The 70,310-nt window shown below is 50.3% G+C and overlaps 2 protein-coding genes across 4 annotated transcripts; both read right to left on the minus strand.

Moving 5' to 3' along the window:
- Positions 1-10,290: 10,290 nt before the first annotated feature.
- On the minus strand, positions 10,291-48,267 carry AP1M1 (adaptor related protein complex 1 subunit mu 1). Of its 2 annotated transcripts, XM_003275945.4 has the most exons (13): positions 48,031-48,267; positions 42,472-42,628; positions 39,661-39,728; positions 37,930-38,060; positions 36,904-37,051; positions 35,669-35,704; positions 19,103-19,229; positions 17,958-18,100; positions 17,458-17,529; positions 16,737-16,895; positions 12,020-12,145; positions 11,362-11,437; positions 10,291-11,223 (listed from the first exon to the last, which is right to left on the minus strand). In XM_003275945.4, the coding sequence occupies exons 1-13, from the start codon at positions 48,070-48,072 to the stop codon at positions 11,201-11,203; spliced, it is 1,308 nt and encodes a 435-aa protein (XP_003275993.2). In that variant the 5' UTR covers positions 48,073-48,267; the 3' UTR covers positions 10,291-11,200. The 2 variants fall into 2 exon arrangements, with proteins under 2 accessions (XP_003275993.2, XP_003275992.2); XM_003275944.4 differs by lacking the exon at positions 35,669-35,704.
- Positions 48,268-54,051: 5,784 nt separating this feature from the next.
- On the minus strand, positions 54,052-60,660 carry FAM32A (family with sequence similarity 32 member A). 2 transcript variants are annotated; one of them, XR_004031999.1, is made up of 5 exons: positions 60,528-60,660; positions 60,279-60,420; positions 55,526-55,579; positions 54,883-55,213; positions 54,052-54,500 (listed from the first exon to the last, which is right to left on the minus strand). XR_004031999.1 is itself a non-coding variant. In XM_003275943.4 (4 exons), exons 1-4 carry the CDS (start codon positions 60,599-60,601, stop codon positions 55,145-55,147), a joined length of 339 nt encoding a protein of 112 aa, XP_003275991.1. In that variant the 5' UTR covers positions 60,602-60,660; the 3' UTR covers positions 54,052-55,144. The 2 variants fall into 2 exon arrangements, 1 of the variants encoding a protein (XP_003275991.1); XM_003275943.4 differs by having other exon boundaries at positions 54,052-55,213.
- Positions 60,661-70,310: the final 9,650 nt, after the last annotated feature.

The following is a 70,310-nucleotide window of genomic DNA, read 5'->3' on the forward strand; positions in this document are numbered from 1 at the left end:
ATTCTCCTGCCTCAGCCTCCCGAGTAGCTGGGATTACAGGCACATGCTGCTGTGCCCGGCTAATTTTTGTATTTTTAGTAGAGATAGGGTTTCACGATGCTGACTTCAGGTGATCCACCTGGGCTGGCCTCCCAAAGCGCTGGGATTACAGGCTTGAGCCACCTCGCCCAGCCTAGAATTGTAACTCTCAAACATTCAAAGGAAAACAATGACTTTATTTTTATTTTTAAAATTATTTATTTATTTTAGCCCCCTGCCTTTTTAAATATAAGCTCTCATCATTCAAGCAATGACTTTTTTTAAAAGCCACAAACAATCTGTAATAAATCCAGAGAGGACATAAAAGAGAACATAGAAACGACAAAAATAGAAAACAAAGTAAGATGGTAGATTTAAATTTAGATTTAAATGTAATATCAGTTATTACATTAAATGTAAATGGACTTAATGCTCCAGCTAAAATTCATTTTGTCAAACTGAATTTTTAAAATTCCAACTCTATGCTATTTTTCCCCCCCAAATGCTGTCACGCTCCTAGGAACAGAGAGGTCATTCTGGGTGGAATTCTGGTCTCCCAGCACTTTGGGAGGCCGAGGCAGGTGGATCTCTTGAGGCCAGGAGTTCTAGACCAGCTTGGCCAACATGGTGAAACCACGACTCTATAAAATTACATAAATTAGCTGGGCGTGGTGGCGTGCACCTGTAATCCTAGCTACTCAGGAGGCTGAGGCAGGAGAATCACTTGAACCCAGGAGGTGGAGGTTGCAGTGAGCTGAGATCATGCCACTGCACTCCAGCCTGGACGACAGAGTGAGACTCTGTCTCAAAAAAACAAAACAAAGAAGAAAAACAAAGTTACAGTGCTACTAAAATAGTAAAAATGTTTTAGCTCCCTTAGATAGTAAAATGCATACTTATCAAAATGCAGATTTGGCTGCGCGCAGTGGCTCATGCCTGTAATCCCAGCACTTTGGGAGGCTGAGGCGGGCGGATCACCTGAGGTTGGGAGTTCGAGAACAGCCTGACCAACATGGAGAAACCCTGCCTCTACCAAAAATACAAAGTTAGGCAGGCCTGGTGGCGCATGCCTGTAATCCCAGCTACTCAGGAGGCTGAGGCAGGAGAATAGCTTGAACCCCGGAGGCGGAGGTTGCAGTGAGCAAAGATCGCGCCATTGCACTCCAGCCTGGGCAAAAAGAGCGAAACTCCATAACAACAACAATAACAACAACAACGACAGCAACAAAAAGCAAATTTTATCCATGCTATTTATTCTCCTCCCAGACAGTCATTAACTTGGAACATTTCAACTCAGTTTACTCCCTGCAGACTTTTTTTCATGTTGTATAATTCTATCACTTAAAAAAACCCCAGAAACCGTTTATGCAATCTATATTTGTCTAGATTTTCTCATGTATTTTCTACTTCTTTGCTTTTATTTCTTCTTGTATCATGCCCTTCCGTCTGAGATTACTTTCTTTGTGCCTGATGTGAGTACACTGTTTACAATTTTCTTTAGTGTTAGTCTGCTGCTGGCAAACTCTTTTGTTATTTGTCTGCAAAATGATTTTACTGTAACCTCATTCTTGAAATACTTTTGCTGGGTCTCTGATTTGGGTTGGTGGTTTTCTTTTAGCATGTTGAAAATATCACCCAACTGTTTTCTGGGTTCCTTTGAAAAGCCAGCTGTCTGTCTGTCTGGTTGTCATGTTTGAAGGTGATGTGTCTTTACCTCTGGCTGCTTTAAGTATCTTTTGCCTTTTTCCCCCTTTGTAAATGTTTGTGCTGAAGTGTAACATATATACAAAAGAGTGTGCAAATCATCAATGCATGATGAATTCTCGAGAGCACACCCATGTCACCTGCATCCAGATTGAAAAATATTCTCTAATTATTTGGAGACAGACTCTTGCTCCGTCGCCCAGGCTGGAGTGCAGTGGTGCAATCTCAGCTCACTGCAACCTCTGCCTCCAGGGTTCAAGCCATTCTTGTGCCTCGGCCTCCTGAGTAGCTGGGATTTACAGGCGTGCACCACCATACCTGGCTAATTTTTGTATTTTTAGTAGATATGGGTTTTTGCCATGTTGGCCAGGATGGTCTCAAACTCCTGAGCTCAAGTGATCCACCTGCTTCAGCCTCTAAAGTGCTGGGATTATAGACATGAGCCACTGCACCTGGCCATTCTCTAATATTTTCTAACTTCCATTATATTTTCTTCTTTGACACATGGTGATTGAAAAGTGTGCTTTAAAATCTCTCATATTGGCTGGGCGTGGTAACTCACATCTGTAATTCCAGCACTGTGGAGGCTGAGGCAGGTGGATCATTTGAGCCCAAGTTCAAGACCAGCCTGGGCAACATGGCAAAACTCCATCTCTACTAAAAATACAAAAAAAAAAAAAAAAAATAGCTGGGCTTGGTGGTGCTTACCTGTAATCCCAGCTACTCATGAGACTGAGATGGAAGGACTGTTTCAGCCTGGGAGGCCAAGGTTGCAGTGAGCTGACATCGTGCCACTGACTGCACTCCAGCCTGGGCAACAGAGACCCCGTCTCAAAAAAAAAAAAAAAAAGCTCTCATATTTGGAAATATTTTAAAGTAATTTATTTCTTGTTGAATTCTAACTCATTTCTCTTGAAAATCCCTCAGAGAGTGGGAACTCTAATAATAATTCTTGGAGATGTGTGGAAACTTCTCGGGGATCTAGTACATTTTTTTTTTTTTTTTTTTTTTTTTGCTTTCTTGCTTTAAAGTCTATTCTGGCCGCACGTGGTGGCTCACACCTGCCACTAGCACTTTGGGAGGCCAAGGGGGGGTGGATCGCCTGAGATCAGGGTTCAAGACCAGCCTGGCCAACATGGTGAAACCCTGTCTCTACTAAAAATAAAAATAAAAAAAATAAAAAAATAAAAAAATTTAGCCGAGCGTCGTGGTGCACGCCTGTAATCCCAGCTACTGAGGAGACTGAGGCAGGAGAATCACTTGAACCCGGGAGGCAGAGGTTGCAGAGCAAAGATCGTGCCACTGCACTCCAGCCTGGGCGACAGAGTGAGACTCCGTCTCAATAAATAAATACATCTATTCTGTCTGGAATTAATATAACCACAGGAGATTTCTTTTGGCATCTTTTAATGTCTTCTTACTTTTAACTGTGTTGTGTGCTTATATTTTAAGTGTCACATCTTTGAATGTTTTTTTACTTTCAATTGTGTTGTGTACTTATATTTTAGATGTATCACATATAAACAGGATATCACAAGATTTTGTATTTCAGTTCAATCCGACAACATCTTAAACTAGCAGCTTTGCTTCATTTACACCTGTTGTGGTTCCTAATGTCTGGATTTATTTCTACAATCTTATTTTATGCTTTCTGCAGCCAGAGATACTAGGGGTGTCCCAAAAGTCCCCGTGCAGTTTTAAGTACTATTTATTATTTTAAAAAGTTTAGAACATCTCTGCATATATCCTGATTTTTCCTTTATTTTATTTTTGAGGCAGGGTCTCACTCTGTCACCCAAGCTGGAGTGCAGTGGTGCAATCGCAGCTCACTGCAGCCTCAACTTCCTGAACTCAGGTGATCCTCCCAACTCAGCCTCCTGAGTAGTGTGGACTACAGGTGTGCGCCACCATGCCTGGCTAATTTTTGTAGAGACAGAGTTTCTCCATGTTGCCCAGGCTGGTCTCAAACTCCTAGGCTCAAGCAATTCACTTGTCTCAGCCTCAGCCTCCCAAAGCACTGGGATTACAGGCATGAGCCACCGCACCTGGCCTCCTGATTGTTCTTTTTTTTTTTTTTTTGAGATAGAGTTTCGCTTTTGTTGCCCAGGCTAGAGGGCAATGGTGCAATCTCAGCTCACCACAACCTCTGCCTCCCAGGTTCAAGTGATTCTCCTGCCTCATCCGCCTGAGTAGCTGGGATTACAGGCATGGGCCACCACACCTAGCTAATTTTGTATTTTTAGTAGAGACGGGGGTTTCTCATGTTGGTCAGGCTGGTCTCGAACTCCCAACCTCAGGTGATCTGCCTGCCTCAGCCTCCCAAAGTGCTGGGATTACAGGCGTGAGCCACCACACCCGGTGCCTCCTGATTTTTCTATGCCTCCTTCTCCTTTCCTTCTTCCTATTAATCTGTTAAAGTTTTCTTTCAACCCTTTTCCAACCACTGGTCTAGAAATTATACATAAATATGTGGCCCTCGTAAACTTTAGCCAAATCTCCTCCCAAATAGTATAGTGAGCTTGAAAGGCATTAACACCAGGATGTTGTCTAGTACTTCAGTTGCACCTTTTGTCACTACTCTATATGTTAGTCAGTTATTATTGCTTTACACAGTCAATGCCAGTTGAGACAGACCCAGTGGTTTCTAAGGTTTTCCGGCATTCCTTCTCACATTTCTTCCTTATGTACACAGTTCCTTCATTCGGGGAGTCTGTTATTGATAAATTGTTTTTATCTTGTCCTGTTTTTTTTTTTTTTTTTGAGACAGAGTCTCACTTTGCCCAAGCTGGAGTACAGTGGCACAATCTCGGCTCACCACAACCTCTGTCTCCCTGGTTCAAGCAATTCTGTCTGCCTCCGTCTCCCAAGTAGCTGGGAAAACAGGTGACCGTCACCACACCTGGCTAATTTTTGTGTTTTTAGTAGAGACGGGGTTTCTCCATGTTGGTCAGGCTGGTCTCGAACTCATGACCTCAAGTGATCTGCCCGCCTCGGCCTCCCAGAGTGCTGGGATTACAGGCGTGAGCCACCATGCCTGGCTTGTCCTACCTTTTACAGATGAGGTGGGCACAGAATTCTAGACTGCATTTCTCTCAGTAATTTGAAGCCATGCCCCATCTTTGGACTTCTGTTGTCCCAGTTGTGAAGCCAGTTCTCTGTCCAATTGCTTTTTGGAGAGACATTTTATTATTTATTTATTTATTTATTTATTTATTTGAGACGGAGTCTCACTGTGTCGCCCAGGCTGGAGTGAAGTGGCGCGATCTCGGCTCACTGCAAGCTCCGCCTCCTGGGTTCACGCCATTCTCCTGCCTCAGCCTCCCAAGTAGCTGGGAATACAGGCGCCCACCACCATGCCCGGCTAATTTTTTGTATTTTTAGTAGAGACGGGGTTTCACCATGTTATCCAGGATGGTCTCGATCTCCTGAACTTGTGATCCACCTGCCTCGGCCTCCCAAAGTGCTAGGATTACAGGCATGAGCCACCGCGCTTGGCCTGGAGAGACATTTTAATCTCTTTGTGTTGCTGTTAGAATCTTCCCTGAGTCTGATATGTTCTGTGGTTTGACTATGATTATTTTAGTTATGAATTTAGGTTTGTGTATCATGCTTTGGACTCAACGGTTTCCTGAATCTTAGAATTTCAAGATTTTCAGGCCGGGCACAGTGGCTCATGCCTGTAATCCCAGCACTTTGGGAGGCCGAAGCAGGCAGATCATCTGAGGTCAGGAGTTCGAGATCAGCCTGACCAATATGGTGAAATCCCATCTCTACAAAAAATACAAAAATTAGCCGGCCGTGGTGGTGCGCACCTGCAATCCCAACTACTTGGGAGGCTGAGACATGAGAATTGCTTGAACCCAGGAGGCGGAGGTTGTAGTGAGCAGAAATCTTGCCACTGCACTCCAGCCTGGGCAACAACAGCAAAACTCCGTCAAAATGAAAAACAAAAAGCACTTCAAGATTTTGATTAATTTTGGAAAATTCTGGCCACAATCTCTTTGCATGTGGCTGCTCCCAAGTTCTCATTATTTTGGTTTGTGTTAGATACTTGCTGGCACGTTGGGCCTTATTGTCTTATGTCAACCACACACTTACTCCACCCGCCTCTACACATACACACACAGAGTTATCCCTCCATATCCTCAAGGGATTGCTTCCAGGACTCCCCCTCGGATACCAAAATCTGAGGATGCTCAAGTCTTTTATATCAAATGGCGCAATATTTGCATATATCCTACGCACATCATCTTTAAATCATCTCTAGATTACCTAATACAATGTAGATGCTACATAATCATTATACTGTATTATTTAAGGAATAATAACAATAAAAAAGAAAACCTGTACATGTCCGACACAGACTACAATTGTTTTTCAAATATTTTCAACCCACTGTTGGTTGAATCCATGGATGCAGGACCCATGGATGTGGAGGGTCGACTGTAAATATATATATGTCTCGCTAGCTGTGCTATGTCCTGGGTAACTGCCTCAGACAGCTCTCTTCTAGTGCACTAATTCTCCTCAGCTATGTCTCACTTGTATTTTAACACCCTCCGACCAAGTTGTTAATTTTTTTCTTTTTCTGAGACAGTGTCTCGCTGTGTCGCTCAGACAAGAGTATAACAGTGCCATCTTGACTCACTGCGAGCTCCATCTTCCGGGTTCAAGCGAATCTCCTGCCCCAGCCTCCTGAGTAGCTGGGATTACAGGTGTGAGCCACTACGCCCAGCTAATTTTTTTTGTATTTTTAGTAGAGACCAGGTTTCACCATGTTGGCCAGGCTGGTCTCAAACTCCTGACCTAAAATGATCTGGCCGCCTTGGCCTCCCAAAATTATGGAATTATAGGCGTGAGCCACCATGCCCGGCCCCAAGTTGTTGATTTTTATGACTACATTTTAATCAATTTTTTTCTTCCAAATCTGCATTGTCATCTTTTGGGGGTGTTTTGTTGGTTTATTTTAGAGACAGGGTCTCACTGTGTTGCCCAGGCTGGCCTTAAACTCCTGGGCTCAAGTAATCCTCTAGCCTCAGCCTCCCAAGTAGTTGGGCCTACAGGTGCCTGCTACCATGCCCAGCTTTGCACTGTCTTTAAAAAAAAAAAGAGAGAACTGGCCGGGCGCGGTGGCTCATGCCTGTAATCCCAGCCCTTTGGGAAGCCAAGGTGGGGGAATCGCTTGAGCCCAGGAGTTTGAAGCTGCAGTGAGCCGTGACCATGCCACTGCACTTTGGCCTGGGCAACAGAGCGAGAGCGTCAAAAAACAAAACAAAACAAAACAAAACAAAACACAACACATAAAGAATAAAGAACAAGCCACTAAGCAATACCAAGCTTAAGGAAACTGCCAACACAGCAGAGGCCCCAGTCGTACCCCCTTCCTGTTTTTGCCTTTCAGAGATAACCAGGGATGTGAATTTTTTCAAATTGTCAAGCCTTTCGTTAGACTTTTGCTGGATATATATAGATCCCTAAGCACACAAAATTATTATTTCCATACTGCACACTTTCTTTTGTAAACATTTTTCCCGCTCTATGTTGCTTAAGGTGTATTCTGAACCATATCACTGCTCTAGTTGAATCACTTTTGTAATCTCTTGTGTGAATGGATTATGATGGTCCCTTTTCCTATTGAAGGACTTTTGGTTGCTTTCCAATTTCCTGCTATCATGAACTATGCTGCTGTAAGTGTAACTGTACACCTGATATTTCTCTACATATTTGTGCATGGACTTCTCAGGGCTTTTCTCAACTAGAGTTCTGCAAGAGAATTCTGGCATAAAGATGATTTCGGGGAGGATGTTCTCAGCTTTCCCATAGTCAGTACATAGCTAGCATGTTGTAGATGTTTAGGAGGTGGGGCGAAGTGGCTCACGCCTGTAATCCCAGCACTTTGGGAGACCGAGGCGGGATGATGGCTTGAGCCCAGGAGTTGGAGACCAGTGTGGACAAAATGATGAGACCCCATCTCTATAAAAAGTATGAAAAATTGGCCCAGCGTGGTGGCATGTGCTTGTAGCCCCAGCTCAAGAGGCTGAGGCAGGAGGATTGGTTGAGCCTGGCAGCTCGAGGCTGCAGTGAGCCGTGATCACGCCACTGCACTCCAGCCTGGGTAACATAGCAAGACCCTGTCTCAAAAAAAAAAAAAATTTTTTTTTTGGGCCAACCTGATGCAAATAGCATCTAACTGTGGTCTTGGTTTATGTGTACGTATTTCCTGAATACCTACATGGTTGAACGTTTGCCTTTTTTTTTTTTTTTTCTTTTGAGATGAAGTCTTGCTCTGTTGCCCAGGCTGGAGTGCAGTGGTATGATCTCGGCTCACTGCAACCTCTGCCTCCTGGGGTTCAAATGATTCTGCTGCCTCAGCCTCCCGAGCAACTGGGATTACAAGCACCCACCACCATGCTTGGCTAATTTTGGTATTTTTAGTAGAGATGGGGTCTCTCCATGTTGACCAGGTTGGTCTCGGCCTCCTGACCTCAGGTGATCCACCCCCGTCTCGGCCTCCCAAAGTGCTGGGATTACAGGTGTGAGCCACTGCGCTAGGCCGGTTTTTGTTGTGTTTTGAGATGGAGTCTCACTCTGTTGCCCAGGCTGAAGTGCAGTAATGCGATCTTGGCTCACTGCAACCTCCACCTCCTGGGTTCAAGCCATTCTCCTGCTTCAGCATCCTGAGTAGCTGGGATGACAGGCACGCACCACCACGCCTGGCTAATTCTTGTATTTTAGTATAGACGGGGCTTCACCATGCTGGCCATGCTGGTCTCGAACTCTTGACCTCCAGTGATTGGTCTGCCTCGGCTTTCCAAAGTATTGGGCTTACAGGCGTGAGCCACCATGCCTGGCCGAACGTTCACCGTTTGTATTTCATACTGTTTGTTCACACGCTGCCCATTTTGTTAGGTTTTCTTTTTCTGATTTGTAGACGTTATAACCCGCATGCAAATTATTTGCCTTGTTGGATGTTGTAACAGCTCTGTCTTAACAGCATTTTGTTCTTTTCTATTCAGAGTCTCTGTGCCTTTAAGCACTTGGAGCAGATTGACTGCAATGTATTTGTTTACATGCCCGATAATCTTCGAAGTTCATGAGGATCTGATCCTGCTGTTTCAAGTTTACTTTCACGCACGTGTTTTGTAATTTTCAGGATGTGCCCTCATGTTTAGGGTGGATTGTGTGCGAGGATCTTCAGTAACAAGGGATGAAGTTAGGTCCCTCCAGGGAGGTTTTGTGTCATAAACATCTTGGCCTGGTTGTCTGCAAACCATATTGATATTACAAGTGTCGGGTCTAAATGAGTGGTGACTTTTTCTCCTGTGGATCTCAGGCAGAGAGAGGACACAGTGCTTATTGTCAGGGGTGGAGGGCAAATGTTTTTTCTAGTCCATATTTTTACTGTAAAGTGTCATGACCCTCGAGGATCCCAGCTTCATGCAGGAGTTGTCTCCACTGTATTTCACCATCTTCCTGACGCCCAAAGTCCTGTCTGCCACCTGCCCCCAAACCTAAACCCTGTACTTTCCAAGAGCAACTCTGGCGTGAGCCCCCATGCTGTCTTCCGCGTCTACTTCCTTCTTCTTGGGCTCCTGCAGATCTCCTTGCTGTTTTATGGGCATGGCTAGGTGCATCTGCTTTATTTTCTGCATTTCTACAGTCTGTAGTGGAGGGTTTGCAGGTCTTATCTGGTAAGTTGCTGGAAACTGAAGTCTCTCTTCTGTCCTGTGGACCAGCCCTCTCCTGTCCCTGCAGCATCCCAGCATGGGGGCTCTGCAGGGTGGGGACAGTGACAGCCCACACTGGAGTTTGGCCCCGGGGGTGGCAGCGAGGATGGCAAATGGGGTCAGCCCCAGGGTTTTCTGGAGGGGCCATCAGGGCTGGCTGCCAACATGGGTGTGGACAGTGAGGGGAGGGGCCCCAGGGATGCCTCCAGGGCTTTGGTCTGAGGCCTGGGCTGGGGCAGCATCATTGACTGAGATGGGGAAGACCTACGTGGGCGGAAGGTTCTACTTGGGCTGTTAGGTCGGATGCCCACTAGACACCTGAGGACGAGCTCTGCAGGACAGGAGAGGGCCAAGAGCAGGCGGCACTTTCTGCCTATGTGCTATTTCCCCCATGGACCAAGTAGCAGTTCACAGAAGCAGCACCTGGGGGCCTTGTTAATGTTTTCTGGGACTCTGGCCCCAGAGCCTCCGCTTCGGCAGGTCAGGGCTAGGACACAGGGGATGCTGCTGTGGACACAAGCACCACGCTCTGAGTGGGCCATTAGGTTGGGGAGAGGTGGGGACAAGCTGTTGGCCATCTGAGGGTGGAGCAGATTGGATGAGAGGAGAAGACTCTGCCTCCGTGGCCTCCTCTGTGTGGCCCGGGAGTGGTGGCCCACGGTCCAGCGCTGCAGCTGCCTCTTCCTGCAGCTGCTTTTCCTGTGTTTCAGCTGGGGAAGCAGAGGGAGCTGGTGACACCTCGTGGGGCCACGGGGAAGGTTGGCAACGAAACCAGGCAAGCCCTGCAGCTGCCTGTGGTCACGCAGGAGTCAGGACCACGCTGCATCAGAGGAAGGCTGTGGAGTATTCAATGAATGGAATTTAATGTAACTATAACATGAACATACACAGGGTGGGGAGGGTGGGTGACCAAGCGCAGACATGGGTGACATGTGGCCCCGCTCTCTGGACCCTCAGTGGGAAAAAGTCTGAAGCCGGCATCTCTCACTGAACCCCACCTCCCCTGGTGGGTCAATACTGATCTGGCTGAGTGACAGCGTCTCGTGACCCAGGCTGGCCCTGGGAAAGCGCCACAAGCGAGGCCTGCGAGTCCAGGGAGCAGGCAGACGCTGCAGTGGCCCCCGAGAGCGCCAGGTGCCAGCCCCGACGTGTAAACGGCCCGCTGCGGGCGCTGCCGGGAAGGAAGACAAGAAGGGTGAGGGCTTGTCCTCACTAAGTGCTGCCTGAGTGCTGTAGGACGTGGGTGGGACATGGGGACAGTGAGGGTAACACAAACAGCAACGAACGCACAAAGACAAGTTCCAGGAGCACCCATAAACCCCTAACGTTCAACAAAATGGCAACAAAACGACGCCCCTGCTGGCCCGGCGAGGCTGGCGCTTCCTTCGTGGCAGATGCCATCTGCAGCTGGCTGGCTGGCAAGCGTTGGCCAAGCTTTTTGGTACCTGGGAGCTCAACAGCATAAAAGGCTGTAACCTCTGCAGGGAAAATTTTCACATCCTTCCCCTGAAACTGACTTCAGGGGCAAAGAAATGAGACTTCTCGAAGACCAGCCTCTTCTGGGAAAGGGGCTTCTGAGACGAGTGTCGACAGCAGAGCAGGTGGCCTGGGGAAGGCAGGGGTCCCTGGGTGGAGGCTGGGAGGATGGCCAGAGACCAGGGAGGGCCCCTCCATCTGGTGGGCTTGGCAGGTGTGTCCCCTGGTGCTGCCACCAGGAGCCCCGAGGCCAGGGTGTTGGCCGAGACAGTTCCTCACTGGGTCCGGAGCTGGTAATCTAGGAGACAGGAGGGAGGTGTCATGCTGGGCTCTGCACCCTCCCGGCTTTCGGGACATGACCCGATGGCTCCACCCTGGGGGCAGCCATAGAGGATCCCTCCGCACAACCCCACCCCATGGGTGGGACCTCACTCACCTCCGTTCTGCGTGATATAACGCACCCAGGGCAGGGCCTGGTACCCACTCTTCTCAATTATCTTCAGGTAGCGCACCTGGGGCACAGGTAGCAGGGCCCTGAGCACCACAGGCTCCTGCCCTGTTGGTTCCCCCTTAATCATTCCTGCTGGGGCAGCCTGGGGCTGGCAGGGGAGGCCGTGATGAGAGGATGAGCACAGGTCTCAGGGGGGTGAAAGGGATTTGTCTGGACCATGCAAATGTGTGGGAAGGCAGAGCTGCCTCTGGACGCGGTGAGCAGCCAGGATGTGGCTCAGACACGGCCTCAGCAGCCTGCTGGGGGGGCCCGGCCAGAAGGCCCCTGGCTCTCTGGGAGCCTCTTCTCCCTCTGTGGGCTTCTGAAGGGGGTGTCAAGGAAAAGAGCACCCATGCGGCATGAGTGTGGATGGCAGAGCCTCAAACGCTAGTTTTGGGGCAGAATGAGTGAGCTTTGAGCTCAGGGGTCAGGGCTGAGCAGAGGCAGCCTGGCCTCTCCCCGTCTGTGGGGAGGCAGAGGCCGGCAGCAGAGCAGGGTCCTGATTCCAGCTGACCGACACCCTTTCCCAAGCTGGCTGCGTTGATGTCTGTCACCTGCGGCCTCTGTCCCTGTTCTGGGCCCTGGCCACCTGGGCCTTACATACCTGGATGCCGGAGGTAGTGAAGTAAGGGATCTCGAACTTGACACTGATCGGGGGCTTGCCCTCCTTGTCCTCGGCCTCCACGCTGGGCAGGCCGAAGTGGGCCCGCATCAGGTACTCCTTGCCGCCCTGGGGAGCAGACAGGGGAGGCGCTCAGGCCTAGGCCCTGCCCCAGCTCAGCCAACAGCTCTGGCCCTAGTGGCGATGGGCAGAGACTGACCACTCACCCCAGTCCAGGGAGGGGAGCATGAGCCCCTGTGCTGGGGAGCCAAAGCTCGGCCCTGTGCTGCCCCAGGCTGGTAAGGACAGCCCCTGCTCTGGGGTGTCCAGCTGCCCCATGAGGACACCCGGGCGCCCAGAGCTGAGCTCACCAAGCCGCCAGCCCCAGTCACCAAGCCCCTGCCAGTGTGATCTGCAGTGGCCCAGCACCCCCCGCCCAGCTCCCCTAATGCACTTTCCTCCAAGGCTGGGGAACCAGACAGACCAGCCATGGGAAGGAAGAGTGTGTAATGACCATAGCAAGGGAGGGCTGCCAGGGACAGGGGCCATGCGCCCAGTCTCAGGACAGCGTGTGAAAGAAAAGAGAGTGTCCAGGTGAGAACCATGACCAGGGAGAGGCGGCAAAAGGAAGAAACTAAGGAGCGTGCACGGAGTGATGATTCAGCCCTGGGTCCTGCTCCTGAGGGTGAGCAGGGGCGGCTGTGGCTCTGACTGGTACCCGAGTTCTGGCTGTGACCTTCACCCTCTCCCTGCCTTGAGGAGCAACAGGTCACAGCCTGGTCGTCCCCATTGCCTGGTCTTGCCCTGAGCAGTTGGGGGCACGATCTTAGCTCTGGCCACGCCTGGCACCCCACAGTCTCTGCTCCCCAGGGCTCAGGCCAAGGTTCCGTGGGAGCTGCTGCCGCCTAGGGCTGTTCTGCCTCAGAGCAGGGGCCGTCCCTGTGCACCTGGGGCAGGGCTGAGTGGTCCATCTCTGCCTACTGCCACCAGGGCAGCGTGACAGTGAGGATTCTGCCTGACTTGGTGACGTGTGCTGAGTACAGACTCCTGGAGGATGACGGGGGGAAGATGCGACATTAGCAACTGGTAAAGTAGGCAGCAAAGGAACTAACCCGCTCGGTGACTAGCCTGTGCCCCAAACACTCAGCCAGACCCCAAATCTGAACCTTAGCAAAGACTGAAGGGAAAACACAAGACAAAGAAAATGCAGGGAAGCAGACCCTCCCCAGGGGCGATGGAGGCCTGCACGCCCAGCCTGTGTCGTCACGTTGAACCGAGTGGGTTTAATTCTGCTCTCAATGAGAGCTGTAGGCTGGCGCCGGCTCACACACCAAAACCCACTCGACGCCACAAAGGCACAGTGAGAAGGGCTCTCCGGGTAGGAAGAACAGGCATTGACAAGCGTGCTGCCAAAGGCAGATAAAAGAGGACAGGGCTGCCATCATCACAAGGGAGAATGACAGGTGCACAGGAGGACAGGCCACAATCCTAGAGGCTGCCGTCCCATAAGCCACAGGGACAACACAATAGTCACAGGTACCCATGCACCAAGTAATATGGCAGCAACTTCTGTGAAGCAGATGCTATGGGAGATGCAGAGAGAGCCAGGAGAAGGCCTGGACGCAAGACCCGGCCCAGATCTCCATCCAGGTGGACAGTGTCATGGTGCCATGGCCACCCATGGGCACACATCAAATTCTCTACCCTGGTAACAGACAGCAGTAGGGACAGGACTGAGAAACACTCTAGGTTTAAAAGCAAATAGCCTACACTATGGCACTTCCACAAAAAATTGAAAATAGAATTAGTATATGATCCAGCAATTCCACTTCTGGGGATACACCCAAAACAAATGAAAGCTGGGTCCTGAAGAGATATTTGTGCACTCACGTTCATAGCAGCATTATTCACAATAAGCCAGGCATGGTGGCTCACGCCTGTCATCCCAGCACTTTGGGAGGCCGAAGCAGGCAGATCACCTGAGGTCAGGAGTTTGAGACCAGCCTGAGCAACATAGCGAAACTCTGTTTCTACTAAAAATACACAAATTACTGGGCATGGTGGCATGTGCCTGTAATATTGGCTACTTGGGAAGCTGAGGCAGGAGAATCACTTGAACCCGGGAGGTGGAGGTTGCAGTAAGCTGAGATCGTGCCTCTGCACTCCAGCCTGGGCAACAGAGCGAGACTTCATCTCAGAAAAAGAAAAAACTAACAACAACAAAAAAAACTTTTAGTACGGAACAATCTAAGAAAGGAGGAAGGGTATCTGTCTATCTATCTGTCTAATCTGTATGTCTAATCTATCTCTCTGTATTTTTTTTTCTTTTTTTTTGAGATGGAGTCTCGCTCTGTCGCCTAGGCTGGAGTGCAGTGGCGCAATCTCGGCTCACTGCAAGCTCCGCCTCCCAAGTTCACGCCATTCTCCCACCTCAGCCTCCCGAGTAGCTGGGACTACAGGCACCTGCCACCACACCCGGCTAACTTTTTGCATTTTTAGTAGAGACAGGGTTCCACCGTGTTAGCCAGGATGGTCTCGATCTCCTAACTTTGTGATCCGCCCGCCTCGGCCTCCCAAAGTGCTGGGATTACAGGCGTGAGCCACATCGCCCGGCCCTCTCTGTATTTCTTAAAATTTATTTTTTGCAGTTCCTTTTGTCCTTAGGGTATGTTACTTGAAGTGATGTGTCTCTGTGGTTGTCATCAACTTGATACGCTGATGAATTAATTTTGCTTTTGGTTTTTAGGAATTACCTTTTCTCCATTGTGATTTAATTTTGTTTTCTATGCATGGAAGGCACTGACAGGTGTACCTTCAGACACTGCAGGTTTGGTTCCAGACTACTGCCATAAAGCATATAGCACAGTTAGGCAAGTCACACACATTTTTTGGTTTCTCAGTGCATGTAAAAGTTACGTTTATCAGCCAGGTGCGGTGGCCCACACCTGTAATCCCAGCACTTTGGGAGGCTGATTTGGGCAGATCACAAGGTCAGGAGTTCGTGACCAGCTTGGCCAACATGGTGAAACCCCATCTCTACTAAAACTACAAAAATTAGCCAGGTGTGGTGATGCATGCCTGTAATCCCAGCTGCTCAGGAGACTGAAGCAGGAGAATAACTTGAACCTGGGAGGTGGAGGTTGCAGTGAGCCGAGATCATGCCACGGCACTCCAGCCTGGGCAACAGAGTGAGACTCTGTCTCAAAAAAAAAAAAAAAAAAAAAAAAAGGTTACCGTATACTGTAGCCTGAATGTGCAACAGTATTATGTCTAAGAGAATGTACATACCTTAGTTAAAACATACTTTATTGCTAAAAAGTGACAACACAGAGACACGAAGTGAGCACATGCTGTTGGAATAATGATGCCAACAGACTTGCTCAATGCAGGGTTGCCACAAACCTTCCATTTGTTTAAAAACTAAAACAAAAATAAAAATGCAGTATCTGGGAAGCACAAAATGAAGTGTGCCCGTGCATGGCTTCGAAGTCAAATCTACACAAGCACAGTCCACGCTGGCCTGTGTCTCAGCCCTTCGCCCTGTCCCTTCCTCCCCCGTCTACAGCACACCATGCTGTTTATTTGATGAGGTATTCTCCCAGTCTGTTTTAAATGATAAACACTATTTTCGACAGTGGAATTGCAGGAAACGAGGAGCTAATCCAACAATCCGGGATGGTCACCACCCCTCCATGGAATATCCACAGCTCCCAAAGCTGACCGCCAAGAAGACAGTCAACACCAGAAGGAAAACGCTCTGCCGCAGTGCTGCGTAGAAGGGCAGGCGCTGAGCTGGCTCTACTTACGTATAATGAGGAAAAGCAAAATACGCAGAAAGAAAGGTGAGAAGGAGACGTGCAGAAAGGCTGATGGGAGTATTAGGTGGTGGGGTAACGGGCTTTTCTCTCTTTTTCCTCTACTTTCTGCATTTTATGTCATGTGATTAGACTGAGGCTGGGAGGGAAAGTACCATCATCAAATTCAAGGCACTTGAATTGCAGCATTTCCAGCTTAACTCAGCTGGGGCTGTCCCCAAGTCCCCCTGGGATGCAGATGGAGAGAGAGGGGAGAACATGGAAAGCAGCACCTGCCCTGAGCCCGCCTGGCAGAGCAGGTCAGTGCCACCCGGCTCAGCTCCAGAGCCATGCCCGGGCCTAGCCTCTCTGTGCACTGTGTACAACCGGCAAGCCCAGACTCAGCTCCTCAGAATCCTTAACACGGTGCCAGGGAAGCCATGCCGGCGCAGAGCAGGCCCAGGACATGGGCGGCTGGTGCAGGGCTCTGGAGGCTGTGCTGCTCCAGCCTACAGGCAGCTGTGTCCCTCGATGGCAAGCAAGGCTGAGCTTGCATGGAAAGGGCCCTGGACCTGCCAGTGTGGACGGGACTCCTTCAGGGCCTGCATGGACAGGAGCCCCATCTCACATCAGTACTCAGGGGCATCACAGAGAGGGAGGGAGAGGACACTGCCCTGAGGTGAAGACAGAGGCTGGTTCACAAACAAGAGGAAGGCAGAAAGGGGCCCAGGGGCCAAGTCAGCCTCTGCCTCCTCCCACTTTCCCTCCAGTCCTCGGCTCTCCATCCACCCTTTCAGAAGCCCCAGGTGTGGGGGACACAGTGGCCACTGTCACCCCATCTTGAGGTGCAGGGGGTCCTGCAGCACCCAGGCTGCCTTGCAGACACAGGCACGGGGGGCACATGGATGTCTGGACAGAGTGCTCACCGGGAAGGACTTGATGGACCACACGATCTCGCTGTTCTCAGGGACCCACTTGACGCTCCCCACCGTCGTCTTGAACTTGGGTGAGTCGGCATCATTGGGCACGGGAATGTGGATCTCCACGTTGTTGGCTGTTGACCGCCGCTTGAACTGGCTTTTGGCCTGCAGGCCAGGCCGATGCGGCCCAGGGTTATGGAGGCCAAGGTGAGCTGGCCCAGCCTCTCCAGGCCACATGCCCCTCAGCCTGGCCCGGGGGATCCTCCCTCGCCCCGCCCCTGGCCCCACTTCTCCAGGCACTACCCACGCCCCCTCCTGCCCTCGAGACTCTCCCAAGACCTAATTTCCAAAGTTTCATCTTTGTCCTCCTGTCTGCTCAGCTTCCAAGGCTCCCCATCCCTCCCTCTGCCCTGGCCCCCTAGGACAACGTCTGTGTCCCAGGGCCAGGCTGCGCTGGACAGGGTCACTGAGGGGCAGACGTGCTCCACCTGGGGGCAACACCTCTGGGAGTGTCCGGGATGCCTGGCTACAGGCCCCTCCCCACAAGTGGTACCATCTAGGAGCAGGCCCGAGGCGGTGTCCCCTCAGTGTCAGGCCACTCCTGCATCTGAGGCCACAGCGAGGGTGCACGGATGGCAGCCCTACGGCACCCCCAGCCCTCGGTTAGGCCCGTGGGACGGGCCAGAGACACCAGAAGGCCCTCAGTGGGTGGCCTCGGCCCACGCACCTTGATCATGTACTCGATGCGGCTGTGGGAGTGCTTCTCGATCACCGACTCGATCCATATCAAAGGCTTGACCTGCCGAGGGCAAAGAGGGTGCTCACACCTGGCTGTGTTTGACAAAGGCCCATTTCAGAGGGGAAACCAAGGCCCAGGGCAAGGGACCATCTGCCCAGAGCCCTGCGGGAAGTGCACAGCCAGTGTTAGGGAGGGCCAGGGCAGATAGGCCGAGGCAGCCGGGAGCTACCGGGGAGGCCTTGGTGTAAATGCAGAAAACATGACCAGGGCCTGCTTTGGGGGCTGCCTGGGAAAGGGGTGGTGGTGGCCAAAGTGGTCTGTGCCCCTCAGAAATCTCGGAGTCCCAGGTCCTCAGACTCCATCTCTGCAGAGCCAGGCAGCTCATGGAGCGTGGGGTGGGGCTGGCCCTGGAGCCTGCCTGGGCTTCACCTCCTGGAGGTGAAGGGGAGGAGTCCGCCGACAGCCCAGCCCCAGGGTGGCACACTCACATGGGTGTTGAGGCGGTAGGACATGAGCTCGAACTCGCCGTCGGGCGGGATGAAGGAGATGGTGCGGTCGTTCTCGAAGCGTGATAGCCGCACACACTGGTGGAACTTCACATCCTCCAGCTCCACAGATTTGCTTTTGCCGCCTGGGGTCGGGGGTGAGGGTAGGACAGACCTAGGCCCTCCGGGTCACTGTCTCAGCAGTACTCCTACCACCTGGGACCCACCCTGGCAGAGCAGGGCTCCCAGTCCATGCACTAAGAGCAGCCTGGGCCACAAACACCAAGCGGGCTGGGTCCCAAAACAACTGCACCGTCACCCCTCACACTCCTGGGGTCCCTGGGGGCAGGGGTGGTGTGTCTGGTTCATGCTGAGTCCCCAGCGGCCATCCCAGGGCCCAGCCAGGGGACCTGCTCAGGGCACGTTCACTGAATGATTGATCAGTGGACTCGGGTGGGGGACGGCTCAGGGCTCCCCAAGGGTTCAGGCCCTGGCATCTACGGGGTCCTGGGTCCTGCCTTGTTTCCCACCTCACTGAAGGCTATGTGGGTGGGGCCCTGCCCAGCCCCGGGCGGGGAGCTGCCCTGATGGGCTGATGCCCGAGAAGCCCTCACCGGGCCAGGAACGGGGGCATGCCCAGCCATTGCGCCCTCTTCCAGTGGCCTGTGACAGCTGAGAGGTGGGAGGCAGAGTTCCCAAAACCAGGCCCTGAGCCCCTCTGCCCCCGCCCTGCTGTGGGAAGTGTTAGAGGCCAGGCGGCGGGAGCGAGAATCACCGTGCGTGGCCTTCACAAAGCCCACACCTAGGGCCCAAGGTGAGGGGAGAAACTTGGCCTGGGAGGGAGAGAGCAAGGCCTCAGCCTAAGTCCCAGCAGCCCGGGCAGTGCAGGGCAGCGTGCAGGACCTGGCGTGTGAGGCTGGGTGACGGGGGCCTCCTAGCTGGACTGGAGGATTTTCACTACCCTGTGCCTTCTATGTCCAGGGATGGATGAATATTCTACACAGCTGTTTCAAGCAGTGTGAAATGCTGCTAAATCAAGTGCTTGAAACCAGCTCGTTCCTCCGCCTGGCCCAACCCTGCCCTGGGCTGTAGTGTGTGTGCGTGATGAAGCCATCCTCACGGGCAGGGCCCTTGGCAAGGGTACTCACGGCCCGTGTTGTCAAAGAGGACCTTGTCGTTGAGGCCCAGGCGCAGCTCAGGCATGCCCGAGAGGAAGACTCGCATCTTGATGGAGCCCACGATCTCGCTGCGCAGGACGTTGCCATTGGCGCTGACCTGGGGGTGGCGGTGTGGGCATGAGGGGAGGTCCCCAACTCACCAGCCACTGCCTCCTGCCACATCATGTGACCCTCTGGCCACCCCACTCTCAACGCCCTTCTCACCTCCAAGCCCATCCTTCTCCTGGGCATCCCCTGAGCTGGGGGAGTCCCAGCTGTGGCTAAGGCCTACCCCTAACCCACACCAACCCACGCCTGGCTGAGGGTCCCCAGGCTTACCCCTCCAGCCTTCACGCTGAGGCCCTGTGGACATGAGGTGGACACTGTGGGTCCTGCTCTCTAGGCCTCAGGCCACACTGGGGCCTGATGACGCATGCCTGGAGCCCCCTCTGAGGGTTCTCTATCAGGCACCAGTCCCTCCCTCCCAGGAGCCCCCTGAATGCTCCGGGCTGGCCCGGCAGCTGGTCCCCATGCTGAGTCAGCCTCGAGAGGCCATGAGCTTGGCTGGACCCAGGCCAGGACCCTATGGTCCCTGCTCACCCGATGGGCTGGGCTGGTGTCTCTTGAACCAGGCCAGACTTGCTTTTCTTGAAAGCTGTTTCTCCTCTTGGCCTCCCAGGGAGGCCACTGGCCCCTAACCCCCTAGGGCTTATGAGAGATGGTGCTTCCTGGGTCCTGACCCCTTCCTGCTTCCCAGGGCCACCCTGAAGTGTGATAACACTTGATCCAAGATAATCAACTTAAATCCAGTCACAGTGGCTGACACTGACAGCATTTCCACTGCGCTAGGCATTGCTCCACACACGCCTCGACAACCTCTGGGGCAGGGACCGTGGGGAGATGACCTGAGGGGCTGTAACCCACTGCGCATGCCGAGATGCATCTGAAAGTGCAATTAAAAATCCACACCAGGGCAATGGTCCTGCACCCCTCAGCCTGTCCTGAGTGAGCAAGATGCTGGAGCATCTCTTCTTGCATCCATTTTAGAGGTAAGGAAACAGGCACAGATCGGAGGCCCAGTGCTGAGGGCACAGAGTGACAGACAGAAGAATCGCTGGGGCTGCAGCCCTGGCCACCACTGCACACTGCCACGCTGCACGAGGCCATGCCCACACCAGCAAGTGGGCCAAAGGCCACCGACTTGGACACCTGGGCCCAGATGCTGGCTTCGGCCAGGCTAACATGTGCAGGGCCTGCATTTCCTGTCTGCAGAGTGGCAGGAGAGTCCGTGCAGTCTTATGCATGATGTCCAAAAAGCACTGCGTAGACAAAAAAAGCCCCTCACCAGCCTGCCGCCTCTGAGGGAATCGGGAAAACTGAGGTGCCAAGCAAATGACAGCCCTGGGAGGGGCAGGGAACCAGACATGGCCCCAAGGGCTCTGGTTCTGTCACCTTCCCCAGCCTCGCCTCCTCGTGCTGTCCTGTCCTCATCTCGTAAGCAGCTCCCTGATCCCATGGCACACAACAGCTTCCCTGCATCTGCCTGCTTGTCTGTCTCTGTCTTCCTGCTGGAGGAAGCCACGTGGGGCTGCGCACTGCCATGTCCAGCACCAGAAACAGCGTGCGTGGCAGCAGGTGCTCAGTGGGCACGCGGAGGCTCAGGAGCTCGGGACCCTCACCGGCCGGGGCTCCAGGAGCCCAAGCACTGGGATTTCGCCTGCCTCTTTCTCGGAGGGCCCTCTACTCGACTGTGATGGCCCCTAATTCCCCTTGGGTGCTGCCTCCCCCTCAGGGATTGGGACTGTCCCTGGCAGCCAGCTGTAACTGAACACATGAGGTCATGAATGCCACAAGAGCAGGCCCAGGAAGTGGGGCTGAAAAGCCGCCCAGCCCACGAGGCTGATCTTGGCCCTGCAGGCAGCACTCAGAACCTTCTCAGCTGAGGTGTGACCAGCCACGCAGAGCTGGTGCCCTTCCCAGGGCGGGTGCTGAAGGGATGCTTGCTCAGGGCCCGGCTGTGTTAAGTACGAGGCTCCACTCAGATGATTGCATCTGGAGGCAAATGTTGACCCAGCTGCCAGCTCTGCAAGCCACGTAGGAAGGCGGCATTCTGACAGCTGCCCTTGTGCTGACCTGTTTGGAGGAGTGGGATCCTTCCGGGCGGAGCCACATGCAGCAGCGCACTGTGGCGGGGACCCCCGCAGCCCCAGCGCTTTCCTGCTCGACCCTCTCTAAGCTGCCCCCCGGGACTTGCCTTTGCACCCCAGGGCACCCAGATGGACCCTGTTTTCGGTTCAATAAACAATCAGACAAGGGTCCCTAGGGGAGAGGGGAACATGGTTGGCGAGGCCACTGTCCCGTCCCATGGCTTAGAAAGTAAGAAAGCGAAGAGGTCTGCACCGCACGGAGTGTGCAGGAGAGTCTTTCTGGGCAGCACTCTCCTTGGCAATTCCATGTCTGCAGCCTCAGCCCTCCGGAAATCCCGGCCCAGGTCACGGAGACACCCAAGTGCACACGTCTGGGGCTGAGCAAGTGTGCTCAATGCTGCACTGCCTGTGGCCGTCAGAAACAGGTACCCGAGTGACCTGCATGACTGGATTGGCTGAGCCCATCACAGTCCACCCATACCGCAGGGATGAGGCCAGCGTGAACACAAAAGAAAGCAAGCGGCTCGCGAGGTGGGCCCGCTGGTGCCCGTTCTGCCACTGACTACAGCTCTGAAACCTGGGCAGGACACTTGGCAGCTGCTGGAAGACTGAAGGCAGCAGCAGGTGGACCAGGGAAGAGCCACGAATGCAGTGTCCCCACCGCCCCCCATGAGATAGTGCAGCAGCAATCTGGAAGCAGAAGTGTGCACCACAGAGCACACAAGAGCTCAGTGGAGCCTCCAGGCCTGGCTCTGGGGCCAGAAGAGGAACTCCTGACTCTCCCGGAAAACACAGAAGCCCCCCATCTCCCCTGTTCCTCATGCCCCAGGCCCTGTGGTGCCAGCTACTGTTCCGAGGGGGTGGGGCAACCATTGTCCTTTTCTCTCTCTCTTCCCTCTCCATGTGGGCTGGGAAGTGGGCCCAATGGCAGACATGTGCAACAGAGTAAACTGCAAGGAATCAGAAAAGTACCAGGTAGACAGCACAGAGCCAGAAGCTCAGGAAAGTCACCCCATGAAGTGGTTTATGTCTCCAGCACTCTCTAGAATTGAGCATGTGTGAATCCTGTGTGTACACCATACTTTGACTTACGAAAGACTTTGAGAACTGAACTAACCACCCCAGTCCCAGACTGACCACTGGGCAGTGCACACCCAGGAGATCTGACCAGGAAATGGCACAGGGGCTTTAAAAACTGATGTGATGTTCGTGGCCTACAGGTTGGGGGTTGGAACTTGTGGCCTGAAAGTAAGATTGGCAGTCGGCTAAAACAAAAATATCAATATTTCTCATATAGCTTAAACAAGACCTAGAATATCACCACATAATGCTCAAAAAGCCCAGGATGCAATCCAAAATTACTCAGCATACAAACAACCACGAAAATGTCAACTTGCCTGGAAAACCCAATCAACCACTGTCAACACTTCACAGATGTTGGGATTATCTGACGAAGACTTTAAACAGCTATTTTTAAAATTGCAAAAGCTTGCAACAAATGTTAAAATAGAAAATCTCAGCAAAGAAACAGATGATAAAGAAGAATCAACCAGGAGCTTGAGACCAGCCTGGATAACACAGCAAGTCCTGGTCTCTACAAAATAAAAAATAAAAAAAATTAGCCAGGCATGGTGGTGCATGCCTGTGGTCTCAGCTACTCAGCACACTCAGATGGGAAGATCACTTGAACATAGGAGGTTGAGGCTGCAGTGAGCTATAACTGCACCACTATACTCCAGCCTGGGCAACAGAGTAAGACCCTGTCTCAAAAAAAAAAAAAAAAAAAAAAAAAGAGAAGAATCAAATGGAGAAATTTAAAAAATATAATAACTGAAATAAACAACTTGCTCAATGGACTTGATAGCAGAATGGAGGCCAGGTACAGTGGCTCATGCCTGTAATCCCAGCACTTTGGGAGGCTGCGGTGGGAAGATCACTTGCCCCAGGAGTTCTAGATCAGGCAGGTCAACACAGGAAGACCCTCATCTCTACAAATTTTTTTTCTAAAATTAGCCAGGCTTGGTGGCGCACACCTGTAGTTCCAGCTACTCAGGAAGCTGAAGCAGAAGGATTGTTGAGCCTGGGAGGTTGGGGCTACAGTGAGCCATGCTTGCTCCATGGCTTTCCAGCCTGGATGACAGAGTGAGACCCTATCTCAAAAAATAAATAGATAAATAAATAAGAGAATGGAGATAAATAGGAAAGGGCCAAAGGACCTGTGAACTTAAAGGCAGATCAATGTAAATTATCCCATCTAACAGAGAGATTAAAAGATAGAATAAAATAAGCAGCCTCAGGGACACGAGATAATAACCAAAGGTCCTTCATGTCACTGGAGTCCTGAAGGAAGAGTAAAATGACAAAAACATATCTGAGGGCCAGGTGCGGTGGCTCATGCCTATAATGCCAGCACTTTGGGAAGCCGAGGCAGGTGGATCACCTGAGGCTGGGAGCTTGAGACCAGCCTGATCAACATGGAGAAACCCCGTCTCTACTAAAAATACAAAATTAGCCAGGTGTGGTGGTGAATGCCTGTAATCCCAGTTACTCCGGAGGCTGAGGCAGGAGAAACACTTTGTAGAAAGTAAAAAAGTTCCTCTTCAAAGTTTCCCTCTTATTAAAGAATAAATCATAACTGTTAGAAATAATGTACATTCTATGTCCTTGTACTTTAACCGAAAATATTTGTTTTAGACATAAGGGATGTTAGATATAAGGGAATGAGTACATTCTATGTCCTTGTACTTTAACCAAGACGTTTGTTTTTGATGTAAGAGATTTTGGATATAAGGGAATGAGTACATTCTATATCCTTGTACTTTAACCAAGATATTTGTTTTTGATGTAAGAGATGTTAGATATAAGGGAATGAGTACATTCTATGTCCTTGTACTTTAACCAAGATATTTGTTTTAGACGTAAGAGATGTTAGATATAAGGGAATGAGTCAACTTTCTCTTTTTCCTTTGTTCTCCTTTGCCTTTACCTATTTAGGAAAGTTTTAAGTTATTAGCCATTAGGTTTAGCTTAGATTGTGAGGTCTGGCTCCAGCCAATGGAGATAGGACACAGCAGCAGGAACAAGCTGCAGAAGGGATAAAAATGGCTTCCCTCCTTTGTTCGGGTGTGCTCTCGCCATTGTTCCATCTGTGAGGAGCACCCTTTCTGCAGAAAGTAAATTTGCCTTGCTGAGAAAACTTTTTGTCTGAATGCTGATTTTTCCTTGTGGTACCAAGGAACAAGCATTCTGTTTCTGAATAAACATTTTACTTATAACAGCTTGAACCTGGGAGATGGAAGTTGCAGTGAGCCAAGATTGTGCCATTGCACTCCAGACTGGGCAACAAGAATGAAATTCCGTCTCAAAAAACAAAACAAAACAAAAAAACAAAAAACCATATTTGAGGAAACAATGATTGATAACTTCCCAATTTGATGAAAGACATAAACTTACAGATCCAAGAAGCTGAACAAATCCCAAACAGTAGAAACACAAAGATATGCACACCTCATCTAACTGCTGAAACTAAAGGCAAAGAAAAATCTGGAAAGCAGCCAGAGGACAGTAACACATCACCTATATGGGAATAAAGATTTTGGGGGACTGTGGATTTCTCGCCAGAAATGATGGATGCCAGAAGGAAGTGGCATAACATATTAAAGTGCTAAACAAAAACCGTCAATTCAGAAGTCCATATCCAGTGAAAACAGCCTTCAGGGATAAAGGTAAAATATAGAGACATTCTTAAAGGAAAACCAAGGGAACATGTAGCCAGTAGACCTCTTCCACAAGAATGGCTTTAAAAAAAAACCTTTTTAGGGCTGGGCGCAGTGGCTCACACCTGTAATCCCAGCACTTTGGGAGGCCGGGGTGAGCGGATCACTTGAGGTCAGGAATTTGTGACCAGCCCAGCCAACAAGGTGAAATCCTGTCTCTACTAAAAATACAAAAATTACCCAGGCATGGTGGTACATGCCTGTAATCTCAACTACATGGGAGGCTGAGGCTGGAGAATCACTTGAACCTAGGAGGCAAAGGTTGCAGTGAGCTGAAATCATGCAACTGCACTCCAGCCTGGGTGATAGAGCAAGACTCTGTCTCAAAACAAACAAACAAACAAACAAAAAAACCCCAAAAACTAGCCGGGCATGGTGGCACACGGCTGTAGTCCCAGCTACTCAGGAGGCTGAGGCAGGATGATCACTTGAGCAGGATGATCACTTGAGTCAAAGTGTAGTGAGCTGTGTTCACGCTACTGCCCTCCAGCCTGGGCAACACAGCGAAACCCTGCCTCAAGAAAATACTTTTTTTTGAAGTTAATAGTTAAAAGCATTTTGTAAAATAAATCTCCAGGCTTGGATAGTTCCAGTGGTGAATTCTAACAAATGTTTAAAGAATTAACATGGATTCTATAAAATGTCTTCGAGAAAACAGAAGAGGAAAAAACACTTCCTCCATTACCTTGATACCAAAACCAGACAAAAACATTACAAAAAAGAGAAAATCACAAACCAGTATCTCTTATGAGTGTAGATTCAAAAATCTCCAGCAAAATACCAGCAAAGGAAATCCAGCAATACATAAAAAGAATACAGGTTAAGCATTCCTAATTCAAAAATCCCAAATCCAAAATGCTCCAAAATCCAAAACTTTTTGAGCCCTGACATGATGTCAAAAGTGGAAGATTCCATACCTAACTTCATGTGACAGGTTGCAGTCAAAATGCAGGTGCACAATGCAGTTTATTCAGCATCCCCAAGGGAAAAGTAAAATTACCTTCAGGCTATGTGCATAAGGTGTATATAAAACAGAAATGAGGCCAGGTGCAGTGGCTCATGCCTGAATTCCCAGCACTTTGGGAGGCTGAGGCAGGCAGATCACCTGAGATCAGGAGTTCGAGACCAGCCTGGCCAACATGGTGAAACCCCGTCTCTACTAAAAATACAAAAATTAGCCAGGTGTGGTGGCAGATGCCTGTAATCCCAGCTACTTGGGAGACTGAGGCAGGAGAATCACTTGAACCTGGGAGGCAGAGGTTGCAGTGAGCTGAGACTGTGCCACTGCACTCCAGCCTGCGCAACAAGAGCGAAATTCCATCTCAAAAAAAAAAAAAAACCATAAATGAATTTCATGTTTGGACCTGGGTCCCAGCCCCAAGATATCTCATGATGCATATGCAAATATTCCAAAATCCAAAGAAATCTGAAATCCAAAACACTTTTGCTCCCAAGCATTTGTATAAGGGATACTCAATCTATAATACACCATGACAACGGGATTTTATTCCAGGAATGCAATACTGATTCAATAATCAGAAAGCAGTCAGTGGAATACACCATATTAACCAAAAGAAGAAAACTCATGTGATCACATCAATTGATGCAGAAAAAGAATTGAACAAAATACAAAACCCATGCATGATTAAAAAAAAAAAAACTGTTAGCAAACTAGCAATAAGAGGGAACTTCTCAAAGTGAAAAAGAACACCTACAATAAACCTACAGCTAACATCCTAGTTGGTGGCAAAAGACTTAATGGTCTCCCTCTAAGATCAGGAACAAAGAAAGAATGTCCGCTCTTACACAACTTGTATTCAACATTGTGCTGGAAGTCTCAGTGAGGGAAGATGTAAAGCAAAAGAGATAAAAGGAGCTTCCAGAGAGCTGAACATGTGGAGGTTCCTGGAGGGTGGCATGCCCAGAGAGGGCAAGGAAGCTCTGGGTCCCTTCCCTCTATACCTCGCTTACCCAAAGAGGGGTTCGTGGGAACCCTAACTTGAAGCTGTTTAAAGACTTTACCTAGAGTTTGCTCCTGCCCCAAGATGGCCAACTAGATGCAGCCAGGAGAAACACCTCCCACTAAGAGACAGGGATACTGTGCGGACAGGTGCACTCCTAGACTTCTAGATCTTCAGAGGGAAGGCCCTGGAGGGAATGGGTTTCTTTTTCCTTTATCCTATTTGATGACCCTGGGGGTTTGATTGTGTATAAGGTGGGTTCAGTTGGATGGCTTCATTATTGGAAGATTTTAGGGGACCAAGGCTCAGCTTAGGACTCCTGAACTGCGTGCTCTAACTCTGGAGGACTGGTATCCAGCCCTGGCTTTGATCTCTGGCTCCTTCAGCTTAAGAACCTGCTCTGCTAGAGGGGCCAAGCTGCTCCCAGACAGCTGGTCACAACACTCCAATGGGTGGTACCAGGCAAAGCACTTCATAGGGTAGTGGCAGTGGGATCTGCTCTTGTTTGCATGTGCCAGCAGAGGCTGGAGGGAAGACAGAGGAGGAGGCTGGGAACCCTGCACGGGGCTACTGTGCACCAGGAATCGCTCCTGGCTCCCAGTGACTCCTGTGGAGGAGGTGAGTTGAACTAGCAAGGGGCAACCCACTCTTGCCATGGCCTCTGGAATCTCGGCAGGAGGGACCCCTCAACCACCACGGCCAGCTGCGTTGGCAGGGGAAGCTGCTTAAAGAAGTGGTAGTGATGCAGGGCAGGCAGCCCTAAAACTGAGACAGCCTGGGAGGGTTCTTGGCTTCACCCAGGAAAGAACTCAAGGGCGAGCTGGTGGTGATAAACAGAACTTTTACTAAAGCAGCCACGTGCACAGCAACAGAGACACTGCTCCCTGTGGAGCGGGGCTACCTCATGGGCAGCGTGCCCAGAGCAGCAGCTCAGAGGCAGCTCTGCAGTCACATTTATACTGACTTTTAATTATATGCAAATTAAGGGGCAGTTTATAAAGAAATTTCTAGAATGTGGGTGGTGGCTCCTAGGTTGTTGGGTCATTGCCATGAGAAAGGGCAGTAACTTCCAAGTGTTGCCATGGCGATGGTAAAGTGACATAGCACACTGTGGGGTGGGTCTTACGGGGAGGCGCTTCTGCCCTGACCTGTTTTAGCTAGTCCTCAATTTGGTCCGGTGTCCCAGTCTCACCTCCTAAGTCGAGTTCTGCCTCCTACCTCAGTCGGGGCAGAACTCCAGCCTGAGCCAGGCCAGGGGGTTTGATGCAGAAGCCATGTGGTGGAGCACAGCCAGGTCACCCATCCCCTAGGCTTGACTTGCTCTCATAGGAGACTTTAGCCCTAGGGGAACTGTCAGACCTGAACTCTCCAGGGTAGTCTTGCCCATCAGATGGGGCCAGTCTGACCTGAGCAACCCTCAGTCTGCTGGCCTCTCCTGAGGCCCCAGCCTGGCCAAGCCTGCTTGCAGTGCAATCCCCAGGTACCTCCTGGGGGCAGCATCAGAGCTCCTGCACTGGCAGACTGTACCTGAATGGGGAGTACTCCTGCACAGCGGCCCCACGGACACACTAGCTCACCTGAGCCCTGCTCCCATTGCAGCTGCCCCTGTGCGGTTTTGCCTGCAGGTTCTTGCCCACAACCACCCTCAATATCGTTTTGCTGGTGGTGTGTGTGTAGGTGGACCTAGCCCACCCTTCCCCAACAGCATGCCTATGTGTGCACCCTGCTGCGCCACTGTTGCGAGCGTAAGTGCACCCCAGCCCCCCATTCTCCTCTCCCACCACAGCATTGTTGTCAGTGTTGGCAGCATAGAGCCCACCAGCCCCACCCCTCCCTGTGCCCCACCCATGCTGGGCCTCCCACAAGAAACTACGCAGAGAAAACAGGGGACCTACCCCCAGCCCTGAGCAGCCACTGCTGCCAGTATGAACATGCACAAAGGGCACACACAGTCCTGCACCCACCAGCGCCCCCATGCTAACCCCACCATCGGCACCAATGAACAGGTGCACAGTTGCCAGCGTGGCCCCTGCCCCCACCTCAGCCATACTGCCACTACTGCTGCTGCTATAAATGCCCTCCCAGAGGCTGGCTCCCTGACATCCACTAGCACCCTGTCACAGCCGATGAGCATGCACCCCGCCATGCTGCCGCTGGCACATGCGAACAAGAACAGATCCCACTGCCACTACCCTATGAAGTGCTTTGCCTGGCACTACCCATTGGAGTGTTGTGACCAGCTGTCTGGGAGCAGCTTGGCCCCTCTAGCAGAGTAGGTTCGTAAGCTGAAGGAGCCAGAGATCAAAGCCAGGGCTGGATACCAGTCCTCCAGAGTTAGAGCACACAGTTCAGGAGTCCTAAGCTGAGCCTTGTCCCCTAAAATCTTCCAATAATGAAGCCATCCAACTGAACCCACCTTATACACAATCAAACCCCCAGGGTCATCAAATAGGATAAAGGAAAAAGAAACCCATTCAAAGGACAGCAACTTCAAAGACTGAAGGAATATCAGCCCACGAAAATGAGAAGGAACCAGCAAAAGGACTCTTGACAATTCAAACAACCAGAGTATCCTCCTTCCTCTAAACTGCAGTAGTTCTCCAGCAAGAGTTTTTTTTTGAGACGGAGTCTCGCTCTGTTGCCCAGGCTGGAGTGCAGTGGCACGATCTCGGCTCACTGCAAGCTCCGCCTCCCAGGTTCACGCCATTCTCCTGCCTCAGCCTCCCGAGTAGCTGGGACTACAGGCACCTGCCACCACACCCGGCTAATTTTTTATATTTTTAGTAGAGACGGGGTTTCACCATGTTCGCCAGGATGGTCTCGATCTCCTGACCTTATGATCTGCCCACCTCGGCCTCCCAAAGCAAGAGTTCTTTTCTTAACTAGGCTGAGATGGCTGAAATGACAGAAATAGACTTCAGAATATGGATAGGAACAAAGATCATTGAGATTCAGAACATTGAAACCCAATCTAAGGAGGCTAAGAATCATAATAAAACAATATACGAGCTGGCAGACAAAATAGCAAGGATAGAAAATGATGTAATTGACCTGATACAGCTTAAAAACACAGTATAAGAATTTAATAATGTAATCACAAGTATTAACAGTAGGACAGACCAAGCTGAGGAAAGAATCTCAGAGCTTGAAGACTGGCTTTCTGAAATAAGACAGTCAGATAAGAATAGAGAAAAAATAATGAAAAGGAATGAACAAAGCCTCCAAGAAATATGGGATTAAAAAAGAGACCAAAGGGACTCATTGGTGTCCCTGAAAGAGATGGGGAAAATGGAAGCAACTTGGAAAACGTATTTCAGGATACCATCCACGAGAACTTCCCCAGTCTAGCTAGAGAGGCCAATATTCAAAATCAGGGAACACAGAGAACCCCTGCAAAATACTTCACAAGATCATCCCCAAAACACATAATCATCAGATTGTCCAGGGTCAAAATGAAAGAAGCTAGAGAGACATAGCAGGTCACCTACAAAGGGAAGCCCATCAGACTAACAGTGGGCCTCTCAGCAGAAATCCTACAAGCCAGAAGAGATTGGAGGCCTATATTAAACATTCTTTTTTTTTTTTTTTTTTTTTTTTTTTTTGAGATGGAGTCTCATTCTGTGGCCCAGGCTGGAGTGCAGTGGTGGGATCTCAGCAGGTCACTGCAACCTCCACCTCCCAGGTTCAAGCAATTCTCCTGCCTCAGCCTCCCAAGTAGCTGGGACTACAGGCATGCACCACCATGTGCAGCTAATTTTTGTATTTTAAGTAGAGACAGGGTTTCACCATGTTGGCCAGGCTGGTCTTGAACTCCTGACCTCAGGTGATTACCCCCCCCCCCCCCACCCCACCTCAGCCTCCCAAAGTGCTGGGATTAGAGGTGTGAGCCACCACTCCTGGCCAATATATTAAACATTCTTAGAGAAATTCCAATCCAGAATTTCACATCTGGCCAAACTAAGCTTCATAAGCAAAGGAGAAATTAGATCATTTTCAAGTCGGGTGCAGTGGCTCACACCTGTAATCCCAGCACTTTAGGAGGCCGAGGTGGATAGAATGCCGGAATCCAGGAGTTTGAGACTAGCCTGGGAAACATGGCAAAACCCCATCTCTACAAAAAATATGTAAATTAGCCGGGTGTGGTGGTACCTGCTTATAGTCCCAGCTACTTGGTAGGCTGAGGCCAGAGAATAGCTTGTGCCAGGGAGGTAGAGGTTGCAGTGAGCCATGATCATGCTATTGCACTCCAGCCTGAGCAACAGAATGAGACCCTGTCTCAAAAAAAAAGAAGAAAAAAAAAGATCCTTTCAGACAAGTAAATGCTGAGGGAATTTGTTTACCAGCAGACCTGCCTTACAAGAGCTCCTGAAAGAAGTACTAAATATGAAAAGAAGGCCGGGTGTGGTGGCTCACGCCTGTAATCCCAGTACTTTGGGAGGCTGAGGCAGGCGAATCATCTGAGGTGTGGAGTTCGACACCAGTCTGGCCAACATGGTATAACCCCGTATCTACTAAAAATACAAAAATTAGCCGGGCATGGTGGTGGTACCTGTAATCCCAGCTACTCAGGAGGCTAAGGCAGGAGAATTGCTTGAGCTGGGGAGGCAGAGGTTGCAGTGAGCAGAGATCATGCCATTGCACTCCAGCCTAGGTAACAGGGCAAGACTCCATCAAAAAAAAAAAAAAAAAAAAAAAAAAAGGCGGGGTGCAGTGGCTCACGCCTGTAATCCCAGTGTAATCTCAGCACTTTGGGAGGCCAAGGCAGGTGGATCACGAGGTCAGGAGATCGAGACCATCCTGGCTAACATGGTGAAACTTTGTCTCTACTAAAAATACCAAAAAAAAAAAATTAGCCAAGCATGGTGGCACGCGCCTGTAGTCCCAGCTACTCGGGAGGCTGAGGCAGGAGAATCGCTTGAACCTGGGAGGCAGAGGTTGCAGTGAGCTGAGATCACGCAATGGCACTCCAGCCTGGGCTACACAGCGAGACTTCATCTCAAAAAAAAAAAAAAAAAAAGGAAAGAAAAGGCCATTACCAGCCACTACAAAAACACAAGTATACAGACCAGTGACACTATAAAGCAACCACACAAACAAGTCAGCATAATAAACAGCTAACAACACAATGACAGAATCAAATACACACATATCAATACTAACCGTGAATTTAAATGGGCTAAATGCCCCAATTAAAAGGCACAGAGTGGCAAGAGCTGGATAAAGTGAGACCAAATGATAGGCTGCCTTTAAGACACCCATCTTGGCTGGGCACAGTGGCTCATGCCTATAATATCCCAGCACTTTGGGAGGCCGAGGCGACTGGATCACTTGAGGTCAGGAGTTCGAGACCAGCCTGGCCCACATGGTGAAACCTTGTCTCTACTAAAAATAGAAAACTTAGCCAGGTGTGGTGGTGTACGCCTGTAATCCCAACTACTTGGGAGGCTGAGGCAGGAGAATTGCTTGAACCCAGGAGGCAGAGGTTGCAGTGAGCTGAGATCGAGCCACTGCACTCCAGGCTGGGCAGCACAGCAAGACTCTGTCTCAAAAGAAAAAAAAAAAAAGACCCATCTCAGATGCAATAACACCCACAGACTCAAAATGAAGAAATGGAGAAAAATCTACCAAGCAAATAGAAAACAGACAAAAGCAGAGCTGCAATCTTAATTTCAGACAAAACAGACTTTAAGCCAACAAAGATCAAAAAAAGACAAAGAAGGGCATTGCATAATGATAAGGGATTCAATTCAACAAGATCTAACTATCCTAAATAAATATGCAGCCAACAGGAGCACCCAGATTCATAAAGCAAGTTCTTAGAGACCTACAAAGAGACTTAGACTCCCACACAATAACAGTGGGAGATTTCAACACCCCACTGACAGCATTAGACAGATCACTGGGGCAGAAAATTAACAAAGATACCCAGGACCTTAACTCAGCACTGGATCAACTGGACCTGATCGATATCTACAGAACTCTCCACCCAAAAATGAGAGAATATATCTCATCTGAACATGGCACATACTCTAAAAACAACCACACAATTGGACATAAAACAATCCTCAGCAAATGCAAAAGAACTAAAAGCATGCCAGCCGCTCTCTCAGACCACAAATCAATAAAAATACAATTCAAAACTAAGAAAATCACTCAAACCCATACAATTACATGGAAATTAAACAACCTGCTCCTGAATGACTTTTGGGTAAATAATGAAATTAAGGCAGAAGTCACGAAATTCTTTGAAACGAATGAGAACAAAGGTACAACAGACCAGAATCTCTGGGATACAGCTAAGGCAGTGTTAAGAGAAATTTACAGCACTACATGCCCACATCAAAAAGTTAGAAAGATCTCAAATTAACAACCTCACATCATAACTAAAAGAACTCATGAAGCAAAAGCCTCCAACTCCAAAGCTAGCAGAAGACAAGAAATAACCAAAATCACAGCTGAACTGAAGAAGACTGAAACACAAAAACACCATTCAAAACATCAACTAAGCCAGGAGCTGGTGTTTTAAAAGAATGAATAAGATAGATAGGCTGCTAGCTAGACTAATAAGAAAAGAGAGAAAATCGAAATAAACACAATTAGAAATGAAAAAGGGGATATTACCACTGACCCCACAGAAATACAAATAACCCTCAGAGACTATTATTAACACTTCTATGCACACTAACTAGAAAATCTAGAAGAAATGGATAATTTCCTGGACACATATACCCTTCCAAGATGGAACCAGGGAAAAACTGAATCCCTGAACAAAACAATAATGAGCTCCAAAATTGAATCAGTAATAAATAGCCTACCAACCAAAAAAAGCCCTGGACCAGACGGATTCACAGCTGAATTCTATCAGATGTACAAAGAAGAGCTAGTACCATTCCTACTGAAACGATTCCAAAAAAACTGAGGAGGAGGGACTCCTCCCCTACTCATTCTATGAGGCCAGCATCATCCTGATACCAAAACCTGGCAGAGACACAACAAAAAAAGAAAACTTCAGGCCAATATCCTTGATGAACATTGATGCAAAAATCCTCAACAAAATACTAGCAAAATGAATCCAGCAGTACATCAGAAAGCTAATCCACCACAATCAAGAAGGCTTTTATCCCTGGGATGCAAGGTTGGTTCAATATATGCAAATCAATAAACATGATTCATCACATAAATAGCATTAAAGACAGAAACTACATGATAATCTCAATAGGTGCAGAAAAGGCTTTTGATAAAATTCAATATCTCTTCATGTTAAAAACTCTCAACAAACTAGGGTTTTTTGGTTTTGTTTTTTGTTTTTGAGACAGGGTCTTGCTCTGTCGCCCAGGCTGCAGTGCAGTGGCACAATCTGGACTCACTGCAACCTCTGCCTCTGGGGCGCAAGTGATCCTCCCACCTCAGCCACCTGAGTAGCTGGGATTACAGGCGTGCATCACCATGACCGGCTAATTTTCCTATTTTTAGTACAGCGTGAGCTACCATGCCCAGCCAACAAACTAGGTTTTGAAGGAACATACCTAAAATAATAAGAGCCATCTATGACAAATCCACAGCCAGCATCATACTGAATGGGCAAAAGCTGGAAGCATTCCCCTTGAAAACTGGCACAAGACAAAGATGCCCTCTCTCACCACTCCTATTCAATATAGTATTGGGGGCTGGGCATGGTGGCTGATGCCTGTAATCCCAACACTTTGGGAGGCTGAGGCAGGCAGATCACCTGAGGTCAGGAGTTCGATGCCACCCTGGCCAACATAGTGAAACCCTGTCTCAACTAAAAATACAAAAATTAGCTGGGCACGGTGGCATGCGTCTGTAATCCCAGCTACTCAGGAGGCTAAGGCTGGAGAAACACTTGAACCGGGAGGTGGAGGTTGCACTGAGCCAAGATCATACCACTTGTACTACAGCCTGGGCTACAAAGTGGGACTCTGTCGAAAAAAAAAAAAATACACTGCTAAGAGAATAAAAAGATAAGCTACAGACTGGGGGAAAATACTTGCAAATCACCTATCTGACAGAGGACTTCTATCTGGAACACACACAAAGAACTGTCAAGGCTCAACTATATGAAAATAACCCAATTTAAAAATGCTAAAAAGATGCACAGAGACATTTCTCCAAAGAGGATATACAGATGACAAAGAAACATGTAAAGAAATGCTCAACATTATTAGCCATTAAGAAAACGCAATAGGCCAGGTGCGGTAGCTCACACCTGTAATCCCAGCACTTTGGGAGGTGGAGGCGGGTGGATCATCTGAGGTCACGAGTTTGAGACCAGCCTGGCCAACATGGCGAAACCCCGTCTCTAGTAAAAATACAAAAATGAGCCAGGCCTGGTGGTGGGTGCCTGTAATCCCAGCTACTCGGGAGGCTGAGGCAGGAGAATTGCTTGAGCCTGGGAGACAGAGGTTGCAGTGAATGGAGATAGCGCCATTGCACTCCAGCCTGGGCGACAAGAGTGAGGCTGTGTCTCAAAAAAAAACAAAAAACAAAAAAACCCACAAAACTATGCTGAGATACTACTACATACCTATTAGGATGACAAAAATAAAACCACTGACAAAGGATGTGGGGTCATCACAACCCTCATCTGTTGCTGGTGAGAATGCAAAACGGCAATGGTTTGGCAGTTTCTTATAAAGGTAAACATACACTTACCGTGTGACCCAGCCATCCCACTCCTGGGTATTTACCCTAGAGAGATGAAAACTTATGTCCACACATAAACCTGGACACGACATGTTTCTAGCAACTCTACTGACAATTGCCAAAGGTTGGAAAACCACCCAAATGTCCTTCTGTGGTTCAGAACAGAAAATAAATATAAATAAATATAAAAGGGAACAGACTTTTGATACACAAAACAATTGGATTTGGATGAACCGCAAAGAATTAGAACGAGTTAAAGCAGCCAGACTCGAGAGCTCATGACTGTATGATGCCATTCATACAACAATCTCAGAAAGACAGCTACGGTGACATATGATGCTGCTTGTGTGACAATCACAACACGATGAAGACTCCAGTGATGGAGCACAGTTCGATTGTGGCCAGAAAATGGGGAAGAGGGGAGCATGGAGCTACAAAGGGGCAACATGCGGAGGTTTTGAGGTTCTGTGTCCTGGGTGTGGTGATGGGTACACAAATCTGTACAAGCGCTAAAATTCGTTTTCAAAATGTCAACTTTCCTCATAATTAAAAAACTAAAAGAAAAAAAAACATATACAAAACAGTAACACTGAAGACAAAATCAAAACCCAAACAACAACAACAGCAAAAAAAAACAAAAACAAAAAACAAGCTGCAGGAGAACCACATCTTATGATCTCAGATTTATAGAAAAATCAACATACTTGTTTCTGTCTGTCTACAGAATGAGGCCCGAGAGGGTGATGGTGAATAAATCCTAATCTTTCTGATTATAGGAGCCCTTTAGTTTCTTTTTTTTTTTCTGTACATGGTGACTGATAAGTGCCCTCACTTTCTAACCTCATACCCTGCTTCTAATTTTTAAAAATAATATGCATGTATGGGTTCTCAGTCAGCATAAATGCTAATAAAGATAAAACAAGCTTTAGCCGAGCGTGGTGGCGGGCGCCTGTAATCCTGGCTACTCAGGAGGCTGAGGCAGGAGAATCGCCTGAACCTGGGAGGTGGAGGTTGCAGTGAGCCGAGATCGTGCCACTGCACTCTAGCCTGGGCGACAGAATGAGATTCTGTCTCAAAAAAAAAGATAAGACAAACTCACATTTCAATGAGTGGCCCAAACTGAATCCTGCTATCTGTTACCATACAGAACGGCTCTTAGGGCTTTGCCAGTTTTAAAATGCTGTGTTTATTTCTATCGTGGAGGAGATAAAACCCTAAAGAAGAAAGAAAGAAAGGAGGCCTACCAAGAGGTTGACAGACTCGATGACGTCCAAGAACACCTCATTCTTCCGATACTTGATGCCTTCGGACCGCCAGGACACCGCATTGGTGACGGTGGCTGGGGGCCGCGGGGCCCCTGTTTCCAGCTTGTGGCCTTCCTGAGTGATGTACCTGTGGGGCCACATGCTCAGAGTGAAGGAGGTGGCACCCGCACCAGTGCCACAGCTTCTGACCCTGACATTTCGGCAGTGTCAGGGTGGGTGCAGGGCAGGTTCTGACTGACTTGAAAACAGCCCCTGGATTTCAGCAGCTCCAGAAAAGGCAGCCTGTGGTTTCACCTGGGGCTGCTTCATACAGGAAAATCTTCACAATTTCCAAAAGCCAATACACTCAAGTTATAGGGTCTAAAGTGCTCATTTTGGGGGGCCAAGAAGACCATGTTGGGGAGGAAAACAAGAAGTGGGTGTGAGCTGCTTCCCGTCCCTGCTGAGCACGCGGATGGAACTGACGCCTCGGAGCGTAACCTGGTGACCCCATCCTGCTGAGGGAGCAGCAGGTGCAGCAGTTAGGAACACAGGCTTCTCTGGGAGTCTGTTTGCTTGTCCCCTGTAAAATGGGGAGATGGTATATGGGGAGGCTGTGAATCGGTGAATGTGAAGTGCTGGGGCCTGACCCCCAGGAAGCACTTAATTCACATTGCTTATTATCTGAAGGGCAGGATTCCAAAGAGGGGAGATTTCGATCACAGTCTCATTTTATGACAGTAAAAACAAAGAAGGTGACTCCTTAGTAGCAAGGTACTGAGGGCATCTGTGTGGACGCAGAGCAAAGATGAGGAGCAGGAAAGGCACTGTTATGTGGGGGCGTGGAGGAGGAAACGAATTTAAAACCACTAAGAGCAACTTAGTAAAAACCCGAATACGGCTGGAGGTGGGAGGCGGGTGGGGGACAACATAAACACAAATTTGCCCCTTCGTTTCCACACCTGATGACATCGATGTCATGACACAGCCCAGGCCCGGCCCCAGGCCCCACCCCCACCCACTCACTCCTGCAGGATCTTGCTGTCGGTGGTCTGGGGGTAGCCGAAGTCCATGAGCTCGTCCAGCAGCTCATAGATGATGACAAAGTTGTCCCGGATGCTCTCCTCCTCCAGCTCCTTGAAGTACTCGGAAAACACCTGTGGCGGTGGGGGAGGCAGGGATGGGACGCAGATCGCTGAGCAGATGGATGAGGAATCAATGAATGCTTGCACACATTCATTTGCCCGCTAAGTCCTACCAAGAGCCCACTTCCCAGGCTCGGTGGCATGCTACAGGGCCCTGGACCCAGGTAATGGGGCAGGAGGACAGCAGTGGCTGGCTGTGGGGTGGGGCCAGGCTGGATCCGCTGCAGATGTCCTCTGAGGCCTTCAGAAGCTCCGTGTTCCCTTTCTCTTTTGTGTCCAGACACCCGCAGGCAGGCAGCCCTTCCTGAGCGCCTGTAACTGTCATCCCTTTCTGAGTCTGGAGTGACTCAGGCAAGGACCTGATGAGCTGACATCTTCCCCATTTCAATAGAAAGCTTGATGCATCTTCCCCATTTCAGTGGAAAGCTCAGAAGGTTAAGGAAGGGACGCCAAAGAAGAGGGGCTGTTAGAAGCACTTTTGCAGGCACAAATGCTGAAGGAAGGAGTGTCACTAAAACAGAAAGGAACAGCCCAACCCTTGGGTGAGGACCTTCCCCTTCCCGCATCCCCCATTCTCTGATCTGCTGACCCTTGCGCGCTTCAGGACTGTGATTGCCCGGCGGCTGCTTGGAAACCACAGGCAGCACAGCCAGGCCCAGCCCTGCCTGTGACAGCACCGCGGGTCCAGTGAAGGCAGCCCTCAGCCTGCACGCGGGACCTTCCCAGGTGACCCTTGGCGCCCTCACCGCCCAGACTTGCCCCTGTTCCCCAACATTCTGCACAGGCGGCATCAGTGAGAGATGAAAGCTTTCCCAGGCCCAGCACAGGCCTCCTGGGTCCTGTTCCCCACTTTCTTGAGCCCCACAGCCCACCTTGGCCAGGCCCATCCTCTCCAGGAAGCCAGCAGCAGCCTCCTCACTGGCCTCAAGTCCTCCTTCTGCTCAGCAGCCAGAGAGGCTGCTTTAGATCAAACCATGTCTTGTCGGTCTCCTGCTTAAAGCCCTCCACTACCTTTCATCAGAAGTGGAATGAAATCCACACTCCTGTATAATCTGCCCTCTTCCCAGCTGACTTCAGCCTCCTACTCTGCCACAGGCACGCCGGCCTCCCTGGCCACACCACACGCACACCTGTCCCAGGGCCTTTGCCCTGGCCGCTGTCTGCCTCTCACTGGCAGCCTGGGCCTGGCGTGTCAGCTCTCTCCAAGGTGGGCATCAGGCATCTGTGCCTTGAGAGCCCCCTGGGAGATTCTGAGCTGGGCTCAGCTCTGCAGCTCTGCTGCTTATTCCAGCCCCATCCAGCTGGTCACCCCACATCCTTCTGAAGCTAGCTGGCCCTTGCTTGTCCCTTCCAGGGTCAGGGCACCCCTGCTCTGAGCCCTACCTTTCCCTGTTCACTTTCCTTTCTTCCCCAGGGTAGGCGAGCAACGCGAACTATAGAATTCCACAGGCACAGGGGGTTGGGGCTCCCCTTTCCCACTTCCTGGGCTTCCAGCCCCAGTGCTCCCTGGGGATGCCACAGCTCTCTCTAGGGTGGCCAGGTATGGGGAGGTCCACAAGCAGAGCCAAGACAACCACCACCCAAGCCCACAGCCCCCCTGAGCGAGACTCACCTGCACCACCTTATAGAGGAAGGAGAAGACCAGCGACACGCACGCGTTCTTCTTGGATGTGGCAACCACTACATGGCAGCCGCAGTTAAGGAGCATTCAGAGGCTGGGGCTGCTGCCTGGAAGATCCTGGTTCATGGAGGGACCCCCTAACCCTCACAACCCTCAGAGCCTTCCCTACCCCCACTCCCAGCCGTTTACTTGGCCCATGGTGGGCTACAAAGCTCCTGGTCCAAGCTAGACCTGGGACACAGAAGTCACCAGCCAGACGTGCTCCCAGGCTCCAGGGAGCACTCACTGAGATGGAGAATCACAGGGATGGCAGGTGGCACAGGGCACCTGTCCCGGCAGCTGGGTGAGGGGCTGCCTTGAGCAGGGAGGGAGTGAGGCTCATTCCAGGAGCAGAAAGCAGGACACACTGGCCCTGCTCCTCCAAAGCCGACCTCGTCATGACCCTGCTGAGGTCCAGAGTCCCCCGGACAGACTCTGGCAAGCAGCCAGGGCCAATTCTGGCTTCAGCCCTTCCTGGCTTTGGAAACACAAGCCTTGGCCCATGAAATAAACCTTTCTAGAGAAACCTTGATATTTCTCTCCTGTGTAATGGGGGCCTGTGAATGAACTCACCAAGGCAACGTACGTGAGATGTCTGGCACAGATGTTCTCTTCTGTCACGGGAGCCAGCCCCTGCCTCCCAGGGTCAGTGTGTGCTGGGCGCTTCCTATTCCTTTTTCCCTAATGGGCCCCGGGCTGGCAGAGAAGGCTGGTTCTTCCTCTGTAGGCCCACGCACTGCACCCTGGACACCCCTGTTCATGGCACATCTGTGCTGCCTGGCTCATCTGCCCAGCAGTGAGCTCTAGAAGGGAGGGCGGGGGCTGTATCCTCTCCCTTCCTGCCTCACGCCAGCACAGCACAGGGGCCCAGGAAACGGACGCTGGCCCAGTCAAACGAGTGCTGGCCTCCCTCCTGCTGCCTGGCAATGTGCCCTCCCCAGATGCTTTATAAGCAGGGGCAGTGGGTGCCTCTCAGCCCTGGCCTTGCTGAGCACTGTCCTGGCTGGGGTAAAAGGATGTCCACTAAGCCAGAGGGGTGAGCCCTCCTTGTCTCTTCCCTAGATGCCCAGGTGTGAAATATGGGGGACTGACCAGAAACTGATCTGATGGCTCCTGCTGAGCTCAGACCACAGCCACCTCACCCTCCTCCCAATACCTGGGTGGCTTCAGAGGACTGTTAACTCCCTGGGTTAAAAGCCACCTAGGCCAGGCATGGTGGCTCACGCCTATAATCCCAGCACTTTGGGAGGCTGAGGCGGGCGGATCATGAGTTCAGGAGATCGAGACCATCCTGGCTAACAGGGTGAAACCCCGTCTCTACTAAAAAAAAAAAATACAAAAAAATTAGCCGGGTGTGGTGGTGGGCGCCTGTAGTCCCAGCTACTCGGGAGGCTGAGGCAGGAGAATGGCGTGAACCCGGGAGGTGGAGCTTGCAGTGAGCCCAGATCAAGCCACTGCACTCCAGCCTGGGCGACAGAGCGAGACTCCATCTCAAAAAAAAAAAAAAAAAGCCACCTAAGATCATCGTCAGAGCTATTCTCAGGGCCTTCTTTCCAGAGCCAGGTGAAATCTATACAGAGGCACACCACAGGCAGCCCTGGACCAGCACGGGCCACATGGGAACGTGTCTTCCTACAGTGCAGATTTGTCTTCCAAGAACAAATCTTCCTACAATGCAGATTCTGATGGGGCAGGGCTGGGTGGAGCCTGGGATTCTGCATTTCCAAAGGGCTCCCAGGGGATATTCTGGCCCATTGGCCACACTGTACTGGCAAGGCCCCAAGTGTCTCCAAGAACACAGGAAAGGGCACAGAGCCCATGTCTGCTGGGAGCAATATGCACAAGTCAGTTCAATTGACCCGAATGGTCCTGCAGCAAGGGGTCGTTGTTCCCACTGAACTGTGGGAAGGTGAGGGATTCACCTCCAGCCCCATGGCTGCTGGAGCTGGGGCTCAAACAGGGCTGTGAGTGGCAAAGTAGGCCCTTCGGCAGTAGTGTGGGACTGAGATGGGCTTGCAGGTCTGCCTAAAGCCGTGGAGTGGCCAGTTAGACCTCCTGGATAGAAACTGGCTTGGCCAAGTCTCTCCATGGGCCCAAGGACAGGAAGGGTGGTGGGCTCTGAGATCTGGGCAGGGCTGTACCCCACCACCCCTCTGTGGTCCAGGCCACTTCCCTCCCACCTGCACGATGGCCCCAGCCTACTCCCCACCTACCCATGTCCTCTCCTGTCCCCACGGTCTTGCCCCACTCAGCAGCCAGAAACCTCCAGAAGACACACATCTAAAAGCCTCCAGGGACTTCCTGTCACATTTCAGATGATGTTCTTTGAGACCCCAGACCCCGCTGACCACTCCAGCCTCGCTGTTGCCACACGCCCCCTCTCGAGGGCTCCAGCCACTCCAACTGCAGCTGCTGGAATGAGCCTCTCCCCTGCAGAGCCTTCAACCACGCCGAGTGCCTGCCCACCTCTCCAGCTGGCAGATGCCCGTCCTCCCTGCAGGCTTTCTCCAGGGTGTCACTTCCCTTCCTGGACCCCTGGGCCAAAGGAGTTCAAGTCACACCTGCTCCTCTCCCCACACCCATCACGCGTGTCATCGTGTGTTCTCTGCCTATCTCTGCAGGCAGCAGGGAGCTCCAGGAGGGCATGGCTGTGTCCAATGCTCCCGCTGTACACACACCAGCCCTGGCTGCAGGCGTGTGGATGCACACACACACCAACACTCACACAGGAGTCCCCTGGGAGCGCCCCCAGCAAAGGGATACGATACAGGTTGTTGTGTTTGATCCACATGAAACGGACCCCCCCGTGGGCCAGGATGGGCGACAGCATCCCCTCCTCCTCCTTCTCCATCAGGATGGGCATGAAGTGCTCCACCTCCGACATGTCCACGTCGCCACGGTAGTTCCGGCAGATGAGCACCTGGGGTGGGGAAGGAAGAGGAAAGATGCTTGCATTTTCAGTTCTACAATCCGGGGGCTTGGGGCAAGGGGTGAGATGCACCACCCTGCTTCCCTCTGGGCACTCCGGTCATGGCCACTATCTGCAAAAGAGCAGGACTTGAGGCCGTTCTGATCTCCATCCCCCAGGGAATTCCTGGAGAAGAGCATCTCCCAGTGTGAATGTCCACAGGGGCCACTGCAGTTCTTTGCAGGGTGAGGGTAGAGGTGAACTCTGCAGCAAAGGTCCAGGACTGATTCACCCAGAGACATCAGGTTAAGCAATGCCTCACAAGCTCTCAACGCAGACCTTCTCAGAGCCCTTGCTGGGCCAACGCACCCTGCTCTCCCACCTGTGTCAGGGCGCCCACTCCCGCTGAAGGTTTGTATTTACTGAAGTCCACAGGTGGCCTGGAGGGAGAAGCCCTCTTCCTGGTCTCTCTCTTTCATAGCCTGTGGGTCAGGATATACAGCATCCAGAACCCCTGTCCACTGCTGATAGGAATGGAAAATGGGACAACTACTTTGGTGTAGTCTGGCAGTTTCTCAAAAAGTGACACCCGGAGTTACCATACGATCCAGTCATTCCTCTCTCTGGTATTTACCCAAGAGAAATGAAACCATATGTCTGCACAAACACTAGCATGAGAATCTTAACAGCAGCTTTAATTGAAACAGACCCAGACTAGAAACAACACCAATGTCCTTCAGCAGGTGAACTAGAAACAAACTGTGTCAGTGCACGCCATGAGAAGCACGCCTCAGCAACAAAAGGGATCGGACTCCCGATACACAGGCGCATCAGAATCACTGTGCTGGCTGAGAGAAACCAAATGAGAGCTCATCCTGCCTGACTGCACGTGTATAAAATCCTAGAAAATGGTGTTGAAAAACACATCGGTGGCTGCCTAGGGATGGGGCTGGACAGCAAAGGGGCGTGATGAAGCTTTCGGGGGTGATGGAATGTGTGGTTATGGCTTCCCACATGACTGAGCTCATCAAATTGTACACTTTAGATAAGTGCAGGTTATTAATGTGAATTATACCTCATTAAAGAATAAAAAGGAGGTCGGAAGTTTTGCTAGCCTGGGCATGGCTGTGGTTGGAGACGCTGCCTGGAGCAGCTGCAGCTCTTGGGGCCTGCAGGACAGCCAGCTACAGGACTCAGCAATGCGCTGAGAAGGCCATCGCGGCACTGACCATCTTGGGAACCACCTGCCTCAGAACTTAGCACTTCATCCCTCGCTGCCTTTATTCTCTCAAGGCGAGACTGGGAGTGTGCGGGGTGGCACCTTCCTTTCCTAGTGTCTGCTTCGTGGCCTGTGGAACTGATTGGAGGGAGGCAGGTGATGACGTGTTGAGGGAACAGCCCCTCCCCCTGCTGTCACTCTTGACCCCCCAGGTCCTTCCTCACAAAGGGTGACAGGGCTCTTCCTACACAGAAGCCAGACAAGGTCTCTCCCCAACTGCTGAACTGCCACCTACCCCAGCCTCCCCAGCACTGAGAACAAAGCCCAAGCCCGTCCCTGTGGCTCCCAAGGACCGGCGTGGTCTGGCTCCTCACAGCCCCTCTGACGCCTCTCTGCCTGCACTGCCCTGGTTCACTCCGCTCCAGCCTGGCCCCTTAGCTGGTCTCTGAGTGATCCACATCTGTTCCCACCTCGGGCCTTTGCCCTGACCTGGCTTTTCTCATTTCTCAAGCCTCAGCTCAAATAACACCTCCTCTAAGAAGTCCTCCCAGCTGGGCGCGGTGGCTCATGCCTGTAATCCCAGCACTTTGGGAGGCCGAGGCGGGTGGATCATCTGAAGTCAGGAGTTTGAGACCAGCCTGACCAATATGGTGAAACCTGGTCTCTATTAAAAATACAAAATTAGCCAGGCGTGGTGGTGTGCGCCTGTAGTCCCAGCTACTTGGGGGGCTGAGGCAGGAGAATCACTTGAACTCGGGAGGCAGAGGTTGCAGTGAGCCGAGATTGTGCCATTGCACTCCAGCTTGGGTGATAGAACATAACTCCGTCTCAAAAAAAAAAAAAAAAAAAAAAAAAAAAAAAAGAAGAAAAAAAAAGAAGTCCTCCCTGCTTGCTCTGGCTGAGATCATGTCCCATCCCTCTGTACCCTGACCCCTGCTTTATCCCTATCACCTGCTGCGTTATACATTTATTTCTATCCTCGTTTATTGTCTGACATCCCCTGAGGACAGCGACTACTCCTGTCTCATTCACAGCTGTGTTCCAGCACCCAGAACGGGGCCTGGCCCATAGTAGGTGCTCAGTAAACATTTGTGGAGTGAATACGGGGGTGAGGAGAAAAAGGAGATGAGGATAATGTCCAGGTCTCCCGTGCAGATGGCTCAATGGGTGATGGCATCACTGAGGTGGAGAGAGAGCAGGTATGGGGAGTGCATTTAGAGAAATGCTGAATTTGTGGTGGCGGCAGGACCTCTCTAGTGCCCCAGAGGCCAGTGGATCTCCAGAGAAATGCTGTGAACAAAGTCGAGTCACCAGCCCATGGACATGAGTCAGAGTCCACCTGGGAAGAGTGACAGCATGGGGAGGCACGCGTAGGCCTGAGCCGCTCCACAGCCCTGGGGAGGGCAGAAAAGGAGGAAAGTAGGCAGTGCAAGAAACAGGAGAAAACCCCCCAGAGCACAGCCTCCTGGAAGCGGAAGGGAGCGCTGAAAAGGAGGTGGTTAGTGGTGTCGGAAGCTGCTGAGAAGCCAGCTAGATAAAGTGGAGAAGCTTCCTACTAGGACAGCTTCCTCCCAGCCCAGTGTGGCCACGCTGGTGTCCTCAGTGACCAGACACATGGCCATGAATTTCTCTGTGCTTTATTTTTGATTAAATGCAGTCGGTTCACGAGGCCGACTTTGGAAACAGGAGGTCCATGGGTCGTGGAATAAGAAAGGGCATCACGGTTGCAGAGGAAGAGAGGGAAGCCCACAGCTGCCTTGGGGAGCTTTCTGAAAGGCAGGTCTGATCATGCCTCTCTGGGCTACGGTCTCCTCACAGTGGCTCCTGGTTGGAATTGAAGTGGTCCTCTTGGTTCCTCTCTCCCATCGCAGCATTAGCCAGGACTTCTGGCTTGGCAGCCCCAGCAGGCTGCCCCTTGCAACACCTCTTTTCCACATGATCATGCCTGGTCACCTTCCAAACCCACTCCCAGCGTCGCCCTCTTCCAGGGAGCCTTTCATAACCACCTCCCCCTTCCACTGGCTAAAGATGATGTTGAGCAACTGCAGGACTTGGGACCTTGTTCCTGACCCTGTGGCTGCCTGGATCCAACTGTGTGGTAATGTCTCTGCTTCTAGATGACTCCCCTGCTAGACCGAGAGGCCTGGGAAAGCTAACATGGACCATGGGTGGTGCTGAGCCTGTCTCACGCATCTGCTCAGCAAATCTGCACAATAACTCCATAAAAGCCTCTTTTGACCAGTGAGGAAAGCGAGGCTCGGAGAGGAGAAGGTGCCTGTCCCAGGGCACACAGCTGAGCAGCAGGGATGGGTTTTGAGCTTGCCCCTAACACCACAGCCACGGCGCCAATGGACACCCTGTGCCTGGCACAGGGCAGGGTGCATGCTAGTGCTCATGAAATGTTTGCTGAAAGAATAAGCAAGCCAAGACAGGCAGCCCACTGGCACCTCTGGGGAGGCAGTGGCCAAGGCGGAAGCAAGACTCATTCCACCAGGACTCAGGGTACACCGCACCACCCAGCCCCTGGCGTGCTCTAAGATGGGTGTCTTCCCTCCTTCCAAGAAGGTGGGGGAAGGAAGCCCAGCACTGGGTCTCACCAGTTATTGACTTTGGGTGGCTTCCAGAGCAGGCACCCACTCAAGGGACTTCAGGAAAGTGCTGGGGGTGGGGTGGGGCGGGAAGGGGCAGCCACTTCACCTCTTCACTCTCAGCTGCTTTAGGGCACACCCCTGCCCGCCTCACCTAGGACCTGACACCCACGTTTGTTTCTCTCACTGATCAATGCTGGGCTTCACACTGTTGGACCGGTTCTTGTTGCTTCCACATGCAACAGGCCAGGCAGCCACCTGCCTTGCACCTGGGATGGACTTGGGAGAAGGCAGATGACCATTTCTAAAAGGCGGGGACAATCCCTTCTTTAAGTTTCTCAGATCCTCTGGGGAAGATGCCCGGGTTCTAGTTTATGTCCAGCTCCCTGGTGTCTCAGGTCCATTTGTCACCCCTCCTCAGGGAAACCCTCTCTCATCCTCGGGCTGAGGCTGACTGTCTGTATAACACACTCGCCCCGCCCCACCACTGCAATTGACATTTATTTGTGTTTTTGGAGATGGGTATCCATCTCCCCTACCAGCCTGTGACTACCGTAAGAACACACATTGTTCAGCCCTGGCACATGACTCACGCCTGTAATCCCAGCACTTTGGGAGGGTGAGACAGGTGGATCACTTGAGGTCAAGAGTTCGAGACCAGCCTGGTCAACATGGTGAAACCCCGTCTCTACTAAAAATACAAAATTTAGCTGGGCGTAGTGGCGGGTGCCTGTAATCCCAGCTACTTGGGAGGCTGAGGCAGAATTGCTTGAACCTGGGAAGCGGAGGTTGCAGTGAGTGGAGATCACACCACTGCATTCCAGACTGGACGACTGAGCATGACACTATCTCAAAAAGAAAAAAAAAAAGGGACTGTTTTTTGCTAAACACAAATCGACCCCAGGCTTAGTACCCTGCCTGGCATTAGTAGGTGCTCCCCAGATATCAGCTGAATAAACAAATGATTCTGGATCGGACTCCTAGACTTGCTACTTCTCTGTGACCATTGTGACCTTGGTCAGGTTGCTTCACCTCTCCGTGCCTCAGTTTCTCCCTCTATAAAATGGCACTCGTGATCACCACTCACCTCACCTAACCCTTGTAACTCACTATCACAATGAACGTGGAGAAATTCCTACTGAGAGAAAGTGCACGATAAACAGAAGCTGCAACGCCCTGAGAAGGCGGGACTGGCTCGAGAGCACCCAGTCCCCGCCACGCCTCGCTACCCCCGGCCAAGGGTCGCGCAGCGCCTGGGCGCCCTGCCTGGCTCCGAGGCCGGCTGCGGTCCCCCTTCTGGGTCCTCCACCGAGGCCCGAGCCCCCGGCCCCGGCGCCAGGGAGCAGAGGGCGGTGCAGTCAGTTACCTGGCAACGCGGTGGCTGCAGCCCACCGCGTTACCTAGCAACAGCGCGGGGATTACCCACTTAAGACCCCCGCCCGGTTACCCAGAAACAGGATGGGGCTCTCAGGTGAGGTCTACCGGCCTCTCTGCCTCACACCAGGGTGGGGCTCATAAGCCGGTTACCTAGCAACAGGGTGGGTCCCCCGCGGGCGGAGGCCCCCGCCGGTTGCTTGGCAACAGGGAGGGTGGGGAGCCCTCAGTACCTTGCCCTTCAGGTCCAGCACGTAGACGGCGCTGGCGGACATGGTGGCTGCAGAAGGCCTCGGCAGCGGCCGAGGGAGGTGGCGGCGGCAGCGACGTTGGGGAATGCCGGGCGTTGAGCAAGGCCGGGCGCCGCCCGCGACAGTTCACCTCCACTTCCGGTTCTGGGAGCCGCGCGGGGACCGTTATGTCCGGTCCGGGAGGCGCTGTCAGGAATGCGCAGGCGCAGGACGGACTGTGCGCATGCGCATTACGTCGTATGTGACCATGTTTCTTGCTCCCGCCTGAAGCATCCCGGAAGTTAGGCCCGGTGGGGCGGGGCCGACCAAATCGGGGCACCAAGTGGCGGCTGCCAGGCTGAGCTGTGGAGCCAGAGCAGCTGGAAACGGCCTCCCGTGGGCCGAGTTAGGCGAGAGAGCCGACCTGGGGCCCAGCCCTATGGAGCTCACAGTCTGTTGGGGAAGTCTATGAAACAAGTGTACAGTCACCAATTGTGATAAGCTCAAAAGAGAGAGGTAAGGCCGTGGTTACTTGGAAAGAGGTCAAACTTTCTGAATGGCAATCAAACCTTATCAACAGTCACCACCTGTCATTGTCAACATTTGTCAGTGAATGAGCGTGCCTGTTTATTGCCTGGAATGTTATGAAAACCAGCCTCACCAAACCTTGACCCAATGTACCGTGTTTCATTTCTGCAAAGTTAGTAATCGGTAATGCAACTGGTGGCCCTTGATTAATCCATTGAATCATATCTAATTTGCTTTTATGAACTCTTGGGCTTTGGAGAAATGCCTGCATTCTGTTCCAGCTAGCCATCATAGTACCCTGGGGATTCCAACCCTGCAATACCAGAGTGATTTACCCAGGATGCCTGCCTCTCACATCTTTTATTTTCTCTCTTATCTCCGTTTTGGCGTTTGGAAAGATGATTTTTGCAACTCGGTAATTATATAGTCTTTGCTTAGGAAAGAAATGTGACCGAAACTCTAGAGAAGCAAACTGGAATGTTTGAAGACTGCTAAGTGACTCCTGGGCTGGAAGGATTCTTGCACAAGGCACAGAGAGAGCAAGCAGCCAAGAGAGGGTTTTTGTTTTTCGCTTTTTTTTTTTTGAGACGGAGTTTCACTGTGTCAACCCAGGCTGGAGTGCAACGGCACGATCTCGGCTCACTGCAACCTCTGCCTCCCGGGTTCAAGCGATTCTCCTGCCTCTCAGCCTCTCAAGTGGCTGGGATTACAGGCACATGCCACCACGCCCGGCTAATTTTTGTATTTTTAGTAGAGACGTGGTTTCACCATGTTGGCCAGGCTTGTCTCAAACTCCTGACCTCAGGTGATCCACCCACCTCAGCCTCCCAAAGTGCTGGGATTACAAGGGTTAAGTTAAATATTAAAAGATAAGAGAGCCAGTGCCTTATACAAAGGCTGGGATGTAACAAAAGCCCACCCAGAGTTGTGCCTAGGCCTTTCCTGGGCCTTGAAGCATGACAAGATAACGAAGGAATTCTTAACATGACCCTTTTAGGATTAAACACGCCTTATTGGCGGTCTGAAGAAACTCCTCAGGCCTCCACAAGCAAGTTTATTGGGGTTTGAAGGAACCCCCCCAAACCTCCATGATTTAGCAGGAGACAAGATAAGGGTAATCACTCCAGCACCTGGACCCACTTAGATTAAGTAAATTTACTGAGGCTCCAGAGGAAGGTCTTCAGGACTCAGATCTTAGTTATAGGTTAAAAGACTATAATAACTTACTTACATCTTTAGATGAATGCACACTTACACGCAGACATATAGCTTAGAAGGTATATGAGCTCTGGAAGACTTTGTAATTTTGAGTTGGTCTGGTGATATTTTCCAGAACCCTGTAACCAGTTACAGAAATAAAAACTCTCTTCCTCCTTAGTTCATCTGTGTCTCATTATTGGGGTGTGAGAAATAGAAGCCCAACCCTCAGTTTGGTCTGGGAACAGGTTAGGAGTGGGGGTCTCAAAAGTCCCCCCAATACAACACACACAGTAAGAACCACTGAGGCCTGAAACCCATGTATAGAGATTCTGTTTTAATTGGTCTGGGCCAGGGTTTGGTTATTGGGATTTTTCTTTTTTTTATTTTTTTTTTAATTTTGAGACAGAGTCTCACTCTGTCACCAGGTTGGCGTGCAGTGACACGATCTCGGCTCACTGCAACCTCTGCCTCCCAGATTCAAGCGATTCTCCTGCCTCAGCCTCCCAAGTAGCTGGGACTACAGGCGCCCGCCACCATGCCCAGCTGATTTTTGTATTTTTAGTAGAGATGGGGTTTCACCATGCTGGCCAGGATGGTCTTGATCTCTTGACCTTGTGAGGCGCCCGCCTAAGCCTTCCAAAGTGCTGGGATGTGAGCCACTGCGCCTGGCCTTCTTTTCTTTTCTTTTCTTTTTTTATTTTTGAGGCAGGGTCTTATCCTGTCACCAGGCTGGAGGCACTGGCGCAATCTTGCAATCTCGGCTCACTGCAACCTCTGCCTCCTTGACTCAGCTGGGACTACAGATGCACACCATCAAGGCCAGCTAATTTTGCTTTTTTTTTTGAAACAGGGTCTCGCTCTGTCACCCAGGCCGGAGTGCAGTGGCGCAATCTCAGCAGCTCATTGCAACCTCTGCCTCCTGGGTTCAAGCGGTCCTCCCACCTCAGCCTCCTGAGTAGCTGGGACTACAAATGTGTGCCACTAGGGCCGGATCATTTTGATTTTTTTGAGATTCTTTAGTAAAGATGGGGGTTTCCACCCATGTTGGGCCCAGGGCTTAATTTTGGCCAATTTTTTATACCAGATGGGGTTCCCCCATGTTGCCCAGGCTGGTCTCAAACACCTGGGCTCAAGTGATCTGCTCGCCTTGGCCTCCCAAAGTGCTGAGCCACTGCACCCAGCCTGGTTATTGGGATTTTTTCCAAGCTCCCCAGGTGATACTAATAGGAAACAAAATTTGAGAAACCCTGGTGTGTCATAATAGGTATGATCTTTCTTATTTTATTTTTTTGAGATTGAGTCTCAAAAAAAAAAAAGTTGCTTGGTGCTATGGCTCATGCCTGTAATCCAAGCACTTTGGAAGACAGAGACAGGAGGATCGCTTGAGCCCAGGAGTTTCAGACTAGCCTGGGGAACATGATGAAACCCCATCTCTACAAAAAATACAAAAATTAGCTGAGCGTGGTGGCACACACTTGTAGTCCCAGCTACTTGGGAGGCTGAAACAGGAGAATCACTTGAACCTGGGAGGCTGTCAAGGCTGCAGTGAGCTATAGTGGCATCACTGTACTCCAGCCTGGGCAACAGAGTAAACATAACAATCTCTAAAACATTACAATAAATTGGGCAAAATAGGAGACTAGGTCCAATAGGGTTTGTTACATATCGCGTCTATTTCTGTTAACTCTTGCTGTACAGACCCTGATGTTCTTCCTTAGCAGTAGAAAGTCACAGTTGTGGCCGGGCCTGGTGGCTTACGCCCACAATCCCAACACTTTGGGAGGCCGAGGCAGGAGGATCACTTGAGGTTGAGGCCAGTAGTTTGAGACCTGGGCAACACAAGGAGACCCTGTCTCTACAAAGAAATAAATAAATCAGCTGGGTATGGTGATGTGCAGTTGTGATCCCAGCTACTCAGGAGGTCGAAGTGGGAGGATCACTTGAGCCTGGGAGGTCAAAGCTGCAGTGAGCCATGATCACACCATTGCCCTCCAGCCTGGGCAACAGAATGAGACCCCATCTCAAAAAAAAAAAATAAATAAAAAATAAAAATAAAAAACCAGCCCTGACATGTCATCAGATTCCTTCCAGAGCTTAATCACTGGGCAATTAGCATCAAAAACCTCTCTTGGCTGGGCATGGTGGTTCACGCCTGTAATCTCAGCACTTTGGGAGGCTGAGGCAGGTGGATCACCTGAGGTCGGGAGTTTGAGACCAGCCTGGCCAACATACTGAAACCCTGTCTCTACTAGAAATACAAAAATTAGCTGGGCATGGTGGTGCATGCCTGTTATCCCAGCTACTCCAGAGGCTGAGAGGCAGGAGAATTGCTTGAACCCGGGAGGCAGAGTTGCAGTGAGCCGAGATCGCACCAATGCACTCCAGCCTGGGGGACAAAAGCGAAATGCCATCTCCAAGAAAAAAAAAAAAGTAACCAGTCAGTCAGTACTGAAACAGTCATTACCAAGGCTGGAGGCCTGCATTAGTGAGACCTGGCCTGCCATAACACCCCCCACACACAATAAGAATCTCTGTTCTCCAGGCTTGCTTTGAACTCCTGGGCTCAGGCAACCCTCCGGCCTCAGCCTCCTGAGCAGCTGGGATTACATTTGCATACGTACCACTGTGCCTGGCACCAGGCCTTGGCGGTTTTTAATGCTCCCCAGGTGATTCTAATGTAAACTTGAGGACAGCGGTGGTGGACTGTTAAGGTATTGGATCCCAGTAAACCACACCTCCTAGTGTTCATGCCCTTGTGGAGTTCTCTGCCAGACTCCGGGTTTGGCTACGTAGCTTGTTTTGGCCACCGAAATAGGCTATGTAGGCCAGGCGCAGTGGCTGATGTCTGTAATTCCAGCACTTTGGGAGGCTGAGGCGGGTGACTCACTTGAGGTCAGGAGTTCGAGACCAGCCTGGCCAACATGGTAAAACTGTGTCTTTACTAACATACAAAAATTAGCCGGGCGTGGTGGTGGGTGCCTGCAATTCCAGCTACTCAGGAGGCTGAGGCAGGAGTCACTTGAACCAGGGAGGGGGAGGTTGCAGTGAGCTGAGATCACACCACTGCACTCCAGCCTGGGCGACACAGCGAGACTCTGTCTCAAAATAAATAAATAATAACAACAATAATAATAAAGAAATAGGCTATGTGGAGGGACATCCTGGAGGGTGAAATGCCACCCTGGACTTTCTGGCCCCAGGAAAGCCAACACAACTAAACGAGTGAACTGAACCACACTCCATGGAACAGAATCCTCCAGCCAAGCACAGTCAACCCACAGGGGTGTGATAAATAAATTTTTGGCTGGGCGTGGTGGCTCACACCTATAATCCTAGCACTTTGGGAGGCCGAGGCGGGTGGATCATGAGGTCAAGAGATCAAAACCATCCTGGCCAAAATGGTGAAACCCTGTTACTACTGAAAATACAAAAATTAGCCAGGCGTGGTGGTACACACCTGTAATCCTAGCTACTTGGGAGGCTGGGGCAGGAGAATTGCTTGAACCTGGGAGGTGGAGGTTGCAGTGAGCCGAGATCACGTCATTGCACTGCAGCCTGGGCAACAGAGTAAGACTCCATCTGAAAAAGATAAAATAAAAATAGCATTAAAAAATTGCTGTTGTTTTGAAGAGGCCCACTTGCAGTGGCAGATTTCATGGGACGGCCTCCTTTTTGGTTTAGTGCTGATGCAGGGGAAGAACTGAAATAACTACCTTTCCACTATACTAATAAAGGGTTTCCACAGTAGTACATAATGCAGACTCCTGCTGCTAGATTGTGGATGGAAAAGGTCTGAAACCATCTTTCCACCAGGCCATGGGAGAATCACTGGCAAAAGCCACTGCTAATGAGAGTGTGTGTCATCTCTCTTAGGTGTGACCCATAGGAGGCAACAGATGTGCCATCAAAATTTTTCCACCTGAGTTGCCGTTTTCCAGTACGAATATTTTTCCATGCCACAAATCCAAAAGACATTTTGGTGACAAACAGCCTATAAGAGGACACTCAGCACTTCGGGAGGCTGAGGCGGGCAGATCACTTGAGGTCAGGAGTTTGAGACCAGCCTGGCCAATGTGGAGAAATCCCGTTTCTAACTAAAAATACAAAAATCAGCCAGGCGTAGTCACGGTTGCTTGTAGTCCCAGCTACTTGGGAGGCTGAGGCAGGATAATCACTTGAACCTGGCAAGTGGAGGTTGCAGTGAGCCAAGATTACGCCACTGCACTCCAGCCTGGGCAAGAGAGTGAGACTCTGTCTGGGGAAAAAAAAAAAAAAAAAAAAAGAAGACACTCAGACTTGTAATAACTGGCTTTTGCTTTATTGTGTAATTTACACAGGACAACCCCAAATTCCACACTTCGTTTTTCTCTTCTGCCTTCATTATTCTTTCAATATCTATGTCAACAGAGATCGTTTCTCCCAATAACGTATGTGGTTTGATCCTCAACCAGGATGCACAGGCCCTACAAGATCCCAGTCCTCCAACCCGGACCCCTGGACCCTCCCATTTGACTGCAGCCTTGTCTGTTTGTACTGGGGCTCTGCCCTGGTCCTGTCACCCCTGAGGTGTCCGGAAGGGAGGAATGCCAAACAGGATCCGTGTGATGTGTCAACTCTGAGTAAATACAAGAGGCTGCTAGGAGCCCCCAGCTGAGGATTGAGAGGCAGGCTGTGTCTGGGTTCCATTTCAAAGAATGCTGTGATGCATTAGCAATGTCTGCTATGGCAACACCCATTAGAAGCACCTGGAAAGGGGGTTTTGGGAAACGGGCTCAGAAAGGAGCAAGGTGTGTCCATTCCATTCTTGCCTTAGGTGGCTGTTCCATTACCCAGGCTACGCTATCTCAGTGGCCAGGTGGCTGAGGAGGAAGTCTGAAGGCCACAGAGTTGCAAGTGGCTTCCCTGGGGCCTGCAGGGGACAGCACAGGCCCAAAGCTAGAGGAAGCTTGGAAGGGCGCCTATACTGGGTCCTGCGGGGCTCTGCATACTGCAGGCCACCACGGCGTAGCTCCTTATCCTCTGGAGTCTGTCTCATCCAGGAGAAGACAGCTGGCTGGCCTCAGAGCGTTGCATGCAACTCAGGGGTGAAAACATTTTTACGTGACACAGACACACAATGGGCTTTACCTCTGGATAAACTTGGAAACTTTCCATCCAAACGAAAAGGGTGTATCTTCTGTATGTTGCCAAGAAGCCTAAGCTGAGTACAAGGACAATCTTACTTTAATCAAGTTCCAGAATGAGGGTACACAGCTTCGAAAAGCAGTCTGTAGCAGAAGATGCAAGGGTGTGTGTAAAGCCATGTTTCTAGAATATAACAGGAAACACACACAACCCCAATGTGGCCTTTTGCGAACCCTTGATGCTGCTCCATACTGGGCGCAGGCGGCTACTTCGTCCAGCTGACTTTGGGAATGTCGTAATGCTCCGTGAGTGTGTCCAGGTGTCTGTTGAAGTCCTGGGAAGGCGGAGTAGAAGGCCGGTGTCAGCGCAGACCCAAGCGGGGTACTGGGGAGAAGTGGCACTGCCCAGCCCCACCTCTCCCACATCCTCTCTCTCCTGAGCCCGTCCTCTCAAACTCACCCTGCCAGGTCTTACAGACTCCTGAACCCTGGGATCCCCTTTGAATAACCCTGGGGAAGTGTCACTTCTGTTAGATAAACTTGCCTTCTTGTCAACATGCCAACAGCTCCCTCTGCCAGCTGATAGCCTCTGGGCCCAGCTGGGACCCTGAATGGCTCAGTCTCCCCCACTGGACACGGCGACTCACCTCCACTCTCTGCTTGTGGGTTTTGGATGCTTTCTTTAGGATCCTTTCCATTTGCTGGAGAAAGAAGAGACATGGAGGTGAGTTTACAGGCTCAACACAGCCCAGGCTGGCATGGGGTGGAAGACGGAGCCCTGGCCAGACTGGCTCTCACATTTAGAACAGCTGGAGGTTTCAGGCTGTGTGCCTTGTCTCCCTCCCTCAACTCCACCCAAGCTGGTCCAACGGGGAACCCAGGTCACTTGCCAGCTTCGTGAGTGGCAGGAAATGAACCAGCCATGCCTGAGCGCGTACCCATGAGCAGACTCTGCTGGGAGCTGTCGGCATGCTTCCTGCATCCTGAGGTGGCTGTTAGCACTCCCAGTTTGGAGGAAAACAAAGTCCCAGAGCGGTTTTCAGGAATGTTGAGAAAGAGAGCGGTAAAGGGCCTGACACAGAGCAGCTGCTCAAGTGACACTTCCCATCCGATGTTAGGGCTACAAGACCACGACCATCCCCAGGGTTATTCTGAAATATGCCTCCTGCACCATGACCTGCTCCAATCCTCACTTCAAACACTCAATGACGCCTGGAAAGGTCAGTATCTGGTAGCAGCTGGTAGTGTGGGCTGGGCGCGGTGGCTCATGCCTGTAATCCCAGCACTTTGGGAGGCTAAGGCAGGAGGATAGCTTGAGCCCAGGAGTTCAAGACTAGCCTGGGCAACATAAGGAGACCCCAACTCTACAAAAAAATCAGGTGATTTTGGTGGCACACGCCTGTGGTCCCAGCTACTCAAGAGGATGGGGTGAGAGGACTGCTTGACCCAGGAGGTTGAGGCTGCAGTGAGCTATGATCGCACCAATGCACTCCAGCCTGGGTGACAGAGTGAGACAGAACCTGTCAAAAAAAAAAAAAAAAAAAAAGAGCTGGAGTGTGGGATATAAAGCCAGACAGATCTGAGGCCACGCCTGGCTCCACACTTTCTGGCTGGGTGACTGTGGCCCAGTCTTTGGTGCCCCTATAACTGTGCTGCCTATGATTCATCCCTCGTGCAGTCCCCATGCCGCACTGACTCTGACCTGGCCGTGGACTCAGTTAACTCAAAGGAACACAGTACCAGTTCTGGGTCCATGCGTAAGACCTGGCAGCGTTAGCTTTGTGCCCTTGGAAGCCAGTTGCTGTGCAGGAAGTCTGATGGCCCTGCTGGAAAGAAAGGACCTGGAAGATGAGATGACATGAAGGAAGAGGCCACGAAAGAAGCACTGACAGGTGGGGCATGGCGGCTCATGTCTGTAATCTCAGCACTTTGGGAGGCCGAGGTGGGAGGATCACTTGAGGTCAGGAGTTTGAGACCAGCCTGGCCAACATGGCGAAACCCCGTCTCTACTAAAAATACAAAAATTAGCCAGGTGTGGTGGTGTGCGCCTGTAGTCCTGGCTACTTGGGAGGCTGAGGCAGGAGAATAGCTTGAACCTGGGAGGTGGAGGTTACAGTGAGCTGAGATCGTGCCATTGCACTCCAGCCTGGGCAACAGAATGAGACTGTCTCAAAAAAAAAAAAAAAAAAAAAAAGCACTGAGGCACCAGCTATATGGTGGCAAAGCCATCTTAGATGCTCCAGCCCAGCTGCACCTTCAGAGACTCCAGGCCCAGCTGCCATCTGACCACACCAGACTCCAAGTGAGGTCAGACCCCACTGAGCCCAGTCAACCCAGAGCATCATGAGCTATTATTGGTAGCGGCCATCTGGCTGCTCCTCTCTGTCCTCCCTCTTCTCCTTCATTCCCTCCTCACCTCCTTCTGTGTCCAGTCAGCCCTCACCTGGCTGATTCTCCTTCTAAGGCGAGCGCCCTGCCCATCTCTGTCCCTCTTCCTGCTGCTGTGAGCCCAGCCGAAGCCTGTGTCTCCTTGCGAGAAGCCACACTGACTTGTCCAGCTGCCACACAATGCCAGGCACCTGGCTGGGCTCTGCCCACAGGCGTGACACCCAGCTACTATTTTAGTTTTTGCAGAGACAGGGTATCGCTATGTTGCCCAGGCTAGTCTTGAACTCCTGGGCTCAAGTGATCTTCCCACATCGGCCTCCCAAAATGTTGGGATTACAGGCATGAGCCACTGTGCCTGGCTGACTCCACTTGGATTTCTACTGGGGCACTGCATTTACCTTCTTTAAAACTATAGCTTTGGTTGCCCCCGCTCGACTCCCGCTCCAGAAAACCTGCTTTACCTGCAATCCTTCCCACCCCAGTAAACAGCACCTTCATTCATCAAACTGCCCAGCCCAAAATCTTGGTCATCCTTGACTCTTCTTTCTTTCCCAGCTTATATCCAACCCAACAGCTAACCCTGAATTCATCCTTGAAAACCTATTCCAAACCTGTTACCTTCCACTGGCTCCATCACAACTGCTCTACTCCGAGCTCCCATTATTAGTCTCTTGATAGCTGCATAAGTCTCTCATTCTGGCTCCAGCAATAAAATCTCAGCCCTGCCTCTGACTACAGCCTCAGAGTTAGAAGGGAAAGAAATGCATTCACTTGGCCAGGCATGATGGTTCATGCCTGTAATCCCAGCACTTTGGGAGGCCAAGGCGGGTGAATCGCTTGAGGTCAGAAGAGCGAGACCAGCCTGGCCAACATGGTGAAACCCCGTCTCTACTAAAAATACAAAAATTAGCTGGGCATGGTGGTGGGCACCTGTAGTCCCAGCTACTCAGGAGACTAAGGCAGGAGAATCGCTTGAACCCAGGAGGCAGAGGTTGCAGTGAGCTGAGATCGTACCAATGCACTCCAGCCTGGGCAACAGAGCGAGGCTGTTTCAAAAAATTTAAAAAAGGCCGGGCGTGGTGGCTCACACCTTTAATCCCAGCACTTTGGGAGGCTGAGGCAGGTGGATCACCTGAGGTCAGGGGTTCAAGAACAGCCTGGCTAACAGGGTGAAACCCTGTCTCTACTAAAAATACAAAAAAATTAGATGGGCGTGGTGACAGGCGCCTATAATCCCAGCTACTCAGGAGGCTGAGGCAGGAGAATCACTTGAACCCAGGAGGCGGAGGTTGCAGTGAGCCGAGATCGAGCCACTTCATTCCAGCCTCGGTGACAGAGCGAGACGGAGTCTTACTCTGTTGCCAGCCTGGAGTGCAGTGACATGATCTCAGCTCACTGCAACCTCTGCCTCCCGGGTACTGGTTCAAGCAATTTTCCTGCCTCAGTCTCCCAAGTAGCTGGGATTACAGGCATGCGCCACCACACCCGGCTGATTTTTGTATTTTTAGTAGACACAGGGTTTCACCATGTTGGCCAGGCTGGTCTTGAACTCCTGACTTTGTGATCTGCCCGTCTGACTTGTTAAATCCTTACCACAACCCTGTGAGGTAGACTTTAGTGCTACTTTAAGTAAAAGGTAACTGGTTTGCCCAGAGTCACACCACTAATTTGTGGTAGAGGCAGAGTCAAACTCAGGTCTGTCTTGCCAGAGGTGGTGCATCCATGTTTTCTGTATGCCTGAATTAGATCTGGGAGTAAGGAGTTAATTGTCCCCAATGTCCATTTTCCCCAGTGTCACCGTACAGAATCACCTAGACCAGGGTTAGGGTTTCTCAGCCTCGGTGCTACTGACGTTTGGAGCCGGATCATTCTTTGCTGCAGTGGGCTGTCCTGTGTATCGCAGGTGTGTGGTGTCATCCCTGGCCTCTAGCCACTGTTGCCAGCAGTCTCCACCCCAACCCAGTCGAGAACCAAAAATGTTTCCAGACATTGCCACATGTGCTTAGGGGACCCCCAGTTGAGAATCACTGACCTACACTATTATTCCCTCTCCCCAGCATAATGGACCCAGTTTATCTATCTTACTATGAACTCTTCTGTTCTCCACTGCACACATTTATTGTGTTTAACATCAAGAAAAAATAATTTATCGAGTCTTAAAATACAATACAAACAAAGTCGTCATGGGCATGGCCATTCAATATCAACAGCTGAGACTGGGTGCGGTGGCTCACGCCTGTAATCCCAGCACTTTAGGAGGCTGAGGTGGGCGGATCACTTGATATCAGGAGTTCGAGATCAGCCTGGCCAACATGGTGAAACCGCGTCTCTACGAAAAATACCAAAATTAGCCGGGTGTGGTGGCGGGCGCCTGCAATCCCAGCTACTTGGGAGGCTGAGGCAGAATTGCTTGAACCCGGGAGGCAGAGGCTGCAGTGCTCTGACCCCACCAAAAATAAATAATTAAAAAAAAAATACAACATGTTTGAATCTGCCAAACAAAGTTGTCTTGGAAACAAACTTTGTGGTGACTTCGAGCGGCGAGCATGGCCATTTAATATCAAGAGCTGGCATCCACTGAACATTTATGCACTGCCTTTTACTTTCATGACTTCCTCTCAAGTTCCCAACTCTCTTACAAGTACTATCCTGACTCGTACAGAGGAGGAAACTGAGGCACGGAAATAAGAAAGTCACTGGCCTAGTGTCGCAGGGCAAATGAGCCACAGCACTGGAATCCAAACCCGGATTTCCAGCTCTGGGCTCCTTTCAACGCCAGTTCTCGCTCTCCCCTCTCTGCTGCCTACTAGGGCCAGCGGGGGCTTCTCATCCTTGGAGCTCCCCCCGGCAGAGGGTGACTCTTCTCTCACTCACTCACAGCATCCTCTCCCCGTAATTAAGGTCTCCTCTGACCGCTCCCGTGCCCTCGGAGCGTCCCAGCTCTGACCCCAATTTCGAGTCTCCCGGCGCCAGGTGTTCCCAACCTCCCCGCCGCCTTCTGCTTCTGCTCACCCGCTTCTCCTGCATTTTCTCGAAGGCCGCCTGGGCCGGGGTCCGCTTGTCCAGACCGCGCCGCTTCTCCTCCTCGTTCTTTTTGCTCGTTCCCATTGCTTCCAGGAGTTTCGCTTTATCTTTGTCCTTCTTTTTCTTCTTCCTGGAAAAAGACATGAGGAGGGGGCGGGTCGGAGGGTCAGGGCCAGGGGTCCCGAGAAAAGGTCTAAGGGGAATGAAGACGGAATCCCGCGGGCCCTCGGGCCTCACCGCTTGGTCACTCCCAGCTCTGCGACGCCTTTCAGCTTCAGGGGTCCCTTTTGGACCTGCTCGTAGGCCTCCATGACACTCTCCGGTGGTTTGGTAGATGGATTGCCACCCTTCCTGTTTGCAAACACTACTTCCGCCCGAATGCCCGCCTTGCTTCTCTTTGATTGGCTGAGCTACAAGGTGAGCATGCGTCCTTCGTTCTGGACCTGGGCCACACTTCCGGGTAGTGGGCGGGACAGAGAGCCAAGCGAATGAGTGCCCTTCACTTCCTGTCTGCTGCCACACTTCCGAATTTGGCGCCCACTTCCGGTCTCTGATTCTTCACACAGGGTGCTGGAAACCCAACCCCTTTTTGAGCGTTTTGCGCACTTTTGGGTGACCTAGTCTCTCTCCTTGACTTTTTTTTTCTTTTTTAGAGACACGATCTTGGTCTGTCACCTAGGCTGGAGTGGAGTGGCGCGATCGTAGCTCACTGCAGCCTTGAACTCCTGAGCTCAAGAGATCCTCCCGCCTCAGCCTCCCCAGTAGCTGGGACTACAGACGGGCGCCACTGAGCGGGGCTAATATTTTCATTTAAATTTTTTTGTCGAGATGGGGCCTCGCAGTGTTGTCCAGGCTGGTCTCGAACTCGTGGGTACCAGTGATCCTCCGGCTTCAGCCTTCCAAAGCGCAGGGATCACAGGCCTGAGCCACGCCCCCCCACCCCCGTTCTCTTTTATTGCCATATTTTGAGCGTTTACTGGATAGCTGAACCTAATTTTGTAAACCTAATCAGTATTCATTAATTTCTCAGCTTTAGGTAAACGACAATATCATGTGACAAGGTTGGTGGTATGTTAAAACAATTAAAAATCTATTTTATGCCGGGCGCGGTGGCTCACGCCTGTAATCCCAGCACTTTGGGAGGCCGAGGCGTTGGATCATGAGGTCAGGAGATCGAGACCACCCTGGCTGACACGGTGAAACCCCGTCTCTACTAAAAGTAGAAAAAATTAGCCGGGCGTGGTGGCAGGCACCTGTAGTCCCAGCTACTCAGGAGGCTGAGGCAGGATAATGGCGTGAACCCGGGAGGCAGAGCTTGCAGTGAGCTGATATCGGGCCACTGCACTCCAGCCTGGGTGACAGAGCGAGACTCTATCTCAAAAAAAAAAAAAAAGTATATATATATTTAAATCAGCACTTTGGGAGACCAAGGTAGGCGGTTCACGTGAGGTCAGGAGTTGGAAACCAGCTTGGCCAACATGGCGAAACCCTGTCTCTACTAAAAAAAAAAAAAAACAAAACAAAAAACAAAAATTAGCTGGGCATGGTAGCATGCACCTGTAGTCTCAGCTACTTGGTAGGCTGAGGCAGGAGAATCGCTTGAACCTGGGAGGCGGAGGTTGCAGTGAGCCAAAATCGCACTACTGCACTCCAGCCTGGTCAACAAAGACTCCATCTCAAAAAAAAAAAAAAAAAAGAAAATAGAGATAGGGTATTGCTGTGTTGTCCAGGTTGGTCTCAAACTCCTGTCCTCAAGCAGTCCTCCTGAAGCATTAGAATTACAGGTGTGAGCTACCACCCCTGGCCCTTTCTTTCTTTCTTTTCATCCTTTCAGCATTGTGTGGTTTTCTTACATAGAATGTGTACATGCATTTATCTTTTTTTTTTTTTTTTGAGACAGAGTCTCGCTCTGTTGCCCAGGCTGGAATGCAGTGGCACGATTTTGGCTCACTGCAACTTCCACCTCCCAGGTTCAAGAGATTCTCCTGCTTCAGCCTCCTGAGTAGCTGAGATTACAGGCGCCCACCACCATGCCCTGCTAATTTTTGTATTTTTAGTAGAGACGGGGTTTTGCCATGTTGTCCAGGCTGGTTTCAAACTCCTGACCTCAGGGGGATCTGCCTGCCTCAGCCTCCCAAAGTGCTGGGATTACAGGCATGAGCCACCGCGCCTGGCCTTTGCATACATCTTTTTAATGTCAGCAGAGGACTATGGGAATTTTTGGTTTCTTCTCTATTTCCCTCTGTATCAAAAACCTAGTAAAAAAAAAAACTATTATGAGAAAATTTAAAAAGACTGTGCCTACCAAGTATCTGTGAAGATGTGTTGAAACTGGAACTCAAACATGCTGCTGTTGTGAATGTAAAATGGCATAAACAGTTTAGAAATCAGTCTGACAGTTCTTTAAAAGATTAAGCATTCACTTATACTATGACAAAAGAATTAGATTCCTACGTTTTAACCCAAGTGAAATGAAAGTATAGACCTATATAAAATTGTGAACATGAATGTTCACTGCAGATTTATTTGTAATAGCCAACAAATTAGAAACAGCTCTAATACTGCCCTAGATAAATGAATGAACATAATCCATGCCCACAAATCTTGGCTGACTTTTGCAACCAATGGAATTGCTAGGTCCAAGGTTATGCACATTTGCACATTTTATTTCTCATGGATTTTGTCCAAATTGTGCCAGGGTGGGTTTTTTTTTTTTTTTAAATTGGCGGCGGGGGGGTGGGGTAGTGGGGAGAAGGCAAAGGAGGTGGAGGAGAAGCAAACGTCCTCAAATCGGCCGGACACAAGAAAAAGGAGGGCACAGGGGCTGCCTTTCTCAGTCCTACCTGCAGGGGGCAGCAAGCCACTGCCTAATTATCCGTCCACAACTGGAAAAGACTGTGCAGAGGGGCTTCTGGTACCAGGGGATGGGGGCTACCAGCACTTTTGTGTCAAAAGAAAGGCGATCTTCTTGCCGGGCGCGGTGGCTCACACCTGTAATCCCAGAACTTTGGGAGGTCGAGGCGGGCGGATCACGAGGTCAGGAGATCAAGACCATCCTGGCCAACATGGTGAAACCCCGTCTCTACTAAAAATAAAAAAATTAGCCGGGCGTGGTGGCGCGAGCCTGTAGTTCCAGCTGCTCAGGAGGCTTGAGGCGGAGAATCACTTGAACCCGGGAGGCGGAGGTTGCAGTGAGCGGAGATCGTGCCACTGCACTCCGCCCTGGCGACAGAGCAAGACTCCGTCTCAAAAAAAGAAAAAGAAAAAGAAAAAAAATTAGCCGGATGTGGTGGGGCACACTTGTGGTCTCAGCTCCTCGGGAGGCTAAGGCAGGAGGACCACTTGAGCCTGGGTGTGGGTGTTCGAGGGTGCAGTGATCTAGGATCTTGATTGATGCACTCTAGCTTGGGCAATAGAGCAAGATTCTATCTCAAAAAAAAGGGAAAAGAAAATGATTACGTTGAGTCTTGAGTACAAATTAAAAAAAACTACAACAAAAGAAAAAGAAATAGTAATGTGCTAATGTTAAATTCTCAGTAGTGCTAAATGTGCTGTGGTTGTGTAAGATGTTAACATTAGAGCCGGGCTCAGTGGCTCACACCTGTAATCCCAGCACTTTGGGAGCCGAGGCGGGTGGATCATTTGAAGTCAGGAGTTTGAGACTAGCCTGGCCAACATGATGAAACTGCGTCTCTACTGAAAACACAAAAATTAGCCGGGCGTGGTGATGCACACCTGTAGCCCCAGCTACTGGGTAGGCTGAGGCAGGAGAATCGCTTGAACGCAGGAGGCAGAAGTTGCAGTGAGCCGAGATTTTGCCATTTGCTATTTCACTCCAGCGTGGGTGACACAGTGAGACTACATCTCAAAAGCAAAACAAAACAAAACAAAAACAAATAACAAATAATAACAAAAAAACCATTAGAGGAAGCAGGTCAAAAGGGTTATGGGAGCTCTCTGTATCATCCTTGCAATTTAATTAATTAATTAATTTATTTATTGAAACGGAGTCTCACTCTGTCACTCCAGGCTGGAGTGCAGTGGCGTGATCTTGGCTCACTGCAACCTCCGCCTCCCAGGTTCAAGCAATTCTCCTGCCTCGGCCTCTCCAGTAGGTGGGATTATACGCATGTGCCACCACATCCGGCTATTTTTTTTTTTTTTTTTTTTTGAGACGGAGTCTTACTCTGTCGTCCAGGCTGGAGTGCAGTGGCGCGATCTTGGCTCACTATAACCTCTGCCTCCCAGGTTCAAGCGATTCTCCTGCCTCAGCCTCCTGAGAAGCTGGGACTACAGGCACATACCACCACGCATGGATAATTTTTTGTATTTTTAGTAGAAATGGGGTTTCTCCATATTGGCCAGGCTGGTCTCGAACTCCTGACCTCAAGTGATCTGCCTGCCTTCGCCTCCCAAACTGCAGGGATTACAGGCGTGAGCCACTGCTCCCAGCCCATCCTTGCAATTTTAATGTAAATTTAAAATTATTTCAAAACTGAAAGTTTATTAGGAAAAGAAAGAGGCTGAGCGTGGTGGCTCATGCCTGTAATCCTGTAATCCCAGCACCTTGGGATGCTGAGGCGGGTGGTTCCCCTGAGGTCAGGAGTTCGAGAACAGCCCGGCCAACATGGTGAAACTCTGTGTCTACTGAAAATACAAAAATTAGCCAGGCGTGGTAGCAGGCGCCTGTAATCCCAGCTACTCGGGAGGCTGAGGCAGGAGAATCACTTGAACCTGGGAGGCGGAGGTTGCAGTAAGCGGAGGTTGCACTACTGTACTCTAGCCTGGGCGACAGAGCAAGACTCCATCTCCAAAAAAAAAAAGTGAAAAGGGAAAAGAAAGAATCTGTACAGGAATTAAGTGAGAGTGGGGCTTGACTTTCTAGCCAGCTTTGCAATAATGTCAAGCTCGCTGAGTGAGTTCCCACTTCAGGAATGTAGCTAAGCGCATGGGATTCCACACCCCCATTCCTCACATCCTAGGGGATTTTCTTCCTTAGCCACTGCCTCCATTCTGTGAGTTTTGAAGCGGATGCTTTTAATGGGTGTGCATGTATAGGCAATGAGAATGCTCCAACAGTACTTTCGAGATGCATCTTGATTTTGGAGGTATTAAAATGTGGAACAAAATGTGTATGTTTAAATGGAGGGGAAGTAATTTTTTAAATTAAACTTTTAATTTGAAATAATTGAAGGCTCACATGCAGTTTTAAGAAATAAACAGAGGCCAGGCATGGTGGCTCATGCCTGTAATCCCAGCACTTTGGGAGGCTGAGGTGGGCGGAACACGAGGTTAGGAGATTGAGACCATCCTGGCTGACACGCTGAAACCCCGTCTCTACTAAGAAAAATACAAAAAAATTAGCCGGGCATGGTGGTGGGCGCCTGTAGTCCCAGCTACTCGGGAGGCTGAGGCAGGAGAATGGCGTGAACCTGGGAAGCAGAGCTTGCAGTGAGCTGAGATCGCGCCACTGCACTCCAGCCTGGGCGACAGGGTGAGACTCCGTCTCAAAAAAAAAAAAAAAAAAAAGAATGTGATATAAATGGAATCATACAATGTGTAACCTGCTAGGATTGGTTTGTTTTCCACTCAGCATAATGCCCTAGAGGTTCATCCAAGTCGTAATATTTGTCTTTTCTATTCCCCAGTAATTTTCTATGGTGTGGACGTATCCATTTGCTTAAGCATTCACATGTGGGTTGTTTCCAGTTTGGGGTTATTAAGATAAAACATCTGTTACAGATTTTTATGCGAACATAAGTTTCCATTCCTTTGGAATTGCCCAAAAGTGTAATTACTGGATGATATGGTAGCTGCATATTTAAACTACATTAAAAAATTGTGATAAAGGCTGGGTGTGGTGGCTCATGCCTGTAATCCCAACACTTTGGGAAGCTGAACAAAAAAATAATGGTAAAGGCTGGGCGAGGTGGCTCACGCCTGTAACACCAGCATTTTGGGAAGCTGAGGCGGGTGGATCACCTGAGGTCAGGAGTTCAAGACCAGCCTGATCGACATGGTGAAACCCGTCTCTACTAAAAATATAAAAATTAGCTGAGTGTGGTGGCGGGCGCCTGTAATCTTAGCTACTCAGGAGGCTGAGGCAGGAGAATCACTTGAACCCAGGAGGTGGAGGTTGCAGTGAGCTGAGATCACGCTATTTCACTCCAGCCTGGGTGACAAGAGCGAAACTTCGTCTCAAAAAGCAAACAAAAAAAACCCCAAAGACATTGTGGTAAGAACACGACGTGTGATTTGCCACCTTCTTCCTCTTCTTTTTTTAGAGACAGGGTCTGTTGCCCAGGTTGGAGTACAGTGGCACAATCACGACTCACTGCAGCCTCAACCTCCTGGGCTCAAGCAATCCTCCCACCTCAGCCTCCCAATAGCTGGTACCATAGAGCATGCCACTACATCCGGCTAGTTTTTGTATTTTTTGTAGAGACAAAGTTTCATCACGTTGCCCATGCGGGTCTTTAACTCCTGAGATCAAGAGATCCACCCGCCTTGGCTTCCCAAAGTGCTAGGGATACAGGTGTGAGCCACAGTGCCCGGCCAATAGTTTTAATTTTTTTTGAACCTTCATACTGTTTTCCATAGCAGCTACACCATTTTGCATTCCCACCAACAGTATGTAAGTGTTCCAATCTCTCCACACCCCTGACAACACTTGTTGTCTTTTGTTGTTGTTGTTGTTATTTTGTTTTGGTTTGGTTTTTTTGAGGCGGAGTCTCACTCCGTCACCCAGGCTGGAGTGCAGTGGCGCGATCTCAGCTCACCATAACCTCCACCTCCTGGGTTCAAGCGATTCTCCTGCCTCAGCCTCCTGAGTAGCTGGGACTATAGGCGCATGCCACCACGCCCAGCTAATTTTTTGTATTTTTAGTAGAGATGGGGTTTTACCGTGTTAGCCAGGATGGTCTCGAACTCCTGACCTTGTGATCCGCCCGCCTCAGCCTCCCAGAGTGCTGGGATTACAGGCGTGAGCCACTGCATCCAGCCTGTTGTTGTTTTTACTCACCATCTTGACAGCTGTGAGGTGATATCTCATTGTGGGCTTGATTTACATTTCCCTGATGGTTAGTGATGTGCAGCATTCTTATTATTACAATCTGTTCTATCTCCTATATTGCAAGGGGTATTGTTGCCTGTGGCTTATTGTAATGAAGCTGGAATTGATCCATACAAAGATAGAATTAATTTTTCTTTTTTTTTTTTTTTTGAGATAGATTCTTGCTCTGTGGCCCAGGCTGGAGTTCAGCGGCACGATCTCGGCTCACTGCAGCCTCTGCCTCATGGGTTCAAGCGATTCTCTTGCCTCAGCCTTCCAAGTAGCTGGGATTACAGGCGTATGCCACTATGCCTGGCTGATTTATATATTTTTAGTAGAGACAGGGTTTCTCCGTGTTGGCCAGGTTGGTCTCGAACTCCTGACCTCAGGTGATCCACCCACCTTGGCCTCCCAAAATGCTGGGATTACAGGCATGAGCCACCTCGCCTGGCCAAAATTAATTTTTCTATGCCAGGCTGGGTGTAAATTTTCTATGCCAGGCCGACTTACAACTGGCCTGGTGTGCAATCCAAACACTTTGGGAGGCTAAGGCAAGAGGATCACTTGAGCCCAAAAGTTTGAGAACAGCTTGAGCAACATATTGAGACCTCATCTCTACAAAAATTACAAAAAATGCGGGTCATGAGGTCAGGAGATTGAGACCATCCTGGCTAACACGGTGAAACCCTGTCTCTACTAAAAATATAAAAAATTAGCTGGGTGTGGTGGTGGGTGCCTGTAGTCCCAGCTACTCGGGAGGCTGAGGCAGGAGACTGGCATGAACCCGGGAGGCGGAGCTTGCAGTGAGCCGAGATTGCGCCACTTCACTCCAGCCTGGGCGACAGAGCGAGACTCTGTCTCAGTAAATAGATAAATAAATAAATAAATAAAATAAAAAAATAAATAAAAAACTGAAAATAGTAACTGCTGGAGAAGATGTGAAATAACTAGAACCTACAAACACTGATGGTGAGAAAGCAAACTAGTACAGCTTCTTTAGGAAGAAGTTTGGCAAGTTTCTTATATACTTAATATGACCCATTAATCCTACCCCTCAATATCTACCCAAGTGGAACAACAACAACAAAAATACAAAAAATTAGCCGGTGTGGTGGCACCTGCCTGTGGTCCCAGCTACTCAGGTGGGTGAGATGGGAAGATCAGTTGAGCCCAGAAGTTCGAGACGAGTCTGAACAACATGGTGAGACCCCGTCTCTACGAAAAATTAAAAAATTAGCCAGGTGTGGTGGTGTGCACATTTCATGTAAATAGAATCACACCATATGGGACCATTCATCTCTAGCTTCTTTCACTCAACATCATGTTTTCGTTTTCTTCTTTTCTCTTTTTTGTAAAAGTTACCTTGATTGGCATAATGTTTTTATTTGGGTTGTCTTTCTAGTTTTGAGATGTAAGAATTCTTAGTTTTTATTGTGGGTTTTGTTTTTTGTTTTTTTTCGAGATAGAGTCTCGCTCTTGTTGCCCAGGCTGGAGTGCAATGGCACGATCTCAGCTCACTTCAACCTCCCCCTCCCGGGTTCAAGTGATTTTTCTGTCTCAGCCTCCCGAGTAGCTGGGATTACAGGTGCCCACCACCATGCCAGGCTAATTTTTTGTATTTTTAGTAGAGACAGGGTTTCACTACATTGGCCAGGCTGGTCTCTAACTCCTGACCTCAGGTGATCCACCCGCCTCGTTCTCCCAAAGTGCTGGGATTACAGGTGTGAGCCACTGCGCCTGGCCCCAAGAGTTCTTTATATATTCTGAATCGTAGTTCCTTATGAGATATATGATTTGCAAATACAGTTTGCCCTTCATATCCAGTTTCCTTATCCATGGATTCAATAAACCACGGAGTGAAAATACCTGGAACCAATAAATTAAAAATAATACACAATAAAAAGAATACAAATAAAAATGTGTAACAATTATTTATGTAGCATTTATATTTCATTAGATATTGTAAGTAATTTAGAAATAATTTAAAGTATATGGAGGGCCGGGCATGGTGGCCCATGTAATCCCAGCACTTTGAGAGGCCAAGGTGGGCTGGATCACTTGAGGTCAGGAGTTTGTGACCAGCCTGGCCAACATGGCAAAACCCCGTCTGTACTAAAAATATAAAAATTAGCTGGACACGGTCGTGTGCACCTGTAATCCCAGCTACTAGGGAGGCTGAGGCAGGAGAATTGCTTGAACCTAGGAGGCAGAGGTTGCAGTGGGCTGAGATTGCGCCACTGCACTCCAGCCTGGGTGACAGAGCGAGACTCCATCTCAAAAAAATAAAATAAAAATAAATAAATAAATAAATAAATAAATAAATAAAGTGTATGGAGGATGTGCACAGGCTGTATGCAAATATTATGCCGTTTTATATAAATGACTTGAGCATCTGAGCATTTGTCCCATTCTGTGGGCATGACAGGTTTTTGTGTGAACCTAGTTTAAATTTTTTTTTACATTATACTTTATTTTTTAGAGCAGTCTTAGTTGCACAGCAAAATTGATCAGAAGGTACAGAGATTTCCTGTACACCTGCTGCTTTCATACTTGTATAGCTTCCCCTACAATCAACATCCTCCACATGCAAGTGCATGACAGTAGCTAGTCTGTTACAATTGATGAACTGACACTGATACATCATTATCACCCACAGTGGATAGTGGATAGTGGATAGTTTACATTAGGGGTCACTCTCAGTTGAACACAGGTTTTTATTTCCCTTGGGTAAACACCCAGGAATCTTTTTTTTTTTTTTTTTTTTTGAGATAGGATCTCACTCTGTCTCCCAGGCTGGAGTGCAGTACACTGGAACAATCATAGCTCACTTCATCCTTGACCTCCCTAGCTCAAGCAATCCTCCCAAGTATTGCTGGATGCCACCAAGCCTGGCTAATTTTTATATTTTTGTAGAGATGGGGCTTCACCATGTTGCCTAGGCTGGTCTCCAACTCCGGGGCTAAAGTGAT

Source organism: Nomascus leucogenys, chromosome 10, assembly GCF_006542625.1.
Source record: "Nomascus leucogenys isolate Asia chromosome 10, Asia_NLE_v1, whole genome shotgun sequence".
NCBI classification, from domain to species: domain Eukaryota; kingdom Metazoa; phylum Chordata; class Mammalia; order Primates; family Hylobatidae; genus Nomascus; species Nomascus leucogenys.

Bases quoted from the DNA above. Each gene is read 5' to 3' on its own strand.
- AP1M1 (XM_003275945.4), bottom strand. From the start codon at position 48,072: ATGTCCGCCAGCGCCGTCTACGTGCTGGACCTGAAGGGCAAG. The intron at 16,896-17,457 runs GTGCGTGGGCCG...CCTGGCCTGCAG, and splicing joins GCATCGAGTACATGATCAAG to GCCAAAAGCCAGTTCAAGCG. The intron at 11,438-12,019 runs GTATGTAAGGCC...CCTGTGCCCCAG, and splicing joins TCACTACCTCCGGCATCCAG to GTGCGCTACCTGAAGATAAT.
- FAM32A (XM_003275943.4), bottom strand. From the start codon at position 60,601: ATGGAGGCCTACGAGCAGGTCCAAAAGGGACCCCTGAAGCTGAAAGGC. The intron at 60,421-60,527 runs GTGAGGCCCGAG...GTCTTTTTCCAG, and splicing joins GAGCTGGGAGTGACCAAGCG to GAAGAAGAAAAAGAAGGACA. The intron at 55,580-60,278 runs GTGAGCAGAAGC...TTCTTTCTCCAG, and splicing joins AGAAAATGCAGGAGAAGCGG to CAAATGGAAAGGATCCTAAA.